General features: G+C 45.0%; 1 protein-coding gene across 1 annotated transcript; it reads left to right on the top strand.

The window, feature by feature from the left end:
* The first annotated feature begins 18092 nt into the window (after window positions 1–18092).
* Window positions 18093–66717, top strand: LOC132391506 (AP-3 complex subunit mu-2). Its single transcript, XM_059964788.1, has 8 exons — window positions 18093–18414; window positions 35097–35268; window positions 39647–39784; window positions 45157–45242; window positions 52791–52924; window positions 57041–57248; window positions 59229–59373; window positions 64238–66717. Exons 1-8 carry the CDS (start codon window positions 18142–18144, stop codon window positions 64336–64338), a joined length of 1257 nt encoding a protein of 418 aa, XP_059820771.1. The 5' UTR covers window positions 18093–18141; the 3' UTR covers window positions 64339–66717.
* The last annotated feature ends 5372 nt before the right edge of the window (window positions 66718–72089 follow it).

Genomic DNA, 72089 nt, shown 5'->3' with positions numbered 1-72089 from the left:
AGTGGTGGAGCGAAAATCGGACAGTTTATATAGAGTACACTGATGTCAGGGGACATGGAAGATTATGATGATCATGACTGTGCAAGAACAATAACGTGCCGAGAAGATACAAATGATCATAAAGTGCCTTTGTTGAACTCAGATCTGGTTCTGTACACTGATGGTTCCTCCACCATTGATGGAGGAATTAGAATATCTGGTTGGTCTATTGACACGGAAAATGGTGGCCTCAGGAAACATGGCTCCCGGTACCTCTGCACAACAGGCAGAACTGAAAACTGTGATTGAAGCCTCTGAGCTGGCAGAAGGAAGATCAGAGAATACCTACACAACTTCTCAATATGCTTTCAGAGTCGTTCATGACTTTGGAAAGTCAAAGAGCATTCCCTACAGCCGTGGGAACTCCAATCATCATGGCGAACTAGGACGAGAACCCGTCGGCATCATGCAAGTACCATCAGAGGCTGCGGTTTGAAAATGCAAAGGTCACTCGAAACTTACTACAATGGAGAGCCGTGGAAATGCAATTGCAAAATCCAACTGCACAAGGGGCAGCGAGAGAAGGAATAAAGGAAATCGAAGAAATGGAAGAAAACCTGATAACCGAAACCAAGTTAAACACTGATGAACATGAAAGATATTCAATAAATGCTCAGATGAAGAACAGTGATACTGGATGGAAAATGGTGGGTTGTTAAAGGACGATGGAGTATGGAGATGTGGCACTAGTCAGAGACTGGTACTCTCAGCTAAGCTGCTTCCTTACCTGACACAGTAGATACACTCCGCAGGACACACTGGAGTGCAAAAGGTGGTTGACAGGTTCTCCCAGCGGTGGTGGAATCCAAAGTTCGAATGCAAGCTCAACGAACAGTTGAGAGACGTGCCAGAAGACAAATCCTGGATCAACAGAGAAGCTATGTCAGCTAAGTACTCCAGCCCCACCGGGTCCATTTTCACATCTACAAGTGGCCTACATCACTTTACCGAAGCGTCAAGGATATTCAGACTTGTTTGTAATCGCGGAGAGCTTCTCAAGAGGGGCGGAAGCCACCCCAGCAAGAGAAGCTACTGCTACACACTCACAGACGCACAGACAAAACTCGAATTAGGGACGATTTTCCGAGTTGGGGATTGCCATGCCACATTTTCTCTGACTGAGGAACACACTTCACCAGAAACGTTTGTCAAGAACTAGGTCAGCTGATGAACATTGAGCGGTCTTTTCATTTCACGCATCATCCGTCCAGAGTCTTCAGGGCAAGCTGAAAGAACGAATGGCGTCATCGAGCATCGGCTGACTAAGTATCACGAGGAAGGCATACCTCGTCCTGCAGCTCTTCCTCTGGCTTTACGCAGCAGCAGGGCATCCCCAAACGAGAAGAGAAAACTGAGTCCATTTGCAGAGGCGACGGGGCAGCCTGCCGGGATCTCAGAGAGGCTAAAACTAACACAAGCTGTTCAGTCCGCTGTCCAGCAGGTTTCTGCTGCTTGGAGGGGTCCATCGGAAGGTGGACACACTGTCCTGGCGAGTGGGTCCTGGTCAAGAAAACACATACGGAACCGCTGGGAGCTTGGTGGAAAGGTCATTACTACTGTTAATTCCTAATTCAGCAGTGAAGGTAGAAGGTAAAATTAAGCAGATGCACACCAGCAAATGAGCTGAAGTAACTCCAGATTTAGACAAGAATTGTGGGAAGACTTCAAGCCCGAATATAATTATTGGACATTTTTATCATGATCTACATTCTTTGTGTTTGTTTAAGAGCCATTACTTTATAACATAGATACTTTTAAGTTTTATACGCCTTTGAATTTTCAGATGCCATTCAGCCAATGTCCCTCATAGAATCAAAAGGGGGAACTGTTGGAAACCACTGTTTTTTGAATAATACTTTTCATAATATTTGTACTTTTTAACAAGCTCATGTATATTTCACACTCACTGGCAGAAAGCTTTATAGCAACTAAACTAATGATTTAACACATTTCTTATTTTGCATTGGCTAGGTATTAGCTCATTACCCACTTGATGGAATTCTAATCTAAGGAATTTCTTATTTAAGGAATTTCTTATCTGTTAAATTTGACAACCTCTCCTCCTCCATTCTCACCCTGAATACCGGCGTGCCTCAAGGCTGTGTGCTGAGCCCTCTTCTGTACTCCCTTTTCACCTATGACTGCGTTCCTGTACATGGTTCTAACTCCATAATCAAGTTCGCAGATGACACCATGGTGGTTGGCCTGATCAGAGGGGATGACGAGATGGCCTACAGGGATGAGGTCCAGCACCTGGCCGCGTGGTGTGCCGACAACAACTTGGCCCTTAACACCCAGAAGACCAAAGAGATCATTGTGGACTTCAGGCATGCTGGGAGCCACACTCATTTCCCCATCTACATCAACAGAGCTGTATTGGAGTGTGTATCAAGCTTCAGATTCCTTGGTGTCAGCACTTACGATGATCTCACCTGGTCGCTGAACTCCTCCATCCTGATCAAAAAGACGTAACAGCGCCTTTATTTCCTGCAGAGCCTCAAGAAAACTCACCTCTGTCCCAGGATACTGACGGACTTTTACCGCTGTACCATTGACAGCATGATCACCAACTGCATCTCCAGCACTCCAGCGAGTGGTGAAAACTGCCCAGCCGATTATCCGCACCCAATTGCCCACCATTGAGAACATCTACCATAAACACTGCCCAGGCAGGGCGAAAAGCATTATCAAGGATGCATCTGACCCCAACCATGGACTTTTTACTCTCCTCCCATCTGGTAGGCGCTTCAGTGTGCAATACTGCTTAACGCTGTGATGTGAGCTTCAGCAGGCACAGGAAGAGCTTCTTCCCTGAGGCTGTGACCCTGCTGAACCTCACATCACAGTGCTAAGCAGTATTGCACCCATATTGGACTGTCTCAGTACTTTTATATTTGTGTGCTATAGCACTTACCTTTTATTCACAGTTATTTTGGAAATAACACTATCCCTTTGCACTTCTGCTTAAACGCTAACTGCATTTCATTGGCTTTATGTCTGTACTCGGCACAATGACAGTAAAGTTGAATCGAATCTAATCTAATCTTATCTATAAAAGTGATGGATTTTTCAGAGGCACCACCTTTGTTCTTTTGTCTTTGCCGTTCATCTACCTCTTGGCATTGTTTTTCAGCTCTTCGTTTTAATACTTGTATGTTTGTTTGTATTTTAAAGTAAAATGAAACCTTAGAATTAAGACTGCTCGTCCTGAGCCGAAAGGATCAGAAAATAAACAGAAAGCTGATTACGAAGTAAAAAATGGATGAGAAAGGAAGCTTAAAGATATTCCTCCGTTCCTTAATTGTCCACAAATAAATATCTTCAGCATATTGTTTAAAGGGAGTTTAAGAGTGTATTCTAGTTAAGTCTGTATTCTATTTTTTGGCGGATTTTTCATCATTGTAGAAGAGTTTACAAAGATATTCTCTACCCGGGGAAGAGGGTATCAGTCAACTTTCAGTATTAGATTGATGGTGACCTTAAAATTACTACAGATCCTGACAGCTCGTCCTTCTTTGCTAGTGAGGCCACTGGCATTGCCATGGGCTCCACTCAAACTTGCAAGAAACTACTCAGCCTCCATGCAATCTATCTCACTGGCTAATTTATCACAGAAGGTATAAGGAACCAGATGGGCTTCGTAAAATGGGTGTGGCGTTTTCATTTTAAACTGGTTTACCTTTGAGTTTTACGGTCCCATCCTTGAACACTGCTGTGGCTTCCATCCAGTACCCTTCCTTAATTCACTTCCGGTCGACTCTATTGCCGGGATGTGGAATGCAAATGGCAGATGGATCTCCAATCAAGTTGTAGTTGTCTCAGCCACTCATGTCCCCATATACGGGCCCTCCTGTTTTTACCACACACAAGCTCAATGTGGCTTATTGTTTGTTGTATTTCACCGTTACAAATGTCATTCCCACAGGAGTTGTCTTTTCTCCAGTCTAGTTTCTTTGTTAGATATCTGCAGGCTTCAATTCAGTATCCTTGAAATCATTTTGTGGAACGTCTGAAACAGCCAAGCCAGTGTCCAATTCCATTGTAATTAATCTGTCGTTCACTCCTTGAGTAAGCCGTACTGCCTGTCTATTGTTTGTTTTCACATTCTAACTCAAGGCTCTGCACTCTTGTTATCAGACTTTTTATCAACAACACGCAGACCAATGCTCTTTCTAAAACTGCAACTTGACTTCTTGTCTATTTTCTTAACCTCCTGCGGTCCGTTTATTTTTGTCCATCGAACACGCTCTTTGCACATCATAGCATGAGAGAAATATGCCCTTTAGCCCAACTAGATGAAGCCAAAACCATTTATCTGCCTACACTCATCGACCTAAGCTGGGACCACCGCCCTCCACCCTTACCATCACGTGTTATCCAAACTTCGCTTAAACATTGAAATCAAGCTCTCATGCACCACCTGTGCTGGCAGCTCGTTCCACACTCTCCCAACCCTCTGAGTGAAGCAGCTTCCCCTCATGTTCCCCTTAAACAGTTCACCTTTCACTCTTAATCTACGACCTCTGGTTATAGTCCCACCCAACCTCAATGGAAAAAGGCTGTTTGAGTTTACCCTATCTATACCCCTCATAATGTTGTATATTATCAAATCTCAGTCTCTATATTCTAAGGAACAGTCCTAACCTATTCAATCTTTCCTTATAACTCAGGTCCTCCAGACCTGGCAACATCCTTGTAACTTTTCTCTGTCAACACACACAAAATGCTGGTGGAACACAGCAGGCCAGGCAGCATCTATAAGGAGAAGCACTGTTGACGTTTCGGGCCGAGACCCTTCATCAGGACTTCGACAGTGTTTCTCCCTATAGATGCTGCCTGGCCTGCTGTGTTCCACCAGCATTTTGTGTGTGTTGTTTGAATTTCCAGCATCTGCAGATTTCCTCGTGTTAACTCTTCAACTTCACTCTTTCAACTTTATTCTCATCTTTCCTGTAGGAAGGTGACCAAAACTGCACGCAACACTCCAAATTAGTCCTCGCCAATCTACTACCACCCTCCGGCATATCCCACAAAGCCAGTGTCTAATTTAGTTTACTACCCCATCTTGAATGCCAAGTGACTGAACCTTCTTGACCAGCCTCCCCATGCAGGTCCTTGTCAACTTCCTTACAAAAATCCATGAAGGTAACATCTACTGCCTTGTCTTCAGCCACTTTCCTGATAACTTCCTCAAAAAGCTCTATAAGATTGAATAGACACAATCTATCATGCACAAAGCAATGCTGACTATCCTTAATCGGTTCCTGTCTATCTGAATACTTATATATCCGGTCCTTTAGAACACCATCCTAAAAATTTCCCACAATTGATGCCAGATTCACTGGCATATAATCTCCTGGCTTCAGTTTAGAGCCTTTTCTTAAACAGTGGAACAACTTTGGCTGTCCTCCAATCCTCTGGTACCTCTCCTGCCACTAAGCATGATTTAGTATCTCTGCTAGGGCCCCAGCAAATCCTGCAATTGCCTCCCAGGCAGCACCTAATCAGGCCCTGGGGATTTATCGACCCTGATTTGTACCAGGACAGCAAACACCTCCTTCTCTGTAATCTGTATGAATTTGGTGCCACTTTTGCTCCACACATGGATTACCATTCTGATCTTCCAGAGGACTGATTTTGTCCCTTGCAATCCTTTTGCTCTTAAAATATTTGTAGAATCCCTTAGGATTCTCCATCACCTTGTCTGCCAGAGCAACTTCATGCTTTCTTTAGCTTTCCTGATTTCTTTCTTAAGTGTTCTCTTGCATTTCTCATAATCCATAAACATCTAATTTGTTCCCTTCTTTCTATACCTGCTATGCACCTCCTTTATTTTCTTAACCAGGGCCTCAGTATCTCTTGAAAACCAAGTTCTGGACACTTGGTATCTTTACCTTTTATTCTGTCATGTGTATACAAGCTTTGTACTCTCAAAATCTTACTTCTGAGAACTTCCCACTTTCCAAGTACACCTTTGCCAGAAAACGCCCTGTCCCAATCCACACTTGCCAGTTCATTTCTCATTCCATCTAGGCTGTCCTTTCTCCAATTTAGAATCTCAGTGCGCAGACCAGACGTACCTTTTGTATATTTGCTTTGAAACTAATGACTATATGATCTGCCTACTAAAAGCAACTTCTGACACCTGCCCTGTCTCACTCCATAATAGCATATCAAGTATCGCACGCTCTCTCATTGGGACTTCTACGTACTGGTTAAGGAAACTTACCAGAACATATTTTACAAGATATCTAGTCCTTTTACAGTATGGGAATCCCAGTCAATTTGTGCAAAATTAAAATCACCTCCAATAACAACCTGATGCTTCTTGCAACAGTCTGTGATCTCTCTACAAATTTGTTCCTCTAAATCCCTTGGATTGTTGGATGGTCTGTAATATTAACGTGGTCGTACCTTTCTTATTTCCAGTTCTACCCATAACACCTCACTAGACAAGTTCTCCAGTCTGTCCTGACGGAGCACTGCCGTGATACTTTCCCTGACCAGTAATGCCACCATTACTCCTTTAATCCCTCCTACTCCATCGCATCAAAAGTCCCCCTCCAACTCGGGTGCAAACCATCTCTTCTGTACAGGTCCCACCTTCCCTGGAAAGGAGCCCAATGATCCAAAAATCTTATGCCCTCCTTCCTATGCCAATTCCTTAGCCACGTGTTTAGCTGTATAATCTTCCTATTTCTGGCCTCACTAACACGTGGCATGGTAGCAATCCTGAGATCACAGTCCTCGGGGTCCTGCCTTTTAACTTAGCACCTAACTCCCTGAACTCCTCATCACTCCTCCTACCTACATGAACCATGACCTCTAGCTGTTCAGCATCCCACTTAAGAATGCTGAGGGTTCAATCTGAAACGTACCAGACCCTGGCCGGGGAAGCAACATACCATCCGGGAATTTGTTCTCGCCCACAGAATCTCCCTTCTGTTCTCCTAACTAATGAATCCCCTAATACCAGATCTCACCTCTTCTCTCCCCTTCCCTTCTGAATCGCAGAGCCTGACTCAGTGCCTAAGACCTAACTGCTGTGACTTTCCTCTGCAAATCACCGCCCCCCCCAAACAGTATCCAAAGTAGTATACCCGTTGTTGAGGGGGATGGCCACAGGGATACTCTGCAGTGGCTATTTAACCCCTTTCCCCTTCCTGTCACCCAGTTTCCTGTGTCCTGCACCTTGGGACTAACTACCTCTCTGTGTGTCCTGCCTACCACTACCTCAGCCTTCTGAATGATCCGGAGTTCATCCAGTTCCAGTTCCAGCTCCTTAACACGGCATGTTAGAAGCTGCAGCTGGATGCACTTCTCGCAGGTGTAGTCATCAGGGACATTTCGGGTCTCCCTGCCTTCCCACATCCTGCAAGAGGAACATTCCACTATCCTGACTGGAACCTTTACTGTTCTAACTGAGCAAATGTATAGAAGGGAAAAATAAACTCCAGCTACGGCCTTTTTTTGTCATCTCTGAAACCTCAGAATCTCCACTCCAAAGATGGCCACTCTGCTTGCCCCTGCCTTACTTTAAATTGTCCTTGCTAATCAATCCCGAACACTGATTGGCCACTGCTCAAAGCTCCAAAATAGCCGCTAGTCGCTGCCTTTTCGTAGTCGATCAGCAAACGGAGTAAATTACGTCTTCTCAAGCTTCTGATCTCTCCAACTGGCTGCTGCTCAAAGCTCCTATTTTGTTGCATTTTCTGTAAGTTTTACCTTTAAATTTGCATTGGTCTGGTGTATGTAAACACCTGCCACAACAGTAACACAAATTGTTCGGGCAGACTTGCTTTAGACATTGCAATTTTGTTCACCCTGACTTTCATTCCTGACTGCAACTCAATTGTGCTTCTGTCTGCAGTTTCCATTGATACTGCAATCTCAACTGCTCTTTAAAATTGAGTTGTGCTTCAGTTAGGAGCCATCTTAAATGTTTTCTTGTAAAATTACACATGCTAATTGTATAATCTCTCAAAGCATATTTATGCCCATCATTGAACAGACAATGCTCAGACAACTTCTTCAATTCAGCAATGCAAGTCTAAATGGACTCCTAGTCCTCTTGCTTCCACTTATGAAACCTAAGGCATTCTATGCTCAATAATGATTTCCATTCTAAATGTTCCTGCATTACGTTCAGGATATCAGCAAAGTTCATTTTGGCTAGTTTGGTTGGAGTATTGAAATTTCTAAGCAAACTGTATGCTTTTCCACCCAAATGCACTCAGTAAAACTGGCACTTAGTTTTCATTAGCTAATTCATTTGCTTCAAATTACTTTTCAATTTGCTCAGTATACATCCCAGTTATTGGTTGTGCAATCGAAGGTGTCCATCTTTCTGATGTAGCCAGCCATTTCTGCTTTTTTTTTTAAAAAGCCATCATTATTATCTCCTGGTACTTACGATTTATGAACCCATTAATTTGTATATTTTCTGCCTTTTTTTGAAGTTAACCATATCTGTCCCTTCCCAAAGAAACACGTACTGCACTGTTTTTTTTGCTTTTTTGCTGCACTTTCTTTAAAATTCAAAATGTCTCACCGCACTTCAACAAGTGGGTAATTATCTCGGGTTCATTTAAAAATTCCTTGTCACTACTGATATGTTTTATAACTCCCAAATATAAAACTAATTGAAAGAAAAACACGGGGAGACCAGGACAAACGGGTACTCTTCATTTCTACTTTTAGTGAGGTGCTCGCTTATGACATGGTGGTGTAATAGTGTATGCCATTCACGTACTTTTACATACATGTCATAATGATTATTTAAACAAAGAATAATAAACCAAACAATATATGTACTATCTTCACTAATTACTGGAGGAACTCCGCAGGTCAGACATCATCTATGGAAATGAATAAACATTCGACGTTTCAGGTCAAGACCCTTCTTCAGGGCTGAGATGGAAGGAAGAGGATGCCAGAATAAAAAGTGGGGAGAGGGGAAGAAGGATAGCACAAAGGTGATAGGTGAAGCCAGGTGGGTGTGAAAGGTCAAGGGTTGTTGAAGAAGAAATCTGATAGGACAAGAGAGTGAACCAAAGGAGAAAGGGAAGGAGAAGAGGGACTCCGGGAAATGTGATAAGGCAGGTGAGAAGAGGTAAAAGGCAAGAGAGGGGAATAGAGGAAGAGGGGAGGGATTTTTTTTAACTGGAAGGAGAAATTGATATTCATGCCATCAGGTTGGAGGCTACACAGACGGAGTATGAGGTGTTGCTCCTCCATCCTGAGTTTGGCCTCATCTTGGCACAAGAGGAGGCCTTGGACTGACATGTCAGAAAGGGAATGGAAATCAGAATTAAAATGTTTTGCCACCAGGAAGTTCTGCTTTTAGCAGATGGAGCAGAGGTGCTCAACAAAGCAGTCGCCCAGTTCATGACGGCTCTAACCAATGTATCGAGAACACCAGACACAATCGACAAACCCAGCAGATTTACAGGTGAAGTGATGCTTCATCTGGAAGGACTGTTTGGGGCCCTGAATGGAGGTGAGGGGCAGGTGTAGCTCTTAGGCTATTGCAGGGATAAGTGCCTAGAGGAAGATTAGTTGGGAGGGATGAATGGATAAGGAAATTGTGGAAGGAGCAATCCCTGTGGAAAGCAAGGGGAGGAGGTAAAGATATGTTTAGTGGAGGTGGCGGACATTGCAGAGGATAACGTTGAATGTGGAAGCTGATGGGGTGGTGTGGAAGAAATTTAAGAAGACAATTAAATTTTGAATTAATTGGCAGATGGAGTTCAACCCAGATAAGTGTGAAGTGGTTCATTTCAGTAGGTCAAATTTGAAGACAGAATATAGTATTAATGGTAAGACTCTTGGCAGGGTGGAGAATCAGAGAGATCTTGGGGTCAGAGTTCATAGGACATTCAAAGCTGCTGCACAGGTTGACAGTGTTTTTAAGAAGGTGTATGGTGTGTTGGCATTCATCAACCATGGGACTGAGTTCAAGAGCTGTGGGGTAATGTTAAAGCTATACAAGACCTTAGTTAGACCCCACTTGGGGTACTGTGTTCAGTTCTGGTCACCTCACTACAGGAAGGATGTGGATACTATAAAAAGAGAGTGCAGGAGAGATTTACAGGGATGCTGCCTGGATTAGAGAGCATGTCTTCGGAGAATAGGTTGAGTGCATTTTGTCTTTTCTCCTTGGAGTGACGGAGGATGAGAGGTGACCTAATATAGATGTATAAGATGACGAGAGACATTGGTCATCGGGATAGCCAGGGGCTTTTTCCCAGGGCTGAAATGGCTAACATGAGAGGGCACAGTTTTAAGATGTCAAAGGTAAGTTTTTCACACAGAGTGTGGTGGGTGTGTGGAATGCACTGCCAGCAAAGGTGGTAGAGGCAGGCACAATAAGGTCTTTTTAAGAGACTATTAGATAGGTATATGGAGCTTAGAAAAATAGAGGGCTATGCAGTGGGGTAATTCTAGGCAGTTTATACAGTAGGTTGTGTGGTTGGCACAACATTGTGGGCTGAAGGGCCTGAAATGGGCTGAAGATTTCTATGATTCTAAATTTTGTTGTCAAGCTCGACTAGCTACGTATTGCTCAAGACTTGGGTCATGAGGATGACGGTAAGATATGAACGCTGTCTTGCGTGTACGAACTAACAATAGCTAGATATAGATCATGCCAGTGATGAGGTATTGTTAACCTTTGTCCGAGACTGTCTAGCTAATAGAGGAACTGACTGTAAACGTGTAATTCTAATTTTGTGTACTGTGCAGTTACACTGATAATTTGCTGATACCTAAAAAGTGCTTCCTGAAATCGCTGACCAATAGCTGTTGGCTATTGCCCAAAATTTACTGTATAAGTTTAAAAATGTAACCTGACATTGGCGGAGTCACAACACAATGGTTGCCCGTGTTCACGTATTAAAGGGTTAACCTTAAACTGTGGTCGGTATCTTTATTTCCGCTCCATAACAGAGTAAAGTCTCCAACAGTTGTCTTACAGTAAAATACAATAAATCAGGGTAAAGTCTTCGACAGGTAAGCACTTTATAAGGCACTGGGGAGGCCTCACTTGGCATATTGTGAGCAGTTTTGGGCCCCTTACCTTGGAAAGAATGTGCTGAATCTGGAGAGGGTTCAAAGGAGGTTCACAAGAATGATTCTAGGATTGAATGGCTTGTCGTATGAAGAGCGTTTGATGGCTCTGGACCTGTATTCACTGGAATTCAGAAGAATGAGGAGTGACCTCATTGAAACCTATCAAATGGTGAAAAGCCTTGATTGACTGAATGTGGAGAGGGTGTTTCCTATGATAGGAGAGTCTAAGACTAGAGGATATAGCCTCAGAATAGAGGAGCATCCTTTAAGAATGGAGATGACGGGGAATTTCTTTAGCCAGAGAGTGGTGAATCTGTGGAAATCTTTGCCACGGGCAGCCATGGAGCCCAAGTCTTTATGTACTTAAGGCACAAGCTGATAGATTCTTGATTGGTCAGGGCATGATGGGATACAGGGAGAAGGCAGGAGGGAAGGAGATCAGCCATGATGAAAAGGCGGACAATACTCAATGGGCAAAATGGCCTAATTCTGCTCTTATATACTATGGTCTTATGGTCAGGACAAGAGGGACTCTATCACTATTATGATGGTGGGCAGATAGGGTGAGTGCAGATGCTCGGGAAATGGAGGAGATACAGATGAGGGCAGCGTCAATAGTAGAGACTCCCTCTTGGCATTTATCCCCATAAGCATTCTAAGTGCTACACTGCCCATACATCTCCTCCCTCACCTCCATTCAGGGCACCTGAGTACATATGGTAACACCTACATACTTCAAAAATAAATTTTACTTTGACTTTTTGTCCATTAAATATCCTGGGTCATCAACACACGGGTATCAGTGACTGGGGCCTCGCGCTTCCAGAGCACATACGCTCAATGCCCGTTTTATTAGGAACCTCCTGTATCTGAAAAAGTGGCCTCCTGGCGTATGTTCGTGGTCTTCTGCGGCTGTAGCCCAGGCACGTGGCAGCAACTCGATGCATAAAAGCATGCAGGCACGGCCAAGAGTTTCAGTCGTTCTTCAGACTAAACAGCAGAAATGTGACCTTGATCATGGAATGATCGTTGGTGCCAGACGGGGTGATCTGAGTATCTCAGAAACTGCTGATCGACTGGGATTTTCCCGCACAACAGTCTCTAGAACTATAACAAACAAAAAAAAACAGTGAGCAGCACTTCAGTGCGTGAAAACAGCTTGCCAATGAGAGGTGTCAGGAAAACGGCCAAACTGGTTCAAGCTGACAGGAAGGCAACAGTAACACAAAGAACCATGTGCTTCAACAGTGGAGTGTGTAAGAGCATCTCTGAAGGCACAACTTGTCAAACCAGGATATGGATGGACCACAAACATACACTCAGTGGTCACTTTATTAGGTACAGGAGATACGCAATAAAGTGGCCACTGGGTGTATATGACAGTAGTGTAATCCCTTATCAGAAGCAATTCCTCCTTCCCATTGACCTGCATACTGGGAGTGGTGACACAGAAGGATCTTAAGACTGTATCGCCTTGTGCTTCCAGGATTGGCATCTACTGAAAAGGGATGGCGCTCGCACTCCTCCCGACAGTAGTGGGAGCCAGGCACGAATCAAAAAAATGTTGTTAATGAGAGAGGTCGGAGGAGTCTGGCCAGATTAGTTCAAGCTGACAGTAACTCAAATAAAAAGAGAGCAAAATTGTGAGTTCATGGTTTCCTGGAGCATTTAGAGATCTGATGGTGGGGCGTCATGCTTCTTTCTGATCACAAGGGGGCGCCAGAGTCCTCCAGATGCCTCTGATTATTAGTTGACTATTTTCACCTACGGACTCACTACCAAGGAGTCTACAATTCATACTCTGAGTATTACTTGTTACTTACTTAATTGTCGTTATTGTTTGATTTTTGTGTATTTGCATGGTTTGCGTTCTTTTGCATATTGTTTGTCTTTGGTTCAAATTTGTTTCGTACCTACAGTGAATGCCCACAAGAAAATGAATCTCAGGGCAGCGTATGGCGATGTGTACGTACTCGGGTAATGAATTTACTTTGTACTTTGAATGTAGGCGGAGCCAGAGATAACAAGAGGGAAGGTGGAGCTGAGGAGAAAATTATTTACTGTACCAAAGGAACAAGTGAATATCCAAAGGAGTGTCCTGACGTGTGCAAAACGAGAAACAAAGGGAACCTAAAACAGAGAGAAATGAGAGTTGTTAGGCGTAGAAGAACACACAAAATGCTGGAGGAACTCAATGGGTCAGGCAGCATCTATGGGGAGAAATAGACAGTTGACTTTGGGGGTCTGAGGGGCAACTTCTTCCACACAGAAGGGGGTGAGTAGATGCAGCAAGCTGCCAGAGGGAATGGTAGAGATGTGTACAAATACTTAGGCAGGTACAGCATGGTTGGGAAAGCCCAAGAAGGATGTGGGTAAACCATAAGGGAATTGCATTAACTGTGTCTCCATCTTACCCCATCCCTTCTCCTCACCTCCCTCTGATGCCCCTCCTCCCTCCCTGTCTCCCATGATCTACTCTCTCTCCAATCAGATTATTTCTTCTTCAGCCCTTTACCTTCTGCTATTTATTTATTTTCCCTCTTTATTATGTATTGCTTTAAACAGCTGCTGCTCAGCTAGGAAATGTCAGGACACATGCCGGTGATTCTGATATCTCTCAGCTTCTCACTGCATTCCCCTCTCCCCCACCCACCCACCTGGCTTCACCTGTCACCTGTACTCATTCCCATCCCCTTGCCCTCTTAAACTGGCTTCTTCCCCCTTCCTTTCCAGTCCTGATGAAGGGTCTCGGCCTGAAACAACCAACTCTTTACTCCTCTCCACAGACGCTGCCTGACCTGCTGAGTTCCTCCGCCATTTTGTGTGCTAGGTACTTTAATGCACAGGATTCTGCAGACACCTTCAATGTCTCCAAGGCTCATGAGAAAAAGACTGATTTCAGTTATAAAACAGCAACCCAATGTTTTGAACAGAGATCCCTAGCTGTAGAATTTCACACTAGGCCGAACACTCGCTCCTCAAGCCCCCCTTGGGTCCTATCTGTTTCAGCTTCAGCGGAGTTAACACTAAAGATGACTGAGTGAGTTGCTCGTATTTCCATTTTGCAAACCTGAAAATGCTGATTATCTTTTGTTTTATATGCTCAGTGGCCACTTTATTAGGTACACCTGTCCATCAGCTCATTAAATCAAATAAAATATCTCATCAGCCAATCATGTGGCAGTCTCTCAATGCATAAAAGCATGCAGACACAGTCAAGAGGTTCAGTTGTTGTTCAGATCAGACATCAGTATCCGGGGAAGAAATGTGATTAAGTGACTTTGACTGATTGTTGGTGCCAGCTGGTTTGACTATTTCAGAATCTGTTGATCTCCTGGGATTTTCACACGTAACAGTTTCTAGAGCCGGGGTTCCCAATCTTTTTTATGCCAGGGACCCCTACCATTAACCAAGGGGTGTGTGGACCCCGGGTGGGGAACTCCCGCTCTAGAGTCTACAGAGAATGGTGCGAAAGACAAAAGAGCAGCAGTTCTGTGAGCAAAAGCACCTTGATGATAAGAGACCCGTCCTGACGAAGGGTCTCGGCCCGAAACATCGACAGAGCTTCTCCCTATAGATGCTGCCTGGCCTGCTGTGTTCCGCCAGCATTTTGTGTGTGTTGTTGTTTGAATTTCCAGCATCTGCAGATTTCCTCGTGTTTGCCTTGATAATGAGAGAGGTCAGAGGAGAATGGCCAGACTGGTTCCAGCTAACAGGAAGGCGACAGTAACTCTAATAACCACACGTTACAGCAGTGGAGTGCAGAAGAGCATCTCTGAACGTGCAATGCATTGAACCTTGAAGTGGATGGGCTACAAACGCACACTCAGTGGTCATTTTATAAGGTGTAGGAGGTACCTAATTAAGTGGCCCTGAATGGATATTCCCATTTCTTTTTGACAGAGAGGAAGGCCATTATGCCCATTAAGACTATGCCCACCCACCCAGCCATTCTATTCCAGCAGTAATTCCACCCCTCCCCCAGATTCTACCCCTCGATTACACAACTGGGGCAATTTACCACGGCAAATTAAACCTAGCATCCTGTGCCCGTTTGAGATGTGGGAGGAAACCGGTGATGGGCTGGGCTGTATCCGCCACTATCCGTAGCCTTTTCTGTTCAGACCAGGCCAGTTCGGATACTTTCACTGGGCAGCTTGAGAAGTTTTCAAAGTTTTTGGATGACATGTACGACCTATGCCTCAAGTCTATACAGAGCCAATCCTGTTGCATTCTCTTTGTCCCGTAAACTTTTCCTTACAATAACCCTTGATGGATACATCTATCTAATTTTGTCTTTAAAAATAATGAGATTCTGCTTTCACTACTGTTTGAGGAAGAGCATACAAGTTGAGTTTATTGCCATGTGCACAAGGACCGTGCGGTGAGGTACAAGAAGCAATTTGCTTGCAGCAACATGACAGTCATGTACAGAACTTGCATAGGTCTTGGCATATCTACAATGACAAAGGCTCTTGCACAGTACTACATTTGTCACCGTGGAGTGAAGGGCAAGTTTGTAAGTCTGGCAGAAACAAAGGGTATTGGAAACGGCGAGGGTGATGCTCCGCGGGAGATGTGTGGGACAGGTGGTAGAGGAGTGCCAGGGGCGGGTGAGGGTGGCGCGCCTGCAGATACACACAGCCATGAGACTCCAGGCATGGTCATTTGATTCCAAACAATTGCTTTAAGATCATAAGATATAGGAGCAGAATTAGGCCATTTGGCCCATCAAATCTCCCCGTGCCATTTCATCATGGCTGATCCAATTTTCGTCTCAGCTCCAATTTCCTGCCTTCTCCCGTATCCCTTCACTCTCTGACCAAACAAGAATCTATCAACCCTCTGCCTTAAATATACTGTACATTAGGAATTGGCCTCCACAGCTGCCTATGGTAAAGAATTCCACAGATTTGCCACTGTCTGGCTAAAGAAATTCCTCCTCCTCCATTCTAAAAGGACGCCCCTCTATTCTGAGACTGTGTCCTCTGGTCTTAGACTCTCCCACCATAGGAAACACCCACTGTCAAGGTCTTTCACCATTCGACAGGTTTCAATGAGGTCACCCCTCATTCTTCTGAATTCCAGTGAATATAGGCCCAGAGCCATCGAACACTCTTCATATGACAAGCCCTTCAATCCTAGAATCATTCTTGTGAACCTCCTTTGGACCCTCTCCAGTTTCAGCACATTCTTTCCAAGATAAGGGGCCCAAAACTGCTCACCTTACTCAGGTATTATTGACCGTTGCAGAATGTCTCTCTGGTACTTCCCACCCCCAGCCCTCTCCCTGCGCCTTTTCCCCAACAATGATTCCCCTCTCAGTTCACAAGAGAGATGCCACAACAACAGACAGTGATGCAAGAACTCATCATGTTCTCCCTGGTACATCGGTAGAAATTTGCAAGACTTTGGTGACATGCAAATCCGAATCAGGTCTATCAGCACTCACATTTAGCATGATTTTATTTTACAGCTGTAGTACAGTTCAATACATAAAATTACTACAGCACTGTGCAAAAGTCTTAAGGCACCCTAATGTGCCTAAGAATTTTGCACACTACTGAATGCTTGGAGAACATACAGAATACAGATTATAGATACACTATGCAAGATAGCAGAAATTAACGTGTTAGTGTGCACAGAAAAACGAGGCAGTCAAAACATTACAACACACACTAAATGCTGGTAGAACACAGCAGGCTAGGCAGCATCTATAGGGAGAAGCGATGTCGACGTTTCGGGCCGATCCGAAACGTCGACAGTGCTTCTCCCTATAGATGCTGCCTGGCCTGCTGTGTTCTACCAGCATTTAGTGTGTGTGTGTTGCGGTTTGAATTTCCAGCATCTGCAGATTTCCTCGTGTTTGCAAAACACTACAAGTGGTGATCCATAGTGTTCTGTTGCTAAGGCAGGTCACCAAAGACTTGCAAATTCCTACAGACGTACCAAGGAGAACCCACACTGTGTGCTTGCATCACTGTCTGTTACTGAGGCGTCAATGCACAGAATCGGGGGGGGAAAAAAAAGCTGCAGATGGTTGCAGATTTAGCCAGCTCCATCTTGGGCATGAGCTTCCCCCTCTGAGTACAGTGTCCCAAGGCGGCGGCATCCATCACGAAGGACATGCCCTCTCCTCATTACAGAGGAGGTACAAAAGCCTAAAGACCCACACTCAATAGTACCTACCCTCCGACATCAGTTTTCTGAAACCATAAACACTACCCCACTAATTTGCTCTCTTTTTGCACTACCCATCTTTTAAAAATGTTTCTTATTGTAACTTAAAGTTATGTACTGCTCTGCATTGCTGCCGCAAAATAACTCATTTTTTTCTCTCTGTGTTTTTTTTAAGTAGTTCAGTCTAGATTTTGTACTGTGTCATGTAACACCATGGTCCTGAAGATCGTTGTCTCATTTTTACTATGAACTGTACCAGCAGTTACGGTCGAAATGACAATAAAAGTGACCTGACTTGTCTTGACATTTCACGTGTCAGTGATAATGAACCTGTTTATCACCGATAGATGCCACCTTCGTGAAGCAATGTCTCGTGTGAAGAGGGCTGTGTCCACGTTCCCTTGCCATGACGAAGCGCCGGAAAGCTGCAGGTCACGTTTGCGATGTGCAGGGTGTGACAGAGCCTCGGACACCGCACCCTGGGCTGGGTAGCCCCCCGGCGCTCTCCCAGCAACTTTGTCCTTACGTTTATCTTGCTCTGTAAATGTGACTAAGCCATATTAGTGTTGATTTATGCTCGCCGCGTATTGCTGAGGCATAAAAACTAACTCTCGTGGTATTTCTACTCAGTCTAGCTGATTCAATGACAATTAACTTCGACAGAGGCTGGATTCGCTACACCGAATGGATACACAGACTCTGGGCCAATCAGCGTGGGGAAAGGAGGCGGGAGCTGAAGGCGGTCGTCCATTAGGGGGTGAAGGGGCGGGGCGCCGCCGGCGGATTGAGCCAATAGGCGGGGGGCGGCTGCTGCGGGAGGTTCCGGAGCGGAGCGGGGGCCGAGGACGAGCCATGATCCACAGCCTGTTCCTGATCAACGCGGCGGGCGACATCTTCCTGGAGAAGCACTGGAAGAGCGCGGTGAGCCGCTCGGTCTGCGACTACTTCTTCGAGGCGCAGGAGAAGGCGAGCGAGGCGGAGAATGTGCCGCCCGTCATCCCCACCCCGCACCACTTCCTCATCAGCGTGTACCGGGACCGCATCTTCTTCGTGGCCGTCATCCAGAGTGAAGTGCCGCCGCTCTTCGTCATCGAGTTCCTGCACCGGGTGGTGGACACGCTTCAGGTCGGTGCTGACTTGCCCTCCCGGGGATCGGCCTTGACCGTGAATCTGCCCCCCCCCCCCCTTCCCCGGAGTGGGGTCTCACTATGAATGATCTGACCCCTCTCCTGGGAAAGGCCCTCACTGTGAAAGATCTGGCCCCTCTCCCGCGAAAGGGTCTCACCGTGAGGGATCTGCCCCAGCGGGAGTCTGCCTCGACCATGAGGGACCTGCCCCCTCCCCCTCAAATTGGTCGCACGCTCCCCCGGGAAAGGGTCTTGCCGCGAATGGTCTGAACACTGCTTAGCTTGTAAGGATCTGGATTTTTCTGGTCCCCTGCCAATCCCCCCCACCATCCAGGCCGAACTCCCTTTCTCCCTGTAACCATTGGGAAGGGGGTACAGGAGCCTTGGGTCCCACATTGCCAGGTTCAAGAACAGTTATTACCCTACAGCCATCAGACTCCTGTACCAGTGTGGATAACTTCACTCTCTTCAACACTGAACTGATTGCACAGCCTACCGACTGGCTTTTGAGGACTCTGCGTCTCAGATTTATTTTTATTATATGCTTATTTTGTATTTGCAGTATTTGTCTTTTGCGCATAGGTTGGTTGTCAGACTTTATGTGTTTCATTGAGAGACATAGCAGCAGAATTAGGCCTTTCAGCTCGTCCAATCAACTCTGCTCTGCCATTCCATAATGGCTTCTCCCTGTAATCTTTGATTCTTTTGTAATTCTTTGCTCTACTGTGAAAGCTTCCAGAAAATGAAGCTCAGGGTTGTATATGGTGACATGTAAGTTATTTGATAATAAATTTATTTTGAATATTTAACCCCACACACCCATGCAGGTGCACATTCACACACAAGCACTATTGCTACTAAACCCACTTACGGATCACTTCCATTTTTCCTGAAAGGTATTCTCACCACATTCCCACTGCACACTACGGGCAAGTTGCAGCAGCCATTTGATTCTACCAACCTATTCATCTTTGGGATGTGGGAAGGTGCTAACCCACACTGTCACAGGGAGAATCAGAATCTGGTTTATTGTCATTCAGTGGCCACTTTATTAGGTACACGTGTACGCCTGTTCATTAATGCATAGACCTAATCAGCCAATCATGGGACCTCACATGATTGAGGACCTGTGTGTAAAAGCATATAGACATGGTCAAGAGGTTCAGTTGGTGTTCAGAGCAAACACTGAATGGGAAAGAAATGTGATCAAAGTGACTTTGACCATGGAATGATTATTGCTGCCAGATGGGGGTGGTTTGAGTATTTCAGAATCTGTTGATCTCCTGGGAATTTCGGGCATGCACAGCAGTCTCTTGAGCTTACAGAGAATAGTGTGAAATAGAAGGAGATGAGTTATTAACTTCAAACTTTCTGCATAATCACTCATAGAATTGAACTGCATGTGCATGTAACGAGAGCTGTATAATTCATCTCCTTCCACCTTGGGCCACAAACTTAACAATCACTCCTGCTGTGGACACTTTCTGGAGCTCCAAGATCTGTGTGCTCCACGACCGCTGGACTAAGTGTGTAAATGTAGGAGGGGACTATGTTGGGGAAAAAAATGTGCTAGGTTTTCTAAAATTGACTCCCTCTACCTTAGGCCACAAACTTATCAATCACCCCTTGTACTCTGACTTGAAGTATCAATTGAAATGACAAATACAGCTGTTTTAAAAAATGGCACGTGATGGGGAAATTTCATGTTGACTTTCATGATCGACAGCCCAAGAATTTGTAAGATCGAACTAAAAGAAATCGGGTAGCAGAATCTTGCCCAGTGTTGAATGATCCCTAAGATGGACATAACTTCACAATTTACCTCGTTAGGAACTTACACTTCGTCTCCTCTGTAACTATCACATTTACTCTGCATTCTGTCATTGGTGTCCCTCAGTGCGCTGCGATGAAATGATCTGTATGGACAGCAAGCAAAACAAAGGTTTATTTTTACTGCACCTTGGTACATGTGGCAATAATAAACCAATTTATCAAGTAAAAGATTGCTACAATTCTGTGCTGGTGTATCCAGAAATGGGCTAACATTCAGTCCTGGCTTGTGTTCTCATAGTTCAGCAGCAGCCAGAATTCGCTGTGACAGTTTTTTTGCAGAACACCCCTCCCCCAGGATTTTTACTTAGAGGCATCTGTAATTGATTCCTTTTGCAAATGATTGCTGGGAAATGAATTTAAGGTTGTCTCCCCTCATGAATTGTGGAACTGGAGGTGCTGAAAGATAAAGGTTATAAAGAATAGCTTTATGTTTTTTTTTGCACGTACATCTTTTATGTCAAAATCAAATTAGTGAGGATTGTTTTGGGCAGCCTGCCAGAGTTTCCACCTTTCTGGTCACAACATAGCATGCCCACAGTTCACTCTCCCTACACCTTTGGAGCATGGGAGGAGTCGCTGTACGTCCTCCCGTGGAATGCATGGGTTTTCCCTGGGTGTTCCAGTTTCAAAGTCCAAAGAGGTACCGGCTAGCTTAATTGGTCACTGTAAATTGTTGCGTGATTAGACTAGGGTTATGGGCTTGAGGGCCTACACCATGCTGTATCACTAAATCAGGGGTTTATAAGCTCAGAATAAGGGATCACTGATTGAGGACAGTGAGGATGGAAATGAAGAGCGATTTCTTCATCCAGAGAATGGGCAGTGGAGGTTCAGTTGTTGACTTTAGTCAAGATGGATATTGATAATATATTTTGAATTTAATACGTCATCCATCATTAAGGACCTCCACCACCCAGGACATGCCCTCTTCTCATTGCTACCATCAGGGAGGAGGTACAGAAGCCTGAAGGCACATTGTCAGCGATTCAGAAACAGCTTCTTCTCCTCTGCCGTCCGATATCTGAATGGACGTTGAACCCATGAACAGTACCTATTTTTTGGGGGGTTTTTTGCACTACTATTTAATTTTAATAATGTATATATATTACTGTAATTCGCAGTTTTGATTTTCCCTCTATTATCGTGTATTGCATTGTACTGCTGCCACAAAGCTAACAAACTTCACGATGTGTGCCGGCGATACTAAACCTGAATCTGATTTTACGAGAATCAATGCATACTGAGACCTGAGTTGTGAACTCCCATAATATTACTAATTTCAAAAATTTGGACTATGTATTTGCATTGTTCCTACAAACAGCACAACTAGGTAGGTGTGAGTGTGAGTGTGTGTGTGTGTGTGTGTCCTTGTAATAATTATTCTTTGTTCTCAGTCATGTGTACTTTTTCTGCCACTCATTACCACACTGTGGAGGTATGATTACTATATCGAGTGGATTTTTTTGTGTATTTTCCAACTTATGGACAAAATTGACTTGTGGAAGTCTTTTTTTCTGTAAAAAGGGAACTAGTTCCTAACTGGCAACTGTCGATGTGGAAAAGTGGAACTAAGACACTACATCTGTGTGATCGTGTGGAGGAAATGAGAGAGGCGAAACGGTCTGCTCATGAGTATGCTTCTTGTGTTATGACCCATCATGTGGGGAGCAATTTATCAAACTATTCTTCACAGTTTTAATTATAAATTAATCTACTCCTGGTTTTCGTCTGAACTCTAAAGGTGAGCAAGGTATACAGAAAATATTGTTACTGCCTGAGAAACCAGCTTTATAATGAAGTCCATTCTTTCAATCAGAACTGTAGCGAGGAAGACTAGAGATCCTAAACAAGTTAAAGTTTCTGGCAAAAGGTCACTGACCTGAATTGATATATCTGATTCTCTCCCCTCAGCTGCTGTTTGAACTGCTGAGTGCTTGCTACAGTTACTGTTTTTGTTTCAGATTTCCAGCGTCTGCAGTTTATTGGCATTTCTGAAACTAAATAAATGAGGTGCTGGTGGAGAGAGCAAGGGGTAAAGAGCAGAGTGCATTTTCTTTCTCTGAGGGGCAATGCCATCTCTGATATCCTTAAACTTAAAGCCTTTGTGTCCCAAATCAGAACAGTAGGCAGCCAACAGGTCATGTGGCTGTGGTTTGAGATTAATCAAGGCTAATTGATAACTGGGTTATCATTGTCACTATTATTGTAATACTGTGAAAAGCTTGTGGTTTCATTCCATGGGATAGATCTTTCCTTGCGTAGCTGTGCTAAGGTGGTATGAAAGGAGAAAAAGTTCAGAGTGTAGTACTACAATTACTGAAAAAGTGTGGTGCGTGTAGACAAATAAATTGATTAAATAGATTGCGAGATCTTTTAGAGCAGGGATACCCACCCTTGGGTCCACGGACTTCTCGATTAATGGCAGTGGTCCATAGCATGAAAGCAATTGGGAGCCCCTTGTTTAGAGTGTGTGGGGGGGGGTGTCTGTTGGAGAGACTTAAAACAGTGGGATAGATACTGTCGTTGAACTTGATGGTACAGTATGTGGTGTCTTCGGAGACAGGAGACCCCAGCCATGATGTCGACCTGTTAACCTTTAGGTTCAATCTAGCTCTTCCATCCTATATAGCCCTACTTTTTTCTATCCACGTGTCCACCTAAGAGTTTCTGAAATGCCTATAATGTATCTATCTCTGCCACCATACCAGACAGGGTGTTCCACACACCCACCACTCTGTGTCAAATAAACTTACCTCTGACATACCCCTCCCAATACTTCCCCCAATCATCTTAAAATTATGCCCCCTTGTTATAACCATTTTGGCCCTGAGGGGGAAAAAAATCTCTGGTTATCTGCTTATCTGTGCCTCTTATCATCTTGTACCCCTCTATCAAGTCTCTTATCATCCTTCTCTGCTCCAAAGAGAAAAACCCTAGTTCAATCACTCTTTCTTCAGAAGACATGTTCTCTAATCTAAGCAGCATCCTGGTAAATCTCCTCTGTGCCTTCTCTAAAGCTTCCACATCCTTCCAATAATGAGGCAATGGGAACTGAACACAAAACTCCAAGGGTGGTCTAACCAGGGTTTCGTAGAGCTCAATATTACCTCGTTGTTCTGGAACTCAATCCCCTGAGTGATGATGGCCAATACACCATATGCCTTCTTAGCAAACTTATCAACTTTGAGGGATCTGGGGATGTGGACCCCTAAGGATGTTCCTACAAATCCTGCCTTTAGCCCTCATTCTGCCTTCAAATCCGACCTTCACACTCTTCCAGGTTGATCTGCCATATCCTCAACCCAACCTTATATCCTGTCACTGTCCCATTACAACCCACAACAACCTTGAGCACGACACAACTTGAGACTTTATAAGGCACTGGTGAGTCCTCACTTGAAGCATTGTGAGCAGTTTTGGGCCCCTTATCTAAGAAAGGATGTGCTGACAATAGAGAGGGTTCATGGAAATAATTCCAGGATTGAAAGGCTTAGCATGTGAGGAACATTTACAACTGCTCCCTTGGTGTGTCAGACACCCTGAGCCAATAGGCTGGTCCTGGACTTATTTCCACTTGGCATAATTTACTTATTATTTAATTATTTATGGTTTTATATTGCTATATTTCTACACTATTCTTGGTGCGACTGTAATGAAACCCTATTTCCCCCGGGATCAATAAAGTATGTCTGTCTCATGACTCTGGGCCTGTATGCACTAGAATTCAGAAGAATGGTGGGGGAGGGGGTGAAATCTCATTGCAATGTATTGAATGTTGCAAGGCCTTGATAGAGTGGGTGCGGAGAGGATGCTTCCTGTGGTAGGAGAGCCCTAAGACTGGAGGACGCAGCCTGTGAATAGAGGGACATTCATTTAGAATGGAAATGAGGAGGAATTTCTTTAGCCAGAGCGGTGAATCTGTGGAATTCATTGTAACAGGCGGCTGTGGAGGCCAAATCATTGGGTATATTTAGGGCAGAGGTTGATAGTCAGGGCATGAAGGGATACGTAGAAAAGGCAACAGACTGGGGCTGAGAGGGAAATGGATCAGCCATAATGAAATGGCGGAGCAGACTCGATGGGCCAAATGGCCTAAACCTGCTCCTACATCTTATGGTGTAACTCCACCACCCTTTGTCTGATTATCACATTATCCAGTGCTTTGTGCTGCATTGCCGGTTTTAATATCTCAGTAGAAATTTAAACCCATTAACTGCATCTGTATATTTTTATGTTCTGAAGAACTCCTTTCATGCTGGTTTCTTTTCTCTTTAATTTCTTGTTCCAACAAACAATCGCAAGGTTATTGGAGTAAGGGGAGTCATGAGGCTATCAGGCAGGAAATTAGAAACCTAAATTGGAAACAGATGTTCTCAGGGAAAAGTATGGAAGAAATGTGGCAAATGTTCAGGGGATATTTGTGTGGAGTTCTGTATAGGTATGTTCCAATGAGACAGGGAAGTTATGGTAAGGTACAGGAATTGTGGTGTATCAAGGCTGTGATTAAATCTAGTCAAGAAAAGAAAAGCTTACAAAAGGATCAGAGTTAGGTAATGTTAGAGATCTAGAAGATTATAAGGCTATTAGGAAGGAGCTTAAGAAGGAAATTAGGAGAGCCAGAAGGGGCCATGAGAAGGCCTTGGCGGGCAGGATTAGGGAAAACCCCCAAGGCATTCTACAAGTATGTGAAGAGCAAGAGGATAAAAGGTGAAAGAATAGGACCTATCATGTGCGAGAGTGGGGAAGTGTGTATGGAACCGGAGGAAACAGCAGAGGTACTGAATGAATACTTCAGTATTCACTATGAGAAAGGATCTTGGTGATTGTAGTGATGACTTGCAGCAGACTCAAAAGCTTGAGCATGTAGATAATAAGAAAGAGGATGTGCTGGAGCTTTTGGAAAGTATCAAGCTGAATAAGTGGCCGGGACCAGATGAGATGTACCCCAGGCTACTGTGGGAGGCGAGGGAGGAGATTGCTGAGCCTCTGGCGGTGATCTTTGCATCATCAATGGGGACGGGAGAGATTCCGGAGGGTTGGAGGATTGCAAATATTGTTCCTTTATTCAAGAAAGAGAGTAGAGATAGTTCAGGAAATTATAGACCAGTGAGTCTTACCTCAGTGGTTGGTAACTTGATGAGTATGGTCCTGAGAGGCAGGATTTATGAACATTTGGAGAGGTAAAATATGATTTGGAGTAGTCAGCGTGGCTTTGTAAAGGGCAGGTCCTGCCTTATGAGCCTGATAGAATTTTTTAAGGATGTGACTAAACATATTGAAGGAAGAGCAGTAGATGTAGTGTACATGGATTTCAGCAAGGCATTTGATAAGGTACCCCATGCAGGGCTTATTGAGAAAGTAAGGAGGCATGAGATCCAAGGGGACATTGCTTTGTGGATCCAGAACTGGCTTGCCCACAGAAGGCAAAGAGTGGTTGTAGACGGGTCATATTCTGCATGGAGGTCGGTGAGCATTGAAATGCCTCAGGGATCTGTTCCGGGACCCTTACTCTTTGTGATTTTTATAAGTGACCTGGATGAGGAAGTGGAGGGATGGGTTAGTAAGTTTGCTGATGACACAAAGGTTGGAGGTGTTGTGGATAGTGTGGAGGGCTGTTAGAGGTTACAGCGGGACATAGATAGGATGCAAAACTTGGCCGAGAAGTGGCAGATGGAGTTCAACCCAGATAAGTGTGAGGTGGTTCATTTTGGTAGGTCAAATATGATGGCAGAATATGGTATTAATGGTAAGACTCTTGGCAGTGTGGAGGTTCAGAGGGATCTTGGGGTCCGAGTCCATAGAACACTCAAAGCTGCTGCGCAGGTTGACTGTGTGGTTAAGTAAGTGTACAGTGTATTGGCCTTCATCAATCATTGAATTGAATTTAGGAGCCGAGAGGTAATCTTGCAGCTGTATACGACCCTGGTCAGACCCGACTTGGAGTACTGTGCTCAATTCTGGTCGCCTCACTACAGGAAGGATGTGGAAGCCATAGAAATGGTGCAGAGGAGATTTACAAGGATGCTGCCTGGATTGGGGAGCATGCCTTATGAGAATAGGTTGAATGATCTCGGCCTTTTCTTCTTGGAGCAATGAAGGATGAGAGGTGACCTGATAGAGGTGTATAAGATGATGAGGGGCATTGATCGTGTGAATAGTCAGAGGCTTTTCCCAGGGCTGAAATGGTTGCCACAAGAGGACACAGGTTTAAGGTGCTGGGGAGTAGGTACAGAGGAGATATCAGGGGTAAGTTTTTTACTCAGAGTGGTGAGTGCGTGGAATGGGCTGTCAGCAACAGTGGTGGAGGCGGATATGAAAGGGTCTTTTAAGAGATTTTTGGATAATTACATGGAGCTTAGAAAAATAGAGGGCTATAGGTAAGCCTAGTAATTTTTCAGGTAAGGACATGTTCCGCACAACTTTGTGGGCCGAAGGGCCTTTATTGTGCTGTAGGTTTTCTGTGTTTTCTATGTAAATATGACCATCAGACAAATTATATTCTTCCCCCTCCCCAACTTCTGCATCCATTGGAGCAGTTACAGTGTTGCTAGAAAGTTTGTGAATCCTTTAGAATGTTCTCTATTTACATAAGAACATAAGAGATAGGAGCAGGAGTAGGCCAATCGGCCCCTCAAGCCTGCTCCACCATTCAACAAGGTCATGGCTGATCCAATCTTAACTCTAGTTTTCACCGAATCCCACAAGGGCAACAGTGCCAACCTACAGGGCATAAATATTTCTGCATAAATATGACCTAAAACTAGATAAAGAGAACCCTATTAAATAATAACACAAAACCATTATACTTATTCATTTATTTATTGAGAAAAATAATCCAATATTACATGTATTTGTTGGAAAAAGTATGTGAACCTTTGCTTTCAGTAACTGGTGTGACTGCCTTGTACAGTAACAACTTCAACCAACATTTCTGGTCATTGTTGACCAGTCTTGCACATCAGCTTAGAGGAATATTAAGCCATTCCTCCTTTCCAAACTGCTTCAACTCTGGGATGTTGGTGGGTTTCCTTGCATGAACTGCTTGCTTCAGGTCCTTCCACAACATTTCTACAGGATTAACTTGGGCATTCCAAAGCGTGAAATTTCTTCTGCTACCATTCTTGCTCCACTTTCTTCTGCTACCATTCTTGCTCCACTTTCTCTTAAGCTTCAGTTCACGGGCAGATACCCTTACATTGTAGAACTTGGTGGCACAATTCCAAATTCATAGTTCCATCAACGATGGCAGGTCGTTCTGGTCCTGAGGCAGCAAAGCAGACCCAAGCCATGATACTACCACCAAGTTTCACAGATGGGATGAAGTTCTTATGCTGGAATGCAGCGTTTACTTTTCGCCAAACAGCGCTTCTCATTTAAGCCAGGTAATTCTACTTTGGACTCATCCATCCACAGAACATTCTTCCAATAGCCTTCTGGCTTATCCACGAGGTCTTTAGCAAATTTTAGAAGGGCAGCAAAGTTCTTCTTGGAGAGTAGGGACATTCTCCTCGCAATCCTGCCATGCACACCATTGTTGTTCAGTGTCTGCCTGATAGTAGACTCATGAACACTGACATTAGCCAATGACAGAGAGGCCAGTAGCTCCTTAGATGTTACCCTGGGGTTCTTAGTGACCTTCTGGAATACTACATTGTCTTGTTCTTGGAGCAATTTTTGTTTACTCCTGGGGAGAGCAACAACTGTGTTGAATTACCTCCATTTGTACGCCATCTGCCTGACTGAGGACTGGTGAAGACCAAACTCTTTAGGATGGTTTTGCATCCATCTCCAGCCTGGTGAGCATCAACAACTTTTTTTCTGAGGTCCCCAGAAATCTCCTTTGATCAAGGCATGGCACACTTCCGAAAACCTGTGTGGTGAAGATCAGACTTTGGTGGTGAAGACCCAGGTTTATGTTCTTTAAATAGGGCAGGGTTTCCCACACTCATGCCTGATTGTCACCCCTTTGGTTGAAACACCTGACTCTAATCTCCCTTTTAAATGAACTGGCAATCTGAGAGGTTCACATACTTTTTCCAACAAATACATGTAATATTGGATTTTCTTTTCTCAATAGATAAATGAACAAGTATAATGTTTTTGTGTTGTTTATTTAATTGGGTTCTCTTTAGTTTTGGGACTTGCATGAAGATCTGGTCACACTTTAGTTCATATTTATACAGAAATAAAGAAAATTTTAAAGGGTTCGCTAACTTTCTAGCACCACTGTACAGTGACTGAAGGATATGTGTTTACTTTGGATTCAGAAAAGCAGACTTCAGTCCAAGAGTAAATGAGACTAGTATAGAAGGATAGTGGGATAGCATGGATGAAGTGGGACAAATGGTTTGTTTTGCACTGTATGTTTCTATTACTGAAGCATCAAAACCTCCAGAGTTTAATGCTGATTTTCACTGTTCGTTCCTTCCTCTGTCTGTCCCATTTTGGCTTCCAAATCTCTGAATTGGATTATCGCCTAAGCACTTAAAACAGTGAAGTAATGAAATGACCCAGAGTGACAGGTAGTTCTAAATCGGCCTGTCAGGGCTTATCACATGTTTTGGAACATCAGATTAGGGACGTACAAGCTGCTGCTGATGTTTTTGTGATCTGTCTCTGTGTGTTTAAGGTGCTGGAAGACTTCCAGAATGGGACTACACGCGGCATCTGTGAATGTTGCTGGAAGCCAGCTGGCGAGACCGAGTGCCAGGAATTGGTGTTTGTACAGTGTGTGGTAGGAGAGGAAAGGGAAATCTGTCCCGGGATGCCATAATCTCTGCAGAAAGACAAACGATGAGGAATAGAAACAGTGCTCTTGTTTAGTCAAAGACTGTGTGGCTTTTGAACCATAGGGCTGAAAATAGGAGTCTTGAGATCAGTAATTAATGTGAAGTACATGATATAGTTTGTGGTTTGCAGGCAATGCTGGCATTGAGCTCTCCCATCGCTGCTGATATAAAAAGCCATTGTTGGCCTCCCCAGCTGATCCCTCATGTGCCAGTTTTTGGAATCACAACCTGTCATGTGATGTCATCTTTAAGCACTTCCAGCTGAAGTGAGAAGACTGCATTAGTGCACACTGCCACTTATTTTGTCTACTTTTCTGTTACGCTGCACAACGCCCCACTAAAGACAGGGACGTGCAAATGAAAGGCATTTTTCTGTATTCAAAAACTCACTGCATCTGGATGTACAGCAGGGGTTCCCAGCCTCCTTTTATGCCAAAGTTCAAAGTACATTAATTATCAAAATGTTATACAGCCTCGAGATTCCTAGTCATGGAATAAAGAACCCCCAAAAAAATTTCAAAAAGTCCATCAAACACACAATGTGCAGAGGGGGAAAATAACAAATTATACAAACAGTGAACACAAGCTAGTAACATTCTGAACTCGAGTCCAGAGAGTTCTGTCCAGACACCCTTAGCTCAGCACAGAGCCAAGCAGTGAACTGAGCAGGGCTGTCTTTTGCCTCCGGCCCCAATACCCTGACGTTTTCAAACTGGCCCGGCATTTAAATCATCCAAACCTTGGGCTCAGTGGCTTTAATGCGCTCTGGGACCTGGTTCCTGCAGCCTCAAGTCAGCCTGTTCCCAGCCTTTCCGATTTGGCTCGGCACTTAAATCGGTCGAACTTCGGGTCTTCCTTGCTCTCGGTGACAGGCCACGTCAAGAGGGAAGTCACGATGCTCGCTTACCGGAACAAAGAGTGATTAACAAAGTGTTAGTTGTTTTTCTTGTTTCATCAGCCACCAGCCAAAATTTGCTGAGATTCATCAGTGCCTACCTTTAACCAAGGGGGTCTGAGGACCCCAAGTTGGGGTGTAGAGAATAACTGGCGCTTTGTACAAAACTGCTTTTGGATAGTCATGCAGTTCACTGGGATCTCCTATCCTTAGTTTGAAATTGTTCCAGTATAATTCTGATTGAGTCACTTGTCCATTCACTCACCCCTTCCCTGCAGTGAGTACAAGCAAGCAGAATCTGTAAGTATAAAACTGGGGTTTCCAATCTGGGGGTCCACGGACCCCCTTGCATAGTATTGGTCCGCCATATAAAAAGGGTTGGGAACCCTTGGTTTAAAATGTATCTAAATCTCTTCATTTTTTTTCTGTATATTTATTGTGTATTGCGTTATACTGCTGCCACAAAGTTAACAAATTTCACGACATAGGCAGTTGATATTAAATCCGACTCTGATTCAAGGCTGCTCATAAAACAGTTGAAGCTTAACTGTGTTGGCCCACAATCCCAACAGTCTTGGCATGAGCTTCTCTGGAGAGTCTGGCTTTGAGGAGACAGGTCAAAGAACTGCTGGAGTAGTTGAGAGCGGGGAATTCTTGTTAGAGATTGATGGCAAATGTGCGGTGGGTAGAGACCTGGAATGGTGCCCATCTCCAGCGTCACTTATACAAATGGTACTGGTGTCTCCGAGTAACCAGCTGCTCAGCTGAGAGTAAGTGGTGGTTGGCGAAGACAGCTGGTTTAGGGGGGTAAGTGATCGTTTTGTCAGTTTAGAGTTTGTTCTCGTGTGGCTGTGTGCAGGATTATGATCAGTGGACCATCTTTACCAGTCGGGGAGAGAGCATCATTAGATCTTAGTCCCAAGATTAGAAACTGGCTTAGCTCACCAATTGCGCCAAGAATTGAGAATTTACAGAGGTGACACGACTCAAAATGTCAAGTGAGAAATCTGATGGGGTCCTTACTATTTAATATGTACACTGGCTTGTCATTTGACTGAAATCACAAAAAAATGATGCATCAAAGCTGCTTTGACCATGGAATGAGTACCAATTGATAAAGAGCCCCCCAGCCAAACCCATCTTCATCTTGGGGTCCATATATTTTCATGAAGATATCTAAGTATTCTTTAAGTATGATGAGGGTCTCAGTTTCCTCTGACTGTCATCTCTGTAATCCTGCTCCCTCTTGTTCTTGTGACCCCTAATGTGGGATATTCTGTCTTCTCTTGCCTATGCTTCCCAAAATTTTACATAACTTTCTCAGGTCTCCCTAGCCGCCTCCACCTCATGAAAAACAAGCCTACACTATCTGATCTGTCTCTCTTCCCCCACCCCCCCCCCCCCACACACACAAATGATGTTCTCTTCACCACAGCGAACATGACTGCACTCAATTCCACATGCCTCTTCCATTCCTCGGGCAGTCAGTTCCCAACCCTCTGGGTGAAAAGCAGATTTACTCACCTCTCCTCTGTCCTTAAAAATTATTGGCCCTTGCTTTTTGTCCCCATCTACGGTGGGGAAATGTGTCCCTTCCATTAGATTAGACCCCACATAATACTCTACTCCAGTTAAATTACCCCCTTGCTCCTTCTACTGCCAAAAACAATCCTGCCTTTCTAGCCTTCCCTTGGAGATGTTTTTTCCCATTCCTGCAATCCTCTTGTAAAATCCTACTGCACCCTATGTTGGCGCGAGGCCTAGTGGGCAAGGCATCAGACTAGTAACCTGAAGGTCACTGGTTCGAGCCTTGGCTGAGGCGGCGTGTTTGTGTCCTTGAGCAAGGCACTTAACAACACATTGCTCTGCGACGTCACCGGTGCCAAGCTGCATGGCTCCTAGTGCCCTTCCCTTGGACAACATCGGTGGCGTGGAGAGGGGAAGGCCTGCAGCTTGGGCAACTGCCGGTCTCCCACACAACCCTGCCCAGGCCTGCGCCCTGGAAACTCCAGGCGCAGATCCATGGTCTCTCGAGACCGACGGATGCCACCACACCCTGTGTCCAGTGCAACAGAAAGTTGTAGTTAACAATCCAGAGTCTGAAATATTCATCCAATACACATTCCCTACCTCAAAGGTTCATTCATTATCCAAGTGTGTATGCAGCAGACAACACAGATTCATCTTCTTCAGACAGCCACGAAACAAAGAGAACCACGGAAGGCATTAAAAGAAAGACTTCAATATCACCCCACCCCTACATCCAAATCTTGCAAACCTCCAACCCCCTCCCTTGCACGAGAAAGCTAGCAAGTTGTTCAACACAGAAAGCAGCAGGAAGAACATCAAACCCCAACGCCCTCCCTCACACAAAAAAAGACTAACTGATCACTCGGCGTGGAAAACGGCAACAGGAACAGCAGATCCCAAACCCCCAACCTGTCAGTCAGCAATGAGAAAGAATGGGCAAAAACACAGAGTGCAAAAAAGAAGACTTGGAACTGAAAGAGTGGAGTATGAACTACAGCTGGCAGTCCAATCCATAAAGCACAGAATTCCAGTGACATCCCTGGACAGTATCGAGGAGAGCAACCACTCGAACATTAGTCCTTCTGTGATCCGTCACACACACAATGGACCAGCACAGCACAGACCACCTCGCAGTACCATTGATGAACAAATGCGCCTTAAGTTGTATATGGTAGCATTATTGGCAATAAATATACTTTGACTTTAGCATGTTCAGGAATGAAATTTCCTGTGATATAGCTGCTTCATTCTCTATGTGACTCCTGACCCACATCGTAGAAAAGCTGTAATTGATATGTTTGCTTCACGTGATGCTAGCAAGCTTACCCCTGCTGAGATCTTGAAGTAATCTCAGAATTCCTCAAGTACTGATTTAGTTATTCAATTGATACTTTTCCCGAGTCAGTGGTGTTCTCTGCATTTTCCCCTTCTCGTATCGTTCCTTTTGATTCCTTTCCAGGTTAAGTTTTTCTGTGTTTAACTCTGGCTTTGTGTTAGGAACAGAGGGGATGTGCCTGCAGGGATACTGGACGAACTAGGTGGAGAATAAGGTCATAAAAACACAAAATGCTGGCAGAACTCAGCAGGCCAGACAGCATCTGTGGGAGGAGGTAGTGACGACGTTTCAGGCCGAAACCCTTCATCGGGGGTGTTTTTATTTATTTCCAGCATCTGCAGATTCATTCGTGTGGCCGGAGAATAATGTCAGTACGGATTCATTGGGCTGAGTTCTAAAACCCACTGTTACTCAGTTGCCTCTACAATACTCTCTGTCCTAGTTCAAACCAGGCCATCACTCTTAAGGGTAAATATGGGAGGGAGAAGGGTAAATATAAGAGGGGCAATAAATGTTGGTGTGATCTGGAACACCAACATCCAGTTAGTGGATACAGAAGAAAGATGGGCACCCTTTGGACCATTGACCTTCTCTTGACCTTTATCACCAGTTAGCATCATCTTAATATAACATGGAGCATTACAGCACAGTACAGGCCCTTCGGCCCACAATGTTGTGCCAACCTATTAACCTACTCTAAGATCAATCTAACCCTTCCCTCCCACAAAGCTCTCCGTGTTTCTTCTATCATCCACGTGCCTATCTAAGAGCTTCTTAAATGTCTTTAATGTATCTGCCTCTACCACCATGCCTGCCATCACTCTTAGTGGAAAAAATTTTTTAAACTCTCATAGAACAATATACAGCACAAGAACACGCCGTTTGACCCTCAATGTTGTGCTGAATCAGCTAAAAAGTAAATCAAAAACTAATCCCACCTACCTACAAAATGTCCTCATCCCTCCATCTTCCTCATATCCATGTGCCTATCCAAACTTGCCTTAAAAGCCTCTAATGTATTTGCCTCCACCACCATATCAGGCAGCGTATTCCAGGCATCCACCACTCTGAGTAAAAAATCTTACCCCTCGCATCCCCCTTGAACCTACCCCCCCCTACAAAGCATGCCCTCTGGTATTAGACAATTCTACCCTGGGTAACAGACACACTCTGTCTACTCTATCTGTGTCTCTGATAATCTTATAAGCATCTATCAGATCGCCCCTCAGCCTCCGGCGCTCCGGAGAAAACAACCCAAGTTTGTCCAGCCTCTCATGATAGCACATGCCCTCTAAACCAGGCATCATCCTGGTAAACCTCTTGAGCGCCCTCTCCAAAGCCTCACCATCCTTCCTAACAAGGGGCTTTCCCCTGAAATCCACTCTGTACTTCAACCAACTCCGCTCCCCTCACCCCTAGTGGGCGGCAATCCCAGCTGGCATGTTCCGTCTCTTGTGTCACCTTTAAATTACATTAGCTGAGGCAGGGCTCTGAAAAGCAATCTGATCCTTGCTCTTTCAATATTAATGCCAAGGGCTTTGTGTCCTGTAACAGGATCCCACGAGCTCGAGGTAAAGAGGCATGAGGAACTAACGGAATTAATTTTCTGTGGCTCTGACCTTTGCTCTGGGCTGATTGATTTCATTTGGAAACTAGATTACCTTTATGAAGTAACCCTTTTGTAAAGGTGGTTTCTCTGCTGCTCGGACACGTGCTTTTAAACTATTTTTGTCTTCCCCTCGATGAATTTCCTTCCATTTGCATGCGCACGTTTTTCATTTTTAAAATTTATTTTATTTAAAGATACAGCACGGTAACAGGCCCTCCCGGCCCAACGAGCCCAGGACACCCAATCACACCCATGTGTCCAATTAACCCACTAACCCCTACATCTTTGGACTGTGGGAGGAAACCAGAGCACCTGGAAGAAACCCATGCGGTCATGGGGAGAAAGTGCAAACTGCTTACAGACAGTTCTGTGGGCAAAAATGGTGCTAATGAGAGAGATCAGAGGAGAATGGTCAGGCTGATTCAAGGTGACAGTAATTCAAATAGCAATGCATTGCAACAGTGGTGTGCAGAAGAGCATCTCTGAATGAAAAACACGCCGGAACTTGAGGAAGTGGATGGGCAACAGAAGACCGTAAACAGACACCGGCCACATTATTAGGTTCGGGAGGTACCTAATAAAGTGTTGACTGAGTATATGTGATTGGTAATGGTTTGGTGTAAGATTGTGGTATTTTTATACAACATTGTGTTTCATGGAAATTATACTTTTTGATTGTCCCTCACAGGACTACTTCGGGAGCTGCTCAGAAGTAGCCATCAAAGACAATGTTGTGGTTGTGTATGAGGTGCTTGAAGAGATGTTGGACAATGGATTTCCACTGGCGACAGAATCTAACATCTTGAAGGAGCTGATCAGGCCTCCCACAATTCTCCGCACTGTGGTGAACACCATCACTGGTACGTATTGTAACTGCAGTTCAACACTGATGCTCTCCCTGTTGTGTTAAGTGTCCTCAGCCTGCTTGACATTCTATCTACAGCTGGGTTAGGCAGCCATTTGATCTCTGAACATGCTACAATGCTTGTCAATTGCTGAGAAAGCAATTAGCTAATCTTAGCTAATTAGCTCTCAAATAATTAATTATTCCTCCAAACCTCTGACTATTTCTCCTTGAAGCTATTTTATTTTTGCTTGGAGGTACAGAACAATAGCCAGCCCTTCTGGCCAAATGACAAATTAACCTACTAACCTGTACATCTTAGGAATGTGAGAGCACCAAGAGTCAGAATCAGGTTTAATATCACCAGCATATGTTGTGAAATTTCTTGTCTTTGTGCCAGCAGTACAATGCAATACATAATAATAGAGAAAAAGACTCTGAATTACATCATATGTATATATATTTTAGTTAAATAAATGGTGCAAGCATAGAAATAAAAAAAAAGTAGTGAGGTAGTGTTCGTGGGTTCAATGTCAATTTAGATATCAGATGGCAGAGGGGAAGAAGTTGGTCCTGAATCATTGAGTGTGTGCCTTCAGACTCCTGTACCTCCTTCCTCATGGTAGTAATGAGACGAGGGCATGTCCTGGTGATGGGGGTCCTTAGTGATGGACACTGCCTTTTTGAGCCCTCACACTTTGAAGATGTCCTGGATACTACGGATGCTAGTGCCCATGATGGAGTTTACAACTCTCTGCAGCTTGGTTCAATCCTGTGCAGTAGCACCCCCACCCCCACCCCCATACCAGGCGGTGATGTAGACATTTTAAAATCTGTAGAAATTTGCGAATGTCATTCGCGACATACCAAACCTCCTCAAACTCCTCATGAAATATAGCTGCTGTTGTGCGGCCTTTGTGACTGCATCGATATGTTGGGTCCAGGTTAAATCCTCAGAAATCCAGGAACTTGAAATTGCTCGCTCTCTCCATTTCTGATCCCTCCTGTTCCTTCGTCTTGCCCTTTCTGAAGAATCTACAAGCAACTTGCAGCCAGCCTTGGAACTGAACCCCGGTCACTCGTGCTATGATAGTGTTACACTGACCGCCAAGCTACTTTGCCATCCTGTGCATCCTGTCTTATCCCCTCTGCCCTGCTTCCCTGCTCTGTACTCAAGATATTTTGCCTTCTCTGCGCACCAGTTTATTCTTAACCTCCTGTGAGCTATATCTTACTGCGTTTGAAGCTACAGTGATTCCCTGAGTTTTCCGCAGCCCACACCTGAGATCTGTCACTGCCAGGCTGGGTAACAGTTCCTTCCCTCGGGCTGTTAGACTTATTAACACCCTGTCTGATTGCCCCCACCCCCAACTCACAAACACACTCATTCTGTACTCGTCACTTCACATCTTTTATTGCTGTTGGTTCACATAGTTGTATGATGGCTTGCTTTATAATATTAGTAACATTTACTGTCTTACGTAAACATGCATCTCGCACTTTAAGGCAGCCTTCAGGCCGTGCCACTCGGAGATGTGTTAATATTGTTTTGTGACTGTCTATGCTGTCTCCTTTGTGTGACCTATATGTTACAGTGTTTTGAACCTTTGCCCCCAGAGGAATGATATCTCAGAGATTCAAAGTACATTTGTTATCAGAGTATGTGTGCAGTACACAACCCCGAGATTCGCCTTCCCGCAGACGGCCACGAAACAAAGGAACACCGTGCAACCCGTTAAAAGAAAATCATCAAACATCCAACGCACGAAAGAAAAGAACAAATCACGCAAATAGCCAAAAAATGAGTGAAAAACACAGGCTATTAAACATCGAGCCACAGAGTCAGTCACAGAGACAGTCCAGGAATGTTCAGTTCAGTTCAATTTAGCGTTGTATCGTTCATTGACTGCAGGCCGCAGAACCAATCCGCCCCGATCAAAATCATACAAAATAGGTACAGTATTAAAAAAACGAGTAATTAGAACCACATCATAACATGAACTACAGAGTCCATCCACAAACCGTGTCGATTAAACCTTGCCCATGACCCTGGCACCAGCCATTGAGCTAAATGAAACCGTTGCTCTGGGGCCAAGTTGAACATGTGTTTGGTTGAATGACAATAAACTTGAACTTGAATATAACTAGGGGGTTACTGTAACTTTCTGAAATATTGCTCATGTAACTAGTGATATCAGCCATCCCTGTAAATGCAGGCGAATGGTAAAATGCATTTGATGTTGCAGTGTTCACTAAGCTAGGCAAATAGCTTGTGGATGTTTCATCAGCAATTGAGGAGACGTCCTCAGTGTGTTACTCTCCGGGTGTTCTTGTTAATATAACCCCCTCCCCGTTTGCTTGCCTCAGTCCTGATTGGCTACCCCTTCACTTGACCTTTGAATTCTATTGGCTCGAGTTTCTTTGGCTCATAGATGGTGTTTGTTTCAATATGTTTATTTACGGAGTTATCAGTAGAGACCATGCTGCTTTAAAAAAAAGATTATTCTCATGTGTGCTTCATGTTTGCCTTCACCAGAACCTCCAGAGTGTCCCAGTTAGAGTGGTGTCCTTGGTCTTCATGTAACGAGATCAACGACAGAAAAATGAGTTATTCAGGCGTAATCTGCGTGGTTATACTGAGATTGATGTGTCTTGTTTTAGACTAGTGGACCTCCTTTAGCAGCTTGTAAATTAAATTGAACTTAGCAATTTGCCAGCAGTCCAAAAGCCAGACAAGATCTTTGTCAATGAGGCCAGTGTTGTCTCTGAGCTCTGGCTCATGACAATCTGGTGGTGTAAAGTTAATGCTTGAAGCGGCCAGCTCCACTTTGCAGTTGTTTGGTTCAGCTGCAGCTTAAAGCCTCTGTTGTGTCTCGTCTGCTGTACTTTCAGTCAGGAAAACTTCTGTCAGTCCATTGGCTTCCAGAGGCAGGTCTCCAGTTGCCTTCATCTTGTGTATTTCTTCAGCATTTCCTAGAAATGAATCAGGTCAGCATATCTGTGGAAATTTGTTAACTTTGTGGCAGCAGTACATTGCAATAGGAATGTGCAATACATAATAATAGGAAAAATGTGAATTGTGTGTGTGTGTGTGTTAAATAAGTAGTGCAAAAATAGAAATTTTAAAAAAGTAGTGAGGTAGTGTTCATGGGTGCAATGTCCATTCAGAAATCAGATGGCAGAGGGGAAGAAGCTGTTCCAGAATCATTGAGTGTGTGCCTTCAGGCTCCTGTACGATCTCCCTGATGGTACCAATGAGAAGAGGGCATGCCCTGGGTAATGGGAGTCCTTAATGATGGATGATGCCTTTTTGAGGATGTCCTGGATACTATGGAGGCTGGTGGCCAGGATGGTGCCGACTAAGTTTACAACTCTCAGCAGCTTGCTTCGATCCTGTGCTGTAGCCACCCCCCCCCCCCCCCCCACCAATACCAGACGGCGATGCAGCCAGTTAGAATGTTCTCCATGGTACACCTATAGAAATCTACTGGTGTTTTAGATGACATACCAAATCTCCTCAAACTCCCAATGAAATATAGCCCCTGTTGTGCCTTTGTATCCGCATTGATGCGTCAGGCCGAGGTATGATCCTCCGAGGTATTGACACCCAGGAGCTTGTTTGTCCTCGGTGGAGTTTAGGAGAATGAGAGGTGACATAATTCAAAGATGTAAGATCTTAATGTGGTACGGTGTAAATGCTGAGATGTCAGAATCAGGTTTATTATCACTGATGTAGCATATGTCATGAAATTTGATTTGTCAGGGCACCTGTACTTGGGCTCATTGTGCATTCAGAAATCTGATGGTCTAAGAATGTTATTCTTAGAATCTATTCTTAAAACCTTCAGGCTCTTCTTCCTCCTCTCTGATGGTAGCGATTAGAGCAGGGCACATTCTTGGTGGTGCCAGTCCTCCATGAAAGCAGCAGCCTTCTGGAGGCATTGCCTTTGGAATGGCAGGGAGGTTAGTGCCACGATGGTTGAGCTTACGACAGTCTGCAGCTTTTTCCGATCCTGTGCAGTGGTGCTTCCATATCGGACAGTGATATAACCAGCTCGTGCTCCGAATTTCAGCTGTAATTACTTTCAGGGAGAGTGAGCTGTTAAACAGCTTCTGTGGATGTAACTCTCTTCATTTGCTGCAGGGCTCGTTGTATGAAGCTGTAATAGAATTGGTAAAATTAATGGGATTGATCTGTTCCCCTTAGCAGGAGAGAGTGGGCAGAATGGTCTTTTACTGCACCATATTATTCTCAGATCACAAAGTTTAATAAACTATTACCTCGTCTAAGTAACGTACACTGGAAAAGCTACCGCTCGGCATCAGGATATTCTCTGTTTATAAATGTTTTCCTGGTAACATCTGGCTTCAATCTTTCCCTGCTGTGATTGTAGGCAGTACGAATGTTGGGGACCATCTGCCTACGGGACAGCTCTCTGTGGTGCCTTGGCGACGCACCGGCGTGAGATACGCGAACAATGAGGCCTACTTCGATGTGGTTGAAGAGATCGACGCCATCATTGACAAATCAGGTATGGTTGAGGAGTACTGTCACTGGGGCTGGAGACCAGGCAAGCTCTCTCCGGGGCTGCAGATCCAAGGACTGGGTGGCTTGGGAAGCAGCACTTTATCACACACTGGCAGTGACTGAGGTGAGGACTTCTGCCACCGAGTGTTCAACCTTCCGTGAAATGCTGGTGCATCCAGGAACATCATGGCTATGTAGCACCACAGCTGACCTCTGTGTGGAGTTTTCATGTGCTGCACCCTTTGGTCCCTGTGTTTAAACTACTCCCCTCTCCCGCGGGCACCCCACCTGTTCTCTCCTGCAGGCCTCCCCCACCGTTCTCTCCTACATGAGGGGTGGGCAGTGTAAACTGTCTGTACAATAGACAATAGGTGCAGGAGTAAGACATTCAGCCCTTTGAGCCAGCACCACCATTTAATGTGATCGTGGCTGATCATCCACAATCAGTACCCCGTTCCTGCCTTCTCCCCATATCCCTTGACTCTGCCATCTTTAAGAGCTCTATCTAACTCTCTCTTGAAAGCATCCAGAGAACTGGCCTCCACTGCCTTCTGAGGCAGAGCATTCCATAGATCCACAACTCTCTGGGTGAAAATGTTTTTCCTCAACTCTGTTCTAAACGGCCTACCCGTTATTCTTAAACTGTGGCCTCTGGTTCTGGACTCCCCCCAACATCGGGAACATGTTTCCTGCCTCTAGCGTGTCCAATCCCTTAACAATCTTATATGATGTGTGTATATGTATGTATGTATATATAAATAAAATCATCTGTACTGTGAGAGTGAGTGGTGGAATTCAAGGGAAGTTCAATGGAACGTGGGGAGAATAAAAATGGGATAGGTGTAGATTTATTGTCAGTGATGGTTGATAGCTAGCTTGGACTCAGTGGGCTGAAGGGCCTGTTTTCTGTCTCGGGCCTGTTTCCTCCCCTTCTCCCCCCTCCCCCCCACCCCATCTGACACTTGTGTCGTGGTGGAGAGGCTTGCGAGTTCCTGAAATCCCAAGAGCAATAGAATCTGGAGCTTCCCTGATGGTGAAATCACCCTTGGTGATGAGATCAAGACAAAGCACCATGTGGTGGCTGCCCAGCATCAGAATCCATTTGTTTAACAAAGTCAGGCACAGGCATTCTGCATTAAGGCAATAACTTCTTGGGACAGCATCATACTCTACTCCAGTGAATGCAATGCTTCAAGCTCTCTGTCACTCTATCATTTTGTTCTGTTTTTTTTATCATTCCCAGTTACTACCATCTCTTCTATAGTTTTCCCAGCTCATTAAGCTGAGCCAGTAACCCAGTCTATCGGTCCCACGTGCACTTCCTCGCCTTGGTCACATTCCAGCCTCGTACCCGGCTGCCGGCTCTCTGTATCTGGCTGGCACCATCTGCTGATGCGTTTATCATGTGCCGACTATTTTACCCACATTCTCCTCCTCCGTGCTGGGGGCGTTAGCCCAGTTATTGTGTTGCTCTGAATATGAGTGCTGTTGGGTGGCTGTGAAGTTGAATCAGGAGGCAGTTGTGTGCAGGATGTCTCCTGTTTGCTGAGGGGTAGGATACAGAGCTACGTAGCCAGTGCTACGCAGATAATGATGTCACAGCTGAACTCTGCCATGGATTCAGAGGTACATAGGGAACACCCAGTCCTGTTGGACAACCTCAGCCTCTCTTGTGATTTTCCCTCCTGCTGCGCCATTTTAGCCCCCTTTCCCAAAGCTGCTTCCAACCCTCCACCCATTTTCACCTCCTCCAACTATCCACCCACCACTCATCCATTTCAGCACTGGCCCCACCCTACCCTCCCCCACCCGAGAGGAACGAGGCTTGTTTTGCTGTTGTTGTTTTGTTGCTTATTGTGTTCTGCTGGGCATTGTGGGCCTGCCCCCAGCACATCCTTCGGTTGTGTTGGTTGTTAATGCAAGTGGCGCATTTCACTCTCTCTCAATGTACGTATGATAACTAATCTTGAACCTTGAGTCATGGTTTCGGTCTTGCCTGGCCCTCACCCCACCCCCTCCCCTAATGGCTCCTTCCTTTTGTAAAGAGGTTCCAGCATCAGACTCCCTTTGTGTTCCAGCTCATCACCCTCTGTCTCTGCCTTCTTTCTCCCTCCCCTCAGACGGCTCTAACTGCCTGTTTGATTGCTTCCATCCATCACCCACCTTCCTCTGTATCCCTCCCTCCCCTTGTCCATCGTCCCATCATCCTCTACCCGTCACTCATTGGTCCCAAGTCTTCCCTGCCACCTCTCTTTATACTGATGGTCTCTCCTGCCCCTCTCTTTATACTGATTGACTCCCCTCTTCACACTTAGTCTTGATACAGGATTTAGACCCCAAAACATTGACAGTTCTTCCCCCCCAACGGTTTCTGCTCGACCAAATAGATTTCTCTAACAGATTGCTTGTGGATCCATTGGATAACCTCCCAGGTTTGATGGGTGTGTATTGTGTGATAAAACCCATATTACCCCCGAGACATCATCAGCCTTAGCACACTGGCTGTTCTTTTGTCTTGTCCTTGAGGAAAGAGGGTGTTGGAATCTACTATATTTTTTATAAAGTAATTTTTGTAAGATGAATTAATGTAAGACTAAAGTTTTAGTTTAATCATTGCACTTTTTAACAAGCTCATGTATTTTTCACAGTATATGATGGTTTTCACCTTTCTCATTGTTCATTGGCTAAGTGTCAGCACAGTAACCACATGATGTAATTGTGCAACCATTGACTCGTTCATTCTTGTCTGAGGAATTTCTCTCAGCTCGATTATGAAGGTGATGGGTTTTTTTTCAGAGGCGCCATCTTTTTCGTTTCTTTATCTTCGCTTTCATCTTCGCTTTTATTGGAATCTCTGCTTTGTCTCTCAGCTATTCGCTTAGCTTGTTTAGAATCTGTATGTTTGTTTAAGCTTTGAAGGAAACAATCGTTAAGATCCTGGCCATTCTTGATTCCGGGAAGAACTCTAAGGATTAGAAAAATACAGATGTCCAAGAAAGGGACATCCCTTTAGAGCAGAGAGGGAGAGGGCTTTCTTTCACTAATGGGTGGTGAATCTATGTAATTCATTGCCACAGATGGCTGTGGTGGAGGCCAAGTCATTCGGTATATTTAAAGATGAGATTGAAAGGTTCTTGATTTGATAAGGGAATCAAAAAATTATAGGAAGAAGATGGGAATGGGGTTGAAAATTTTGATTAGTTTTATTTGTCACATGTACATCAAAACATAGAGTGAACTGTGTTGTTTGCTTCAAATCAAGCCAGTGAGGGTTGTGCTGGGCACCCCACAAGTGTCACCACACTTCTGGCACCAATATAGCATGTCCACAACTCAATAATCCTGACCCGTGTGTCTTTGGAATGTGGGAGGAAACCAGAGCACCTGGAGGAAATCTACGTGGTCGCGGGACAACATGCAAGCTCCTTATGGACAACAGCGGGAATTGAAGCCCAATCTGGGAGTTGGTGCTGTGTAACTGATACACAACCCTGCCATCTTGAGAGGGAAATTAAATTAGCCGTGATCGAGTGGCAGAGCAGGCTTGCTGGGGTGAAAGGCCTAATTCTGCTTTTGTGTCTTATGGTCTTAGAAGGCAATAGCTCCCAGAACATGCCCATTATGCCATTTGACTGTCTGACATCAGCTGTACAAGAAAACCAAGATGATGGACAGGAGAGCTAGAAGCTAGGGTGGGCCATTCTGCCCTTCTAGCCTATCCGCTTTTCAGACCATACCTGGTTCACTCCCCTCTCCTGCTGGATGAATTTTATTCTCGGCCTTGACTATGATCTCCAGCAACCTGCCATCCGCAGTCCGCTGAGGTTAAGGATTCCAACACCTAAAAATGAATTCTCATCTTTGCCCTAAATAGATAATGGACAGCATTTTAGCCCATGACCGGAGATACTGCATTGTGAGAAAACAGTGTTTCTGCATCTGCCATGAGATATTCTTCTAAACTTCACAGAGCTTGGACTTGAGGTCTCATTGAAGGACAAAATGCTTCATCCCGGTCTTCAATCTTGCATGTGTTCTCTGCATTAAGGAAAGAGTACTGGCTATTGCTTTGCGAACAAATGGATTCTGTTTTTACAGATGTTCATAAGTCGATTTTGACGGTAACTCAGAAAACATGCAAAAATCACTCCATATGGTAAACACAAGGAGGTAGGGACAACACTCCTCGGATTTATTTATTGATTTTTTGTGATACAGTGCAGAATAGGCCCTTCAAGCCATGCTGCCCAGCAATCCCTTGATTTGATCCTAGTCTAATCACAGGACAATTTACAATGATCAATTAACCCACCAAACAGTACGTCCTCCGACTGTGGGAGAAAACCAGAGCACCCGGAGGAAAACCCCGCGGTCACTGGAAGAAAATACAAACTCTCTACAGACGGTGGCGGGAATTGAACCTGGGTCGGTGGTACTGGAAAGCAAAGTGCTGACCACTACACTACCGGGCTGTCCCATTGTAATGAATGGCATGGAAAAAAATGCTAGATTGATAAGAAAGAATAATAACTTAAAATGGAGAGGGCGGACTAGTTCTGTATGTACATCAAACTTTTGAATTTAATAATTTGGGAGCTTGTTAGTATGTAGGGTGTGGATATAAGTGGGGTGTTTGTAACCTGTGGATGGTTTGTACCAGCGAGACCAAAACTGCACTCAGTTGTGAACTCATCTTCCCAGGCCCAGAAACTCAGTCTCTCTGGCAATAAAGCTACCAGATCTTGCATGTATTCCGTCTGTTTTTCTTCCCCCACACCACTTCCTGTTGGCTTTTCTTCCTCACTCTCTCATACCTCCTCCTGACCACCGTGCGTGTACGCAAGGTGTGGCATTTGCACACTGCATCACAAACCTTGGTCTCCAAAACAGTGAGAGAAACTTGGAAGATCTTTGGTTCCTCCTTAAATGTGTAAGTTGCTCTGCTAACTCCCAAGCAGAAGAGATTTAGCAGATCAGAAACAGAGATTGTCTTTTTGAGCTGGAAATCCTAGAGAATGCTAGAGAAACTCAGCAGGTCAGTGGAGAGGAATAAACAGTCGACGTTCTCAGGCTATGAACCTTCCTCGGGAGTTATGAAATCGTAAGGAAGTATCAGGGATTATCCTGACGTAGGGCCTCAGCTCAAAATGTTGACTGTTAATTCCTCTCCATAGATTCAGCCCGACCTACTGAGCTCCTCCGGCACTTTGTGTGTGAGATCCTGCACTGCTGGAAGTTGCAGGGCTCCCACCAACATTTTGGGTACGCTGCTCTGATTGCACCCGCTTGAGCGGAAGGGATCCTGATCCGATTTGTTGTCTGCCTAGCCCGTCTAGCAGCTCTAACTGTGCTAAAGGTGCTCCTTATTCTCCACAGGTTCAACGGTATTTGCTGAGATACAGGGCGTTATTGATGCCTGCGTGAAGCTAACTGGAATGCCAGATCTCACCCTCTCATTCATGGTACGTCTTCTTGGTCCACATACGGGCTGATAAAATATTTCATTCTATTTGTGTCCTGTTTACTCGTGGCTCATGCAGCCTTCCGTCTGCATACTTAATAATTTTATTTCTGTTGAACAACTGACCCTTTATTCTTTTTGAATCCTTTTTATTATTATTAGTCAAAATAACAAGAGTACAACAAAGTAGGTAACACTTACAATGTCTCAAAGGAAAAAAAACCACAATGTTTTAAAAATTGAGAAGTATGGTAACACTTTTTAAAAAAAAAAAGAAGGAAAAAAAAGCCTACTAAAGGAAAAAAAAGTGAGGGGGGAAGAAAACCCATCTGGTGTTCAACCCCGGAGCCATGCGTCATACAGACAGATGTACTTTATTGATCCCAAGGGGAAATTGGGTTTCGTTACAGCTGCATCAACCAAGAATAATGAAGAAATATAGCAATATGAAACCATAAATAATCAAATAATAATGTTAATCATGCCAAGTGGAAATAAGTCCAGGAACAGCCTATTGGCACAGGGTGTCGGACACTCCGAGGGAGGAGTTGTAAAATTTGATGGCCACAGGTAGGAATGACTTCCTATAACGCTCAGTGTTGCATCTCGGTGGAATGAGTCTCTGGATGAATGTACTCCTGTGCCTAACCAGTACATTATGGAGTGGATGGGAGTCATTGTCCAAGATGGCATGCAACTTGGACAGCATCCTCTTTTCAGACACCACCGTCAGAGAGTCCAGTTCCACCCCCACAACATCACTGGCCTTACGAATGAGTTTGTTGATGTCTGCTACCCTCAGCCTGCTGCCCCAGCACACAACAGCAAACATGATAGCACTGGCCACCACAGCCTCGTAGAACATCCTCAGCATCTTCCGGCTGATGTTAAAGGACCTCATTCTCCTCAGGAAATAGAGACGGCTCTGACCCTTCTTGTAGACAGCCTCAGTGTTCTTTGACCAGTCCAGTTTATTGTCCATTCATATCCCCAGGTATTTGTAATCCTCCACCATGTCCACACATGGATGGAAACAGATTTCATACAAAAAGCTTCTGAAGATAAACATCAAACCACCAGCAAAAAAAAACCAAAATTTACAATTAGATCGTGGAGGAAATCTATCAATTAACTCAAATGGTAATAACGAGCAAATGAACCCCATCTTTTCTCAAAATCAAACATGGGTTCAAAGGTTCGACTTCTAATTTTCTCCAAACTGACCCTCTATTTTGTGAGCCCTGGTTTTAGATATCTCAGCCAAAGGAAAAATTGCCAAGGCGGCTTCTGTAAGAATTTTACACATTTCAATGAGAGCACTTCTGGTTTTTCGGATGTTTAGAGACTACAGACCCAATATTCTTACAACAACACACACAAAATGCTGGTGGAACACAGCAGGCTAGGCAGCATCGATAGGCAGAAGCACTGTTGACGTTTCAGGCCGAGACATTTCGTCAGGACTAACCGAAAGGAAAGACTGTAAGAGATTTGAAAGTAGTGGGGGGAGGGGGAAATGCGAAATGATAGGAGAAGACCGGACGGGGTGGGATGAAGCTAAGAGCTGGAAAGGTGATTGGTGAAAGTGATACAGAGCTGGAGAAGGGAAAGGATCATGGGACGGGAGGCCTCAGGAGAAAGAAAGGTGGGGGAGGGGAAGCACCAGAGGGAGATGGAGAACAGGCAAACGACTAAATACGTCAGGGATGGGGTAAGAAGAGGAGGAGGGGCATTAACGGAAGTTAGAGAAGTCAATGTTCATGCCATCAGGTTGGAGGCTACCCAGCCGGTCCTTTTGAGGTGTTCTTCCTCTCTCCATCCCTTCATTTGGTTGAACCTTAATAGCACATTTAAATTTTTTTAGAGATTCAGCAGGGTAACAAATCCTTCTGACCAAATGATGTCGTTCTGTCTAATTACACCCATGTGACCAATTAATCAACCAACCCTTGCGTCTTTGCAGTATGGGAGATCAGGCCAATATATGATATTCGCAGAATAAGGCTTAATATCACACTGACGTTTTTTGTTTTGAGATAGTATTGCATTTAAAAAAAATTACAATAAGGGTGTGTGTGTGTGTTATTTATTTTGTCAATGTGGAGCCGAGAGAATGTTTGCAAGTCTGGTGGGAACAAAGGATGTTGGGAATGGCGAGGGTGCAGTGCCACAGGAGGAGTATGGGACAGGTGGCAGAGAAGGAGTGCCAGGGGGCGATTGGGGGGGGGGGGCTGGAGCGGAAGCAGACACACCCAGCCCTTAGACACAAGGTAAGGACATTTGATTCCACATACAATTGGTTTATTGATCATTACAGAATGTCTCTCAGGTGCTCCTGAATCAGGTTTATCATCACTCACACATCATGAAATTTGCTTTTTTTTTACTTGCAGCAGCTCTGTGTGTGTGTGTGTGCGTGTACATGTACGTACTCGGGAGTCCGAGGTTCAGGTCCCAGTTGTGGCAGCCCATTAGGGGTATTGGGCTGGACCCCCTTGTGCTTAGACTGCATCAGCCCACAGAAACCTCCAGGTGAGAGTGACAAGAACGAGAAGTCATGCCAGCTCAGATGTTGCCTGGATAAATAAGGTCCACACCAATGGTTGAGGTACCGGGACCATCTGGAGAGAAATTGGTACCAGAACAAAGCATAAATGGACGAGACAGGACAACATGGAATTAATAGAATGCTACTTTAACAGCAACCCACAGGAAAGAGGATGCAGCAAGCGCAAAGACTGTTGCCCACAGTCACCAAAAAGCATCTGGTTACCCAGCGATCAAACATTGTCAATAGAGGGTTGCTGTCACATCTTGAATTGGAAGGCACGTGATCACGACGCGGCCCGGCAACGTCACCACAGTACCGAGCCAATCGGGGAACGCAAGTTCAAACCCCACCTTCACAGCTCACAGGTGGCGCAAAGGCGACGGCATCACGTCGTACACGGGAAATGCAAGTTCGACCCTCACCTCGGGGCATATCGACGCTGGCTGCTGCAATCAGAGAGAAGGTCATAGCTAAACTGGCGACTGCCTCAATGAACCAGGCTCCCCAGACACCGTGATAAAATTCCATCAGACAGCCAATGAACTACTCACAATTGTAACCTCCAACATGACTGAGACCAATAGCCTAAAATATGCATTGGCGGCAGCTGGGCTATAAAATGGGAAAACAGCAGAGAGTACTGTTATAGGCCCCTCGGAGATAATGATTGGAAGACAAGTTGAAAACCACAAGGGTGGAAGTCAGCAGATTAGCTGAGCTGCAGACAGTGGAAAGACCACAGACTCATCTCGGCTGCTGAGGAAGCATAGAGATGGGTCCATATTCGAAGCCCTGCGAACTGCCGGGGAACAGTTGATGGCTCTGGCTACCGGACTACAAAGGTACACTGAAGATACAGAGGTCAAGTAGATAAACGCACTCTTCTTCCAAGAACCAGGAAAAGTATTTGCATGGCTCCAGAGCACAAACATGCCAGTCCCTGAACCGAACAGCAACAGAGGAGTACGGGAAGAGTACATGGGAGAGGGAAGCCTCACATAGCACTGGTGCCCGGTAGCTGAAAGACCCATAAGCAAGCCTGTACAATCTCCCAGAGGAAGAACCAGTCAGCATCACAGCAGGACGTGTCCAGCAACAGGCAGCAAGTACGAAGAATTCGACACCACCAGGGCCTGACTTGATCCACGCCTATTGGATGAAGAAACTAATAGCATTACACACATGTACAAAGCACTGGGGTTTATGTGTGTTGCTCACATTTCCAGCATCTGCAGACTTTCTGAGCATTACGTACACGGTTGGCAGCTCAAATGAACCAGCTGCTTGAAGCAGGCCCCGACCCTGACTGACTAACTCCAGGAGGGACAATGCCCATAATGAAGGCACCTCACTAAGGAGCAACAGCATCAGACTGCTGGCCTATAAAATGCCTGTCAACAACATGGAAGCTCCTATCAGGCACCATAGCCACCAAGCTGGAAGACCATGTGTGTAAATTCTTGACCCCTGCTCGGGGAGGGGGAGCTGGTAATGGAACCAAGCACCAAGTACTGCTGGACAAAGCAGTCCTGCGAAACTCCAAGAGCAGGCAAACCAACCTAAGCACAGCCTGGATTGACTACCAGATTCAGTGCCCCGCACGTCAATCCTGGAACGCCTGTGTCTGCACAAGGTCAACCAGACACTGAAGACCTTCATCAAAAACTCAATAGGCCATTGGAGGACAGTGCTAGAAGTTAACTCTAAGCCAATAGCACAAATGGCCATCAGATGTGGTATATACCAGGGTGATGCACTCTGTTCTGCATAGGCTTGAAAATCCTTCAATCGATGAAGGATTTTATCCTTTTTATCCATTTTATCCTTCATCCTTCATCTCAGAGAGTGGATATGGGTAGAGGTTGAGGAGTGGAGTGACCATCAGCCACCCCCTGTACATGGACAACATTAGGCTGTATGCCAGAGATGAAAGAGACTTTGACTCACTGATCCAGCTGACAAGGGTGTACAGAAGAGACATCGAGAAGTTATTTGGACTGGAAAAGTGCAGCTGGGTGTTAGTGAAAGGAGACAAACTCATCAAGGCTGAAGGAGTTGAGATACCCGAAGGCCTCATACCCGATACACAGGACAGCTGCAAATACCCGGGGATCCTGCAGGCGCACGGAAGCCATAATGTGGGCACAAAGAAGACTGCAACATCCAAGTACCTCCAGAGAGTGAGACAGGTCCTAAAGAGCCAGCTGAATGGGAAGAACAAAATCAGTGCCATCAACACATTTACCCTACCAGACATCAGATACCCAGCCGCAATAGTGTGCTGGCCAAGGAGCAAACTGGAAGCCGCTGACATCAAGACCCGGAAGCTACTAACAATACATGGAGGATTCAATCCAAAATCCAACATCAAGCAACTGTACACCCACCAGAATAAAGGAGGATGGGAACTTGGAAGTGTCAAGGCCAGAGTCCTAAAAGAAATGTGAACCATCCATGCGTATGTCAGGAAGATGGCCCCTAAGGATGACCTGTTAGGAGAATACCTCAGCCAGCAGGCAGGGGATGTGGAGGTGGAATTGTATGACGCAGAACCACAAGCCACTGCACGGGATGTACCATCACCTGATATCAGAGGCGGCTGACCTAAGAAAGTCCTGGAAATGGCAGGGCTGTGAGACAGTACAGAGGCGCTGCTCATGGCTGCTGGAGAACAGGCACTAAGTACAAGCAATAGAAGCTGGAGTTTGTCACATCAGATAAGACCGAAGGTGCAGGCAGAGGCAGCATACACTAAACGGCACAATGAACTGTGTACAGGGACATCTGCGCTGAGTATGGATTGGACACTCCCAAGTTCGAATGGGAAACACCCAAAAACTTAGTGGAAAATGACAGTGGGGCTTCCAAATGCAGATACTGGCCACCAACCAGACATGGTAATACTGGACAAGGATCAGAAGAAAGCAACAGTATTAGATGTGGCAATCCCGAATGACAGTAACATCAGGAAGAAAGAATATGAGAAGCAGGAGAAATACCAGGGCTTGAAAGAGCAGATAGAAAGGATGTGGAGGGTTAAAGCCTGAGTAATCCCGGTGGTGATAGGAGCCCTTGGGGCTGTGACACCTGGACTGGGAGAGCGGCTCCAACAAATCCCAGGAACGATATCTGAGATCTCGGTCCAGAAGAGCACAATACTAGGAACAGTAAGGATCCTGCACTGAACCCTCAGCAACCAGGCCTCTAGTAGAGGACCCAAGATTGAGGGAAAAATACACATACACACCGGGGGGGGGAGAGAAAAAGTGTGTGTGTTTTTTTTTAACTAATTACTGCAGAAATGGTGTAGTGTTCTTGGGTTAGTTCATTGTCCATTCAGTAATCTGATGGCAAAGGGGGAAAAGCTGTTCCTAAACCTGTTGTCTGGATGTGGTCTCACTAAGGTCTTACCTACATCATTGCAGTATGATGTTTTTTTCTTGAATTGAAATCCTTTCGTTGTGGTCTACATACTGTTGGCCTTTCTAGTTGGTCGTTTTACCTACCCATTAAGTAATGGGTTAATTGTTAAGTGTTTTTACTAAGGCACCTCAATACCTCTAGACACCAGCTTTCTAATCTCCCATCATTTTTGAAAATACTTGTCTTTATTTTTTTTCCTACCAAAGTGGATACCTTCATACATTTCCACAGTACATTCTATCTGCCATTTCCTTGCTCGTTCACTTAAAGTTCAAAGTAAATTGATTATCAAACTATGTACATCCAATGGTGACTTTGCAGGAGTGGAACCTCAGAATCAGAATCAGGTTTATTATCACGGGCAAGTGTCGTGAAATTTATTAACTTCAGCAGCGGTTCAATGCAATACATAAGAAGGAAGACATAAAATAATAAGTAAATCAATTACAGTATATGTATATTTAATAGATTAAAAATCATGCAAAAAATAGAAATAATTAAAAAAAAGTGAAGTTGTGTTCACAGGTTCAGTGCCCATTTAGAGATCGGATGGCAGAGGGGAAGAAGCTGTTCCTGAATCACTGAGTGTGTGCCTTCAGGCTTCTGTACCTCCTATCTGATGGTAACAGTGAGAAAAGGGCATGCCCCCCCCACCCCCGGGTGCTGGAGGACCTTAATAATGGACACTGTCTTTCTGAAGCACTGCTCCTTGAAGATGTCCTGGGTACTTTGTAGGCTAGTGCCCAAGATGGAGCAGGCTAAACCTGGTATGGTCCTCTGCTGCTGTTATCTATCCGCTTAAAGTTTCAACATGTGCATACGGAGAGGCTCTTCTGCACACCACTGTTGTAAAGCGTGGTTATTTCAGTTACTATCGCCTTCTTGTCAGCCTGAACCAGTCTGACCATTCTCCTCTGATCTCTTTCATTAATTAGGCGTTTTCGCCCGCAGAACTGCCACTCACTGGATTTTTTTTTGTTTGTTTCTTGGGCCATTCTCTGTAAATTCTAGAGACTATTGCTATGAAAATGCCACCAGATCAGCAGTTTCTGAGATATTCAAACCACAACATCTGGCACCAGTAATCGTTCCACAGCCAAAGACACCTAGATCACATTTCTTCCCCATTCTTATGTTTAGTCTAAACAACAACTGAACCTCTTGACCATGTCTGCATACTTTAGTGCATTGAATTGTTTTGATATTTACTTGGGCGATCAGGTAGAACTAATAAAGTGGCATATATATCACCATATTACCCCCCGATATTCTTGTTTGCAGGCATTCACAGTAGAACAAAGAAATACAATAGAATCAGTGAACAGCTAAATAGAATTAAAGAAAAATTAAATTCGATCAATGGAAATGTGTATATCCTTTTGAATTCTCTTTGCCTCCTCCTTACAACACAAAAGCTATCCAATATTATCAGCACACTTGGATATATTATAATTGGTCCCTTCACCCATGGGTGAGATGCAGTGGATTCCAACAATGAGTGTTGACCTCTAGTGGATGGGAGTAGTGGTGTACGTAAGATTCTGATTGGACCTTTGTATTTTGTTACAATTTCAGAATCCTCGGCTATTGGACGATGTCAGTTTCCACCCCTGCGTCCGTTTCAAGAGGTGGGAGTCGGAGCGAATCCTTTCTTTCATACCGCCAGATGGGAATTTCCGGCTCCTGTCCTACCACGTCAGTTCCCAGAAGTAAGTGGCATGTGGCTGGCGTGGAGGGGTGGAAGAACCAAGATTGGTGCTCCTGTGCAGCCTTCCCTTGCAGCTGTGGACTCCCACGTTACTCCTGGACCGAGTTTGGAAATTCACCTGTGGGTAATCTCAAAAGCGCAACGGAAACTGGAGAAGGCCATTTGGCTGCTCTTGCGTGCTTTGCTGTTCGTTAGATCTTCTCTCTCAGTAGGAAGCACACTGTGGCTAGCATAACACTGTTACATTGCCAGCAACCAGGGTTCAATTCCACCACTGTCTGGTAAGCTGTTTCTATATTCTTCCTATGGCCTTGTGGGTTTCCTCCGGGTGCTCTGGTTTCCACCCACATTCCAAAGACATGAGAGGTTGGTGGGTTAGTTAGTCACATGGGTGAAGGTGGGCAGTCTGGTTTGTAAGTCTGGTTGGGCCTGCTACCGTGCTTTATCTCTAAATAATCTCAACCTCGTTTGTACTGGAGAGCTTGCAGGGAGATTCGATAGGTTACTATCTGGGATGGGTGACCCTACTAAGAACCAACGGGTAGAGGCCAGACTAAGAGTGGTCCACCGGTCCTCCTAGCTCGGGGGGTTCAGCTCAGGGCTAACAACCCTGACAGCTAAAACTAAATTGCTCGGAAGTAGCAATGAAGAATCCTTCTGCGTCCAAGTCTCCACCAGGGTCTTGCATAACAGACAGTAGAGAAAGCTACTGACATGTTGAAGGAAGCCCTGAGCACCACCAGAGATGAAAGACCTTCATTACTGCCCTAAAGACCAGCAGCCAGTAAATCAGTCAGTCACCAGAATATCAAAATCTGGAACATATTTAGGAAATTTATATTTGGGTTGACTTATCCCCTATCCATCTCTCTGTGTAAAATATTTGCTGAGCTTATCTCTCATGTTGGCTCATTTGACTTTTGACATCTCCCCTCGATATTATTTATTTTTTATGATGTGATTCGAATTTAGAAATAAAGTTATTCAGATTAGAGATGCTGAGTTCTAACATGTTGAATCCACTAAGTACAAGTCAGGAAACTCCTGCACTGTAAATTATTGAACAAGCCAAAGGCACTTTCTATATTGTGGAAGTTGTTCTGGGGTTGGACAGGATGGGCTCCCCGCAGCGGTGGTGAAGGCAGAAATGAAAAGGTCTTTTAAGAAACTCCTGGATAAAGTTTTTGCAATCTGCAATAAGCTTGGCAGTAAAGATCTGTGGCTGGCTGCCCCCTGTTGGTCAGTCTTGCTGACTTGGTAGTCACCATACAGGTAATGGTCACCTGACTATGGACAAGCCCGTACGCATGATCAGGTGTTTGGGAGACTGACAGGATGGGATGGGGATGGACCTCCCTGCTGGTGCATGCCTGCAAACATCTTCTGTTGGGTGGGAACGGGGCATTTCCATGAGCCTTCTTGCCCACCCCCCCCAAACACCTGACTCACTCCCTCACTCAGTGAGGCTTGTTGGCAGCTGCTCTTCCCTTGCCGACTCGCTCTCCTGTCGCCGCAGTTTCTATTCACAAGATCACAAGACAAAGGAGCAGAAGTAGGCCATTCGGCCCATCGAGTCTGCTCTGCCACTCCACTATGAGCTAAACTATTCTCCCATCTAGTTCCAATTTCCAGCTTTTATCCCATATCCCTCGATACCCTGACTAATTAGATACCTGTCAATCTCCTTTAAAAACCCTCAATGATTGGGGCTCCACAGCTGTATGTGGCAACGAATTCCATAAATCCAGATTCCTCTAGCTAAAGAAATTTCTCCTCATCTCTGTTTTAAATGGGTACCCTCTAATTCTAAGACTGTGACCTGTGGTCCTGGACTCACCCACCAAGGGAAACAGCCTTTCCACATCTACTCTATCCAACATTTCAACATTCAAAATGTTTCTATGAGATCCCCTCTCGTTCTTCTGTACTCTAATGAACACAATCCAAGAGCCGACAAACAGTCCTCATATGTTAGTCCCTGCATTCCAGGAATCATTCTATCATCTCTCTCTCTCTCTCTCTCTCTCTCTCTCTCTCTCTCTCTCTCTCTCTCTCTCTCTCTCTCTCTCTCTCTCTCTCTCTCTCTCTCTCTCTCTCTCCTCCCCCCCCCCTCCCTCTCCCTCTCCCTCTCCCTCTCCCTCTCCCTCCATTTCTGACTTACAGATGGTTTGAGTTATGAACAATTATCAGGAGTGCAACCTGTTTCCACCTGAGAACTGTCTGCATATATTATACTTGCAAACTATTAAGACTTTATTTAGAAATTCACTAGGCTCTTCTGGCCCAAGGAGCCTGACTGCCCGATTACACCCATGTGGCCAATTTACCTTCTATTCTGCACGTCTTAGGAATGTGGTAGGAAATGGGAGCGCGTGGAGGAGAGGAATGTGGTAGGAAATGGGAGCGCGTGGAGGAGAGGAATGTGGTAGGAAACGGGAGCGCCTGGAGGAGAGGAATGTGGTAGGAAACGGGAGCGCCTGGAGGAGAGGAATGTGGTAGGAAACGGGAGCGCGTGGAGGAGAGGAATGTGGTAGGAAACGGGAGCGCCTGGAGGAGAGGAATGTGGTAGGAAACGGGAGCGCGTGGAGGAGAGGAATGTGGTCACAGGAAGAACGCACAAACTTCTTACAGAAGTGGAGAATTGAACCCGTGTCATTGGCACTGCGGTAGCATTTGGCCGCGGTGCCGCTGAGGGTGGGCCCGTATCTATTGAACACGGGACCTCCCTGTAATATTTCCCTGCTCCCCAGGCATGCTTACGTGGAGCCTCCGCCCCCTAGAAACCCGATTAGCTGGTGGATTTAGTTTGATGTTAGCATTAATGATCCGAAACCATTTGGGGTGTTGTAAAAACTGACCTGGTTCATCAGCGGTCGCCAGCAGAGGACTTGTCCACTCCTCCTTACTCGGACCCACACAACGTGGTTGACTCTTGATTTAAAAAGAAAGAAGTTAGTTACTGCTGGTTATGCCACTGGTGTTTAAGGCAGCAACGAAGGTCCTTCATCTGTGCCAGTCCTTGGCCATCTTCTCAGTCATGAAAATCCCGAGTGGACTCACAGGAATGCTGTCACACCCAGATAGAGGGTTCTTCATTGTGTTTCCGTAACAATATTTTTGGTAGAAAAATTAGCCCTGAGCTGAACCCCTGAACCTGGAGGACCAGAGGGCCACTCTTAGTCTGGCCTTGACCCTTTGACCTGTTTGGCATGGATAACTCAACCAAGAGCCAAAGCGTAAACCCCCGACTCCAGCCAACGTAGCCCTCCGGGTCATTGAGGCACGCAAGCCTCCAAGCCACAACAAGGTTTGTGCTGCTCTTGCAGGAAAGTAGGGCAAAGGGATTTAAAACAAAAAAACAATGAATAATCTGCTGGAGGAACTCAGCAGGTCAAGCAGCATCTCTGGGGTAGATGGGGAGGAGGGCCTGTTTGGCATGGGTGATCCTACTAAGAGTCAAAGCACAAGATCCCGACTCCGGCCAACGTAAACCCAAGAACACACACACACACTCACACTCACACACTGCTGGAGGAACTCAGCAGGCCAAGCAGCATCTGTGGAAAAGGGTAAACAGTTGACCTTTCACCAGGGACCGGAAAGGAAGGGGAGAAGCTAACGTAGTTCTCCAGGTCATCGAGATACGCAAGCCTCTGAAGGTTGTGGTCCTCTTGGAGGTTTGATTTAGAAAGAAAGATTAGCTTTATTTACCACATGTACATTGAAACATACAGTGAAATGAATTATTTGCATCAAATTAAATCAGCAGGGGTTGTGCTGATCAGCCTGCAAGTGTTGCCATGCTTCCAGTGCCAACATAGCGAATTGTGGCCGGGCTATGTTGGCTCGGCCACAACTCACTAACCCTAGCCATTCACCTTTAGAGTGTGGGAGGATACCAGAGCATCCGGAGGAAGAGCACACGGGGAGAATGTGTAAACTCCTTACAGAGAGAGGTAGGAATCGGACCCTGATCGCGTTCTCCCCTGAAGTGGTCCAGCAAGTCAGGGACAGTTGGGGAATAGCAATAAGTGCTGCCTTTGATAGCAACTGTGTGTGAATTTTAGTAAATGCAACCAGAAAGCCTTGTACAAAAATCCTTCACTCTGCCTTGCAGTCTGGTGGCCATCCCTGTCTACGTCAAACACAACATCAACTTCCGGGATGGCAGCTCCACAGGGCGATTCGAGATCACCATCGGGCCAAAGCAGACGATGGGAAAGATGTTGGAGGGGACTATTGTGACCAGCCAGCTGCCGAAGGTGGTACTGAATGTCAATCTCGCCTCCACGCAAGGGAACTACAACTTTGACCCCGTCACCAAGGTAAAGAAAAGTCATCAACCTGAAATGTTGATTCGATTCCATTTCCGCATATACCGCCTGTCCTCTTGAGTATGCTCAGCCCTTTCTATATACAGACGACCTTTGTAGGAACCATGTATCTATTTTCTGTCTCTCTCAATTATATTTTGTGTCGTACATTTAATTTGAGGTGTGGTAGAAGCAATGGGTATAGTCACATATTCTCTTCGTTGGTTAGTCTTGTTGAGGTTAGAGACAACCAGGGAATCATTATTTTTTTTTTTGCTAGCAACTAACTTTTTTTAGATACACTTGTTTTGCTTATTTTATTATTTCATTATTTCTAACATCGCTACGAGGTCATTTGTCTCTGCTGGTTTTGTAACAATGGATTAAACTTTCTCCGACATGGAACCTCGTTATTCTGGAAGCGTGTCAGCTCCCAAACTCAGTCTCTCAGCGGTTTGGTTTGTTTCCAGGTGACTGCTATGACCTTAACATTAAGGGGCTCTCCTCTGCAATTCTTTGGACCCTGCTTGGTCCATTTTGGACTGATACGCGGGTAGGAAAATTTTAGAGGGATACAGGCCAAACGCTGGCAGACGGGATTAGCTTTGAAGGGACCCTACAACCATCAGTCTCCTGAACCAGTGTGGATAACCTCACTCACCTCAACTCTGAACTGATTCTGCAACCTACAAACTCACTTCTAAGGACTCTGCAACACGTTCTCAGTATTCGTTGTATTTGCGTAATTTGTCTTGTGCATTTGTCTTGTGTTAGTTGTTTGTCGGTCTTTTTTTTTACGTATAATTCTTTATCTTCCTGTAAATCCCTACAAGACAATGATTTTCAGGGTAGTATATGGTGACATATACATACTTCAATAATAAGTTTACTTTGACTTTGACCGTGGTCAGCATCACTGTTCCCTCTAAGTTGCATGAGTGTGCGATCGCACAGTAACTGCATTGCTCCTGCGCACATGCCTTTGTTACCATCCAGTGGAAGTTTATTTTACATAACGTTCGTATAATTTTGAAATCTATGTTAATATAATTGTGAAATACCCTGTAATTATGTTCTCATAAATATAATCTGTAAATTTTCTAAATGCTAAACATACCACAACCTTCATTTGGAAACATTTTAGAGCTTCAGAGTATTTGCATTCAATGTTTCAAGTTACGACTTTGTTACAGATTGGAACATTGAAAACGCAGAATGGAAGTCGGGAGCCCGTTGTTAATAAAGGACCGGCCCACTGAACGTGGATGCTGTTTAAAATACCACACGTTTTAGGTGCCATGCCAAAATTTCCTGCTCAGAGCAATGGTTAGTCAGTGCAGCTGTAAAGAAAAAAAATAAGGAACTTTAGTCAGTGTGGATAAATTGGGCCGAAAAGCATGTCTCTGTACTCTGTACTAAGTGTGGTAGTAAAATTAATTAATCTGATTTAGGAATTGTAGAAGGCAGCCATAAATCCCAGCAGATCATGGGTTTGCACCTCTGGTGGACCATGTCCTCTCCAGGGTGCAAGCCTGGGTGGGAGGATTTGAAGAACCGGCTGTTGCCCATGCAGTGGGCTCCCCCTCTCCACATCACTGATGTGGTTCAAGGGAAGGGCAAGCTCCGATATAGCTTGACACCAGTGTCGTTGCAGAGGCTGCCAGAGTGAAGTTGTAAACAACATCAAACTGCCTTAGGGACCCCGGCTCCAGATTTCTTCCTCGGGATTTACTCCCGAAGCCTGTCCCGTGGGTGGGGATGGCCGCAAGGCAGCGGAGGTTTGAAATCAGAGTTTTCCTTCTCCTAGACGGGCTGCTGTCCAAGGCTAATGAGCCCCACCTGCCCGAATAAATGCTAAAAGTAGGTCACGTGAATGCTGTCTGTACTTGCGTCTACCACGGGAGATCCAATACATTGTCAGTAATGTTTGCGTTACTGATCTGAGTCCTTTTGCACCTAACGGTAAATTTTCTTTCCCCTGAAATGTTGCAGGTGCTGACGTGGGATGTTGGGAAGATCAATCCCCAGAAGCTGCCCAGTCTGAAGGGTTCCATGAGCTTGCAGGCAGGGTCGCCCAAACCTGACGAGAACCCCAACATTAATGTCCAGTTCAAGATCCAACAGTTGGCCATATCAGGTACACCCAACCCGGCAGGGTTGACTCATCCTGGCTTGTAACACATCCAAACTGAGCTGAATTTGTTGTCACTTGCACCAGTACGGTGAGGTATAGATACGCTCACTAGTATCGGCATCACAGGCACAGAATATACATTATACAAGACAGTGAAGAAAACAAGGCATAAAGTTGCAGAGTGCTACTGCAGTGAAACGGGCCCCTTGGCCCATCTAGTCTGTACTGAACTGTTTGTTTATTTAGAGATACAGAACAGGCCTTTCTGGCCCAATGAGCTGCACCACCCAGCAACACATCTATTTACCCCTAGCCTAATTGGAGGGCAACTTGCAATGACCAATTAACCTGCTAACTGGTATGTCTTGGGAATGTGGAAGGAAACTGGAGCGCTCCGAGGAAACCGGAGTGTGCTTACGGAAAGGACCCTGAAGGCTTCTTACAGATAGCATCGGAATTGAACTTTGAACTCTGCCTCGAGCAGTAATAGTGTTGCGCTAATGGCTATGCTACCACGCTGCCCTGTTATTCTGCCGAGTCCCATCGACCCACACCAGGAACATAGCACTCCAGACCCACCCCCACCCCATACATGTACTTACCCAAACTTCTTGAACCTTGTTCACCTGCTTGTTTCACATTCTGAGTGAAGTAGCTCCCCCTCTTAACTATTTTAACTTTCACCCTTAACCTATGACTTCTAGTTCTAGTCTCACTCAACCTGCTTGCATTTATCCTATCTATATTCCTCAAAATTTTTCATACCTCCATCAAATCTCCCCTCATTTTCCTACACTCTAGTGGATAAAAATCCCAATCCATTCAATTGTTCCCTATAACTTGGGTTCCTCAAGCCCCAGCAACGTCTTTGTAAGTTTTCCCTGTACTCTTTCAATCTTATGAATATCTTTTCTGTAGGTAAGTGATCAGAACTGCACATAATAGTAAACCTCAATTCAAGCCAAGTCCACGGGGTGGTGCAAGAAATGGCCTGTAGCATTCCGTTGATGAGGTAGGATTAGGCTTGGGAATATCAGTTCATGGGACATCAGGCTACTGTACCTCCTGCTCAGTGGTAGAAACGAGAAGAGAGGGCAAGCAAGACATTTGTATTTAACTAGCTTCTTCCACTTCCTTTCCTGATGCTTTGCCACCAGCAGAATGCTACTGTAGTTTAAGGAAATGGGAAAAGTATAGTGGAGATTTCCGAGGCTGGTCAGTAATGGTATCAGCAGGGTCTTGCTGTCTGTGTGGAGTCTGCATGTTTTCCCCGTGACCTCTCCACTTTCCTCTAAGTGCTCTACGATCCTTCTAAATTCCAATAGTATGCAGTCTGGAAGGTTTTCTTGTCCCTAATGAGGGGTATTGATGAGCATGAGGGTAGAGTAGTGGGAAGTACGGTACCGTAGAGATTTGCATAACACTACTACAGCACCAGCGACTTGGGTTCAATTCCCCCCCACTGTCTTTAAAGAGTGTTCAGTGTTTCCTCTGGTGAATTATAGAATTATAGAAAAGTACAGCACATAAACAGGCCTTTTGGCCCATCTAGTCCATGCCGAACCATTTAAGCTGCCTAGTTTCATCAACCTGCGCTGGGACCATAACCCCCAATATGTCTACCATCAATGTACAGTACCTAACCAAATCTCTTACACGTTGAAATCAAGCTCACGTGCTCAGGTTTCCTCCCACATTCCAAAACTGTATGGGTGAGAGGGTTAATTGGTTACATGAATGAAATTGGGTGGTGTGGTCTCGTTGGGACAGAAAGGCCTGTTGCTATGCTACAACTCTAAATAACTAAAAGGAGAGACTGATGTAGGAATAGTGCAAGTGGGTGCCTAATGGCCAGTATTGACTCAGTGGGCAGGAGGGTCTGTTTCAGTGCTGTATGGCTACGATTTTATGGACACTAACTTTAAAAAATATTCACAGAACACAAAAGGATGATGGCCAAGTTATGTTTTTTTAAAAGAAGGGTGAGGGATAAATATCACCGGGGAGTGGGATAGCCCCCTCACTTTTTAAAAGTTTTGCAGCGGTTGTAACCTCCTAAAACATGTACCTCTCCGTTAATGGTAAGGGTCCATGGCTTAAAAAAAGTCTGGGAACCCCTGTCCTAAAATTAGCGCCCTCAGCTCAGTGTCCAGATGACACTTCCAACAGTGCAAGCTTGCTTCCTACTGTCTGGTGGGTCAGTCTTTTGTTGAAAATGGACGATTTGCTTTAACAATCTGGGGTTAAAAGGAGAGAAATATAAGATGGCAGAGTTCCACATGTTGACCCTTAACTTGATCATCCTAGACCATGACACATAGGAGTAGAATTAGGGAATTTGTCCCAACAAGTCTGCTCTGCCATTCTATTGTGGCTGATTTATTACCCCTCTCAACCCTGAAATCCTGCCTTCTTCCTGTAATCTTTGACACGTTCTTGATTAGAAAGTGTGTTAATCTCTGTTTTAAGTGTACCCAGTGGCTTGCCCTCCAAGGCTATCTGTGGCAATGAATTCCATGGATTCACCACCCTCTGGCTAAATTCTTAATTCTTGATTGTTGTTTATACTTTCTTAAGTACTGTCCCACTGACTGGGCGGCCTCTTCTTGGCACTGCCCTAGTAGGCACATCAGTGTCCTGCAAAACTGCCCGCCTGACAACAGAGCACTCCCCCAGGGTAACACACGCACAAAATGCTGGAGGAGCTCAGCGGATCAGGCAGCATCAATGGAGAGGAATAAACAGTCGACGTTCTGAGGTGAGACCAGAATAAGGTGTTTAAAGGGGTAGGAGTTCAAAATGGAAGGCCATAGGTGAAGCCAGGTGAGGGGGGAGATGTGTGGCTAGGGGAGGGAGTGGGTGAAGTGAGCAGCTAGGATGTGATAGGTGGAAAAGTCTGAAGAAGGAATCTGATAGGAGAGGAGAGTGTGGACCACGGCCAAAAGGGAAGGTGATAGGCAGGTGGGGGGGGGGGGGGGGAGGGAGGGAAAAATTACTTGAAGAAATCGGTGTTCATGGCCAGGTTGAAGGCTACCCAGATGGAATATGAGGTGTTGCTCCAATCTGATAGTGGCCTCATTATGGCAGTAGAGGAAGGCATGGACCGACATGTCGTAGTGGGAGTGGCCAGTGGTTGGCCACGGGGAAACCCTGCTTGTTATGGAGAAAGTGAGGGTGCTTGATGACTCCGAACTAAGCCCCAGTTTTTTTCCTAACCAGCGAAAACTTCTTCAATCATTAAGCGACTTTGCTGAGCACCCACATGAAACCACAGCTGGCCAGTGGTAGGCTGCTGGGATACTAATGATTAAATGATGATGATGGTTTCAGAACTCCATTAAACATCTCCATCTAACGCAGATAGCTCATGGCGTAAAGATCCCTGGCTCTCTTTTCTTGAGTAGACTGTGTTTACACTCATGATGCCCAAGAACAAAACTTGCTTAAAGCTCCAGAAAGATTTCCTGATGATAGAAATCAATTTGTACTTACTGCCCCGTTACGCTGCTGGCGTTTAGGGTAGCGATGAAGGTCCTGCATCTCTGGTGGTATTCAGGGCATCCTTCATTGTGTCAGTAGCTTTCTCTCAGTTTTCACTACTGGCAGCCATGCAGATCCCGGGTGGAGACTCAGGAATACCATCACGCTCAGTTGTAGGAGGATTCTTCTTGCTTTCCGTAACTATCTTGTTTGACCAGTCAGGGATGTTAGCCCTGACCTGAACCCCCAAACCTGGAGGACCAGTGGACCACTGACCTCTACCCTTTGACCTGTTTGGCATGGGTGACCCTACCAAGAGACAAAGCATAAGGCCCCGACTCCAGCCAACAGAGCTCTCCGGGGTATTGAGGCACGCAAACCTCCAAACCCAACAACAAAGTTGTAGTTCTCTTGGAGGAAATCAATTTTGTATGGGCTTATAAGCTGATTGCATTGAATATAGGAGAGGGTGGCCCCATAGGGGAGGTATTTAAAATTAGGGGGCATTGGTTTGCAGTAAGAGGTTCAGGGGTTTCTTCACCAGGAGAGTGGTTGGAGTCTCAAACATACTTGCTGAGGGGGTAGTGGAGGTAAAGGCTCTCACAGCATTTACGAAGAATGTACATGGTATACAATGCCTTTGACTATGTGCCAGTAAATGGGAATATATACGTAGGGGATTAATGGCATGGATATGATGGGTTGGAAGGTCTGTATCTATAAAACAAGGCTCTGTCAAACTAGTTCATTTTCTTTTACCTTCTGAGAGGAAGGAACTGATGCTTCTTATTAGAATTGGGATAACGTCTTTTCTTTGGGAGAGTCTAGGGTAGAAGGGCACTTAATAATATGAAAGGCTCCTGTCCGATCAACAGAGGCATGAATCTCAATTAATAGAATTGAGTTGGGTTATGAGGAAGGGATACGCCGACTCTTTATTCCCCTCCATAGTTGCTGCCCGGCCTACTGAGTTCCTCCAGCATTTTGTGTTTGTTCCTCTAGATTTCCAGCATCTACAGAACCTCTTGTGCTTGATCAATTGAACTTTCATTTTTTTTTAAACTAAAAGGTTTTCTGCATCACTGCTAAGCTTTTATTTAGAATCAGTTGGAAAGTAGGATCCTTTGCTGCAGCTCCGATTGCAGAACACCACATTTAACCGTAACATTTTGATTTCTCGAACACTACTGTTCTGACCTCTGGGCACAACTAAGTGGGATGCCAGTTCCATTGAGGGTGGCCATTTCAAAGTGAAGCATCTTCGAGCAGAGTACCTACTTTTCCGGTCTCCCTAGCCCTTTCAAGGTCCGTAAGATACCGTCTGGTTTCTGTCTCCTGTGATTTACGGAGGCCCGCTGACGAGATCCTGTGCTGCCCTTCATTTCAGGTCTGAAGGTGAACCGACTGGACATGTACGGAGAGAAGTACAAGCCATTCAAAGGCATCAAGTACATGACGAAAGCCGGCAAATTCCAAGTCCGCACATAGTGGATTTTCCGAAGGCACTTGCTTCCGACAGCCATGAGAGTTTTGTTCCCTGCCTGCCTGCTTCCCAGTTGGGGTTACTTTTTTTTCTTCCTTTATTACTGCTTCTTGTGTATCAATAGAACCGCCTTGGTGGTTAGCTGCACTTCCAAAGAATCCAGCACAGGTTTAACCATCAATATTGTTGGTATGAAGCAGAGGTTATAGACTCGAAGTCAAGTTGGCGATACCTGGGACTCGATGCCCTCTGGAGCAGCAGCTGCCATCCTCCATTTCCCGTCACTCAGTTACGCAGATCGTTGATGGAGGCGCTGAAGTGGTGCAGCTGCAACCACGATGCATGCTGTGTGTGGTAAGGTTTAACATCAGTTCCTTCTGCACACTATATAGTGAGAAGTCTGCTTTTAACTCACATTCTAACAGGCAGTAGCCTCGCAAAAGCTGAAAAATTTGTGTGTTAATGTGTTTATGTTACCGCAGTAGAAAAGAAATTCTGGAACAAACAACCACACTGCACGTTCCCCAACTTTGTGTGTGGTCTGAGTAGTAGTGGCATAGTACTTTAACTTTGTCACTATTTCAATGTGCTCAAGGGTTTACAAGGGTGCTAATTTAGTTTTATGCTGTTATAAGGACACTTGATTTCCACAGGATATTTTTCTTAGCTGATGTTAGATAAAAACAGAAGATGCTGGGAAATGCTCAGCAGGTCAGGCAGCATCTGTGGAGAGTGAAATAGCACGTGAATAAGTTCTCCTCTATTCTGATAAATGGCCTGAACTTGAACTCAAAATTCTCCTCACGTCCTGCCCGCTGAACCACCCCAGCCGCCTTCTGCTTTTATTTCAAAGTGCAGCATCTGTAGTGGGTTTTTTTTGTGTGAGTAACAATGTAATCCTAGCTTCCCAGTCATCGAGCAGCACTTGCTGTTCACCAGACAACAATAAGTGCCCCTCTGTCGAGTGTATTACCCCTGAGAGAAATGACCTGGGCACCTCTTCCGCCTATTCTGACCTGCAAACGCTGAATTAGAAATGAGACATCAGTGACTGCTGGAACACCCCTGAATGTGGACATCACGATGTAGCGGTGAAGCCATTCTTTTGGCCTGCTTGGTTTCTAACCTTTTTGCAGGCCGGTTGTAAATCTTCCACTGCAATCCTCTTTGCTGAGTGTGTATGTTGCAACACCCCATCAGGACCAGATAAACTCTTGCCAATGAAGTATAATTTTCAATCCTTGTCCGTGCTCAGAAGCAACAATTCCTAAGCTAAATATTTGCTACACTTTATCAGGTGAACAGATCTGTATGGGAAGTACTGATACCTTGTTGCTTAAAGTTTATCCAAACTCCTGCATTTGTGCTGCATTTGTTAAGGTTTGGTGTTGTAACTTTGTGTTGCATTGTACTCTATTTAATGTTAATGTAATGCCCGCTATTCTGTAGCCCACTGGTGGCTGTGAGAAAAGTATTGTGTTTTAACAAATAAGTCAACGAAGCTTGGGATTTGGCAGGATCTTCCTGGAAAGTACAAGACTGTGAATAAACTATTTGTTGCTATTCCAAATATAACAAACCCAAAATATAGAGCTGGAATTTCTATATTTCATTTCATGAGCATCTGATTAAGGCAAGGGTTCCACGGACCCCTTGCTTGATGGTATTGGTCCATGACATTAAAAAAAAGGTTGGGAATCCCTGGATGAAGGTGTAGTGTATGGTCCAAGAAATGACTTAATTACGGAAGCACCTTAAATGTCATTCACCTGTGATCAGGCAAATGATAGAGCTGAGAGTGACCACTGTGGTTTTAATTATGTGCCTCTAGCCCAGGGGTTCCCGACCTTTTTTATGCCATGGACCCCTACCATTAGCCGATCAGTCCCAGTGGGGAGCCCCTGCTCTATTCTTCACCCTAAAAGAGAGATGGGGCCTTTTCTTGTCTGCATGTTGCTTTGTGAAACGATTGAAGCTTTTGAATCTGCTCCATTGGGCCAAGTGGTACATTCTTTATGACCTAACATTCTGAGATGTTTTGAGTTCGACTGCAATGCAGGTGACCTGAAATATTTCCAAGGGTAAACTGCTGACCACAGAAAGCGGATTCCTCTCCAAAGTCTCATTAGTGACGTAAGCAGGGTTTACCATGTTAATTTCCTGTTGAGATGAAACTGAATTATTTGTGTGTGCAATACCTGACTTGCCCCTTGTGGGTGGTACAGCATCTTAATTTATTGTTTGGATATATTTTTAAAAATTATCTTTACTGTACACCTATCAGATGTTGTTAATAGAGTATGAACTGTTACCGGAGCAGGGCAACCTTGCATGGGAAGCCTGTTCATTAATGTTTAGCGTTAAATAAAGTAAAACTTTGTTATGGCAAAGTGCCAGTGAGATTTTGTGTTTCTATTAGCTTCTCCTTCTCAATGATGTTTTCCCCGGAATCCTGGATGTATGCAGTAGTCTGGCAGGTTTGCCATTCGTAGATTGGCCAAACCCTAACATGGATCCCGCTGATCCGTGTGCATAGATTCATATGGCATGGAGATACTTTTAATTCCCTCGCAGCTCGACAGCTGGTAAAGCTGTGGGTGGAAGCGCAGCCAGCTGTCAATTTTGATGTGGTAGCAAGGATTTTGTGTGCTTCCGTCTACCTGCACTACACTTTCTCTGTAACTGCAGCATTATAACCAAAAGAAAGTCTCAGCCTGAAAGGTCAACTATTGATTCGTTTCCATAGATGCTGCCTGACCTGCTGAGTTTCTGTCTGTCTGTCTGTCTGTGTGTGTTGCTTTGCATTTCCAGCATCTGCAGACTTTCTCCTATTTGGTGTACCTTGCATTCCGTTTACATTTTACCAACTCTGTGTAATTACATATGGTATGATGTGCCAGAATGACACACAAATCCCAAGCTCTTCACTACGTCTTGCATTCAAGAGGTTTACCAGGATGCTGCCCAGATTAGAGGGTATGTGCTATCAGGAGGTTGAGCAAACTTGTTGTTTTCTCTGAAACACGAGATTGTGTAGGTGTTGGAAATCAGGAGCAACGGGCACGAAATGCCAGAGGAATTCAGCAGTCCAACATCTATGGAGGGGAAGACAACATTTTGAGCCGAAACCCTTCATCAGGACTGAAGTTTTCTCTCGAGTGGCAGAGGCTAAGGGGAGACCTACTAGAAGTGTATAAGATTGTGATTGACAAAGATGGAGTACACAGCCTGTATCCTTCCCCTTCTCAAGGCTGAAATATGTAATACTTTCCAACATCTGCAGAATCTCTCAATGGAGGCACTGCCACTCCCTCACACTGCACCACAGGAGTCCCAAGGTTGGGCTTGTATTGGAGAGTCCACCTGGAGTTCATGTGTGGGTTTGCCATGAACACCCTTTACATCCCCATGACCTGGATGAATTTTTCCGTGCTATCCTGTCCCTAGGCTGTCTGTGGCTGGCACAAGTGGTAATTTGTACAAAGCTCTCCACGTTCCTTCTATCACAAATGCGGCACATTAAATTCAACTTGGAAATATTGTTAAAATTGGAGGGACAGGCTACTTGGCCCTTCCAACCTTTGTTGTTCAATACCATATTCCCACTCAAAGTTCAAAGTAAATTTATTATCCAAGTATGTATAAATTCCCATAAACTACCTTCAGATTTACTTTGAGACAAGAGAAAATCTGCGGATGCTGGAAATCCAAGCAACACACACAAAATACTGGAGGAGCTCATCAGGTCAGGCAGTATCTATGAAAAAGAATACAGTCGACATTTCAGGCTGAGACCCTTCTGCAGAATCCTGCTGAAGACTCTCAGCCTGAAGTGTCGACTGTACTCTTTTACATAGATGCTGCCTGGCCGGCTGAGTTCGTCCACCATTTTGTGTGTGTGGTTCAGATTTATTTTATAGGCATTTACAGGAAAGTAAAATGTATACACTAGAATTTATCAAAAACTATGAATAACAAAGTCTAACAAATAACCAACGAGCAAAAGACAACAAATCATGCAAATAACTTAAAAAGTAGACAAAAAATATTGAGAACATGAGTTGCAGTATCCTTGAAAATGAGTCTTCGGGTTGTGAAATCAGTTCAGTGTTGAAGTGAGTGAAGTTATCCACACTCGTTCAGAAACCTGATGCTTGTAGGGTAATATCTGTTCCTGCAACTGGTGATCTAAATTTCACGTACCTCCTTCCCAATGGAGTAACGAGAAGAGACTGTAGCCTGGATGGTGGGGGCCCTTGATGATGAATGCTGCTTCCTTGTGGCAACGCTCCTTGTAGATGTGCTCGATTATGTGGTGGGGCTTTGCCTGTGGCGGTCTCTTCCCATCATCAATGATGCTTGCCCACCCACCCCCCCCCCCCATGCTTCTGAGAACTGAATGCCCTACAACAGACGTTTCAAAGATGTAGTATCACCAACATTGTCAATGCAAACCCCTTCAACTTCTCTTAAAGGATAAAAAGTCCATCGTCACGCTCCTCTGAGGCTTTATGAAGCCCCACTTGGACTATTGTGAGCAATTTTGTGTCCCTAATCTAAGAAAAGGTGTGCTGAAGTTGGAGACTGTTCAGAGGATGTTCATGAGGGTGAAAGGCTTATCATATGAGGAGTGTTTGATGGCTCGCCTGCACTCAGTGGAATTTAGAAGAATGGTGAGAGACCTCATAGAAAACTATTGAATGTTGAAAGGCCAAGATAGTGTGGATGTGGAGCGGATGTTTTCAAAAGTGGGTAGTCTGGGACCAGAGGGCTCAGCTTCAGTTTAAAGAGACGTCCATTTAGAAAGGAGATGAGGAGGAACTTCTTTAGCCAGGGGGAGGTGGATCTGTGGAATGCGTTGCCACGGGCGGCTGTGGAGGCCAGGTCACTGGGTGTATTTAAGGCAGAGATTGATAGGTTCTTGATTAATCGGGCATACATGAAAGGTTACAGGGAGAAGGCAGGAAATTAGGGTTAAGAGTGAAATGGATCAGCCATGATGAAATGGTGGAACAGACTCAATGGGCCAAATGGCCTAATTCTGCTCCCATGTAATTCAGAGGGTCGAGGAACATCTGTGGAAGGAAAAGGATCTGTTAACGTTTCGGGTGGAACACAAGGGTCCAGATATGGGATATTGATCCAAAACATTAATGATTAATAATTACACACACACACCTACCTCAATTGGCCTAGTACCCCCACCAGCAGATTTCAAATACTGGTATTTGCAGCAATTGGGTAGTGCAATGCTTAGTACTGGGTGATGGGATGGAGATGCATCTCTACAAAAGGAGTTGTAAGGCGCTCCTTCCCTCCACTAGCCTGCAGATCACCTTAGGGCGAGGTGTAGCCCTTGCTTAGCACCCCCCCCCCCCCAACAACCCTGATCAGGGTCACATGAAGCCATGGGAGCAGGTGGTGGATGGTCGTATGAGCAGTTTCTGCTTATCCCAAGTTCTGGTTATGTGACCACTGACACCAGGCAGACAATCCCCGAAGAGTTTTGATAATGGCTGGGGTTGCCTGTCTCATAAAGACACTGTCCAGAAGAAGAAGGCAATGGCAAGCCAAGAACGATCATTGTCAAGACCATGACTGCCCACAGCATGCAATGCAGCAAATAAGGAATGAGTGGTTAGCATCGCGCTATTACCACACCATTGATCAGGTTTCAATTCCCACAACTGTAAGGAGTTTGTATGTTTTCCCTGTGTCCCCATGAGTTTCCTCCCACAGTTCAAAGACGTACCCGTTAGGGTTGAAATTTGTGGGCATGCTACGTTAGCATTGGAAGTGTGGTGACACTGGTGGGCTACCCCCAGCACATCCCCAGACTGGTCATTGATGCAAATAATGTATTTCACTATGCTTTCATGTTTCGACGTACACGATAGAGGAAGCTCATCTTTCTCTTTTAACCAGCCTCCTGTGTTTCCAACAATGCCAGGGCTTAATTTCACTCAGTTAGCTTCAGCAGGCAGGCCATGTCCTTGCAAACACAATACCGGACTCCTGAAAGAACATTAGAAATAGGAGCAGGAGTCGGCCATCCGGCCCATCGAGCCTGCTCCATAATTCAATAAGATCATGGCTGATGATCCATGGACTTGTCTCCACCTGCCTGCCTTTTACCCATAACTTTTAATTCCCCTACTATGCAAAACTCTTTCCAACTTTGTCTTAAACATATTTACTCTGCTTCACTGGGCAGAGAATTCCACAGATTCACCCCTCTCTGAGAAAAGCAGTTCCTCCTCATCTCCATCCTAAATCTCCTCCCTTGAATCTTCAGGCTATGTCCCCTAGTTCTAGTCTCACCTACCAGTGGAAACAACGTTTCTGCCTCTATCTTGTCTATCCCTTCCATAAGTTTATATGTTTCTATAAGATCTCCTCTCATCCTTCTGAATTCCAGTGAGTACAGTCCCAGGTGACTCAATCTCACTTCATAGTCTAACCCCTACAACTCTGGAACCAACCTGGTGAATCTCCTCTGCACTGCCTCCGAAGCCAGTATATCCTTCCTCAAGTCAGGAGACCAGAACTGCACACAGTACTCCAGGTGCAGCCTCACCAGTACCCTGTATAGTTGCAGCGTAACCTCCCCGCTCTTAAATTCAATCCCTCTAGCAATGAAGGCCAACATTCTATTTGCCTTTTTGACAGCCTGCTGCATCTCCAAACCAACCTTTTGTGATTCATACACAAGCACTCCCAAGTCCCTCTGCACAGCAGCGAGCAGCAATCTTTTACCATTTAAATACCAAACTGATCTTCCATTTTTCCTTCTAAAGTGGATGACCTCGCATTTACCAACATTGTACTCCATCTGCCAGACTCTTGCCCACTCACTTAACCGATCTATAACACACCCTATTCCAAGCTCTGCAGTGAGGGAAGATCCAAGGATATGCTCAATATACCGACTGGCTCCTGGGAATCTCTGGTCCATGACCACTCAAGTCAACGAAAGAGCATTTGAGATGGTATTGATAACCTCGGGTCCGTTGCTCAGGAACATGGAAGCTCAGGGTAGAAAGTGGAGCACCACATTCCTGTCCTGTCAGACACCTGCTCTGTCTGTGGTTCTCATATTTGCCTCATTCATCTACTCCGAGCCCGGCAAACTGGACTGAAATAAAGTCATCCTCAATCCCAGTGAACATGACTGCATGCACGTTGCTTCAGAGGTGATCTTCGCGAGTCTGCTGGAGAAGTCCAGGGCCTAACATCTGCAAGTCCAAGCCTGAGCCTGATGGAGGCTGAGGACGGCCTGCCCTGGGGTTGGAGGACGGGGTATGTGATTGAGTTGGAGAGAGAAACGAGGCTTGTCTTTGCTGTTGCTTGTTGTGCTCTGTGTTCTTCTGCTGAGCATTGTGGGAATGCTATGTGTGGCGACACTTGCAGGCTGCCCCCAGCACTCTCTTGGGTGTGTTGGTTGTTAATGCAAATGACACGTTTCACTGCACTATATAATTATATACGTGATAAATAAATTTGAATCTTCAAAGTCCTGTATGTGTTTTTTTCACAAAACTATAAAAGTTTATTTAAGTAACAATCATGCAAGGTACAGACGTTCAGTATTTACGAGACAGTGCATACATTCAGGTTAAATTATGATTACTACCCTCTATAAATCAGTCAATACCTTGGGTGGGGCCTACCCCTCCCCGCAGTCCTCCATTTTGCCCATTGCAACCATGCGTTCCCTTCCCGGAGACGGCCAGGCATGAATACATCCTCGGAAAAG

The sequence above is a fragment of the Hypanus sabinus genome, chromosome 1 (assembly GCF_030144855.1).
Source record: "Hypanus sabinus isolate sHypSab1 chromosome 1, sHypSab1.hap1, whole genome shotgun sequence".
Lineage (NCBI taxonomy): Eukaryota > Metazoa > Chordata > Chondrichthyes > Myliobatiformes > Dasyatidae > Hypanus > Hypanus sabinus.
Note: the sequence above shows the minus strand (reverse complement) of the source record. Positions and strands in the feature narration are given on the sequence as shown.

What these genes read in the sequence shown, in the direction of transcription:
- LOC132391506 (XM_059964788.1), top strand. Translation starts at nt 18,142, where the DNA reads ATGATCCACAGCCTGTTCCTGATCAACGCGGCGGGCGACATCTTCCTG. An exon ending in TACCACGTCAGTTCCCAGAA is followed by an intron (nt 52,925 to 57,040) that starts GTAAGTGGCATG and finishes TCTGCCTTGCAG; the next exon opens with TCTGGTGGCCATCCCTGTCT. An exon ending in ACTTTGACCCCGTCACCAAG is followed by an intron (nt 57,249 to 59,228) that starts GTAAAGAAAAGT and finishes GAAATGTTGCAG; the next exon opens with GTGCTGACGTGGGATGTTGG.